At 42.1% G+C, this 72,089-nt stretch overlaps 2 protein-coding genes across 3 annotated transcripts; one reads left to right on the top strand and one right to left on the bottom strand.

The window, feature by feature from the left end:
* Nucleotides 1–8,351: 8,351 nt before the first annotated feature.
* On the bottom strand, nt 8,352–17,110 carry smyd4 (SET and MYND domain containing 4). Its single transcript, XM_056409746.1, has 10 exons — nt 16,920–17,110; nt 16,532–16,676; nt 16,179–16,268; nt 13,973–14,999; nt 12,800–13,045; nt 11,664–11,872; nt 10,613–10,760; nt 10,392–10,508; nt 9,199–9,322; nt 8,352–9,050 (listed from the first exon to the last, which is right to left on the bottom strand). The coding sequence occupies exons 1-10, from the start codon at nt 17,054–17,056 to the stop codon at nt 8,927–8,929; spliced, it is 2,367 nt and encodes a 788-aa protein (XP_056265721.1). The 5' UTR covers nt 17,057–17,110; the 3' UTR covers nt 8,352–8,926.
* Nucleotides 17,111–17,387: 277 nt separating this feature from the next.
* On the top strand, nt 17,388–55,533 carry LOC130190356 (replication protein A 70 kDa DNA-binding subunit-like). 2 transcript variants are annotated; one of them, XM_056409724.1, is made up of 17 exons: nt 17,388–17,477; nt 18,031–18,081; nt 18,410–18,488; nt 18,660–18,768; nt 18,853–18,944; nt 19,035–19,133; nt 25,486–26,194; nt 28,192–28,294; nt 28,414–28,482; nt 31,486–31,678; nt 36,267–36,403; nt 37,494–37,642; nt 39,520–39,649; nt 48,287–48,463; nt 48,619–48,726; nt 48,855–48,941; nt 54,767–55,533. In XM_056409724.1, the coding sequence occupies exons 1-17, from the start codon at nt 17,445–17,447 to the stop codon at nt 54,866–54,868; spliced, it is 2,427 nt and encodes an 808-aa protein (XP_056265699.1). In that variant the 5' UTR covers nt 17,388–17,444; the 3' UTR covers nt 54,869–55,533. The 2 variants fall into 2 exon arrangements, with proteins under 2 accessions (XP_056265699.1, XP_056265709.1); XM_056409734.1 differs by lacking the exon at nt 17,388–17,477 and having other exon boundaries at nt 18,737–18,768.
* Nucleotides 55,534–72,089: the final 16,556 nt, after the last annotated feature.

The following is a 72,089-nucleotide window of genomic DNA, read 5'->3' on the forward strand; positions in this document are numbered from 1 at the left end:
CGGGCACACTGCTGTTGTTCTGCTGTGCATCGAGGGCAGCAAGACACAGCGGAGATGGACGACCAGCCCCCAGAGATTATAGTGCTCTCGCCTCTTATTTATTTAATAATGTATGTATTTGTAGCTGCTGAGAGATGTGTGATGTTAGATCTCCGGGACTGTGTGGTCAAAGAAGAGAGCTAGCCAACCACACAAACAAATGCATTACATACAAAGTGCATTTACTTGTGTGCTTGGGTTCTTTACTTATTAATATTATTAGAATACTCCAACGTCATACTTTTTACTTCACTACAATTATTTGTTAGCTGCAGTTACTCATTACTTTGCATTTTATATTTTAAAAAATGTAGATAAGCTTATGGAATACAAAGCATTGTCACAGATTCACAACTTTTTGGGATCTTTCCACATTTTTGGTGCAGTGGGATTTATTTGAATGGCTGTTCTAAACCAAAAATACGTAAGAGAAAAGTCCAATTTACAGATTTATGGAGCTGTGTTATTAATAATTAATTAATCAACCCTTTATCCCCCAATGTTTATGTTGTGGTCTTCTGGAAGTTGACTTATCCCTAAGTTTATAACCATTGGAGCATTAAACTATATCCAGCGAGACTGGACCCCTTATTAACAGGAGCAGCAGATAGTATTATCCCCGCCGAAGTGTCCTTGAACACAACACCTAATGCCTTATTCTTGTGCAGGGAAAAAAATGAAAAGTACATTGTCCTACAAAGAGCGATAAATAATCACAATACATTATATAACCGATGAAGGAGAAGCATGAGTATTGTCATTGTCTTCACCATCCATCCATATTTCACCACAGCGCTGGAAATACTCTCGCCATTATGTCTGAGCGGGACATTTGCAGAGAAAAGGAGGCAAGGATAGATGAAGGAGGAAGAGATTATATTCCATTTATTATGGTGGAGCTTATTAAAAAGGGGAGGTCATTATTTATATCTGGAGAGTATAGAGAGAGGGTGGGGCCTATTTTTAGCTTGTACTCCTGTGGCTGGTTGACAAGGTAGATTTACGGTTGTATGTAAGTCTGTTTTAGAACACTGAAAAAAAATGTCATCAAAACATACAATATCTCTTACTTATATTATTATTGGTTTGTCGGATGAATACACTTTTACTGCAGTCAGGAAAAAGAAAAGGTTGCAGTTCTTCAATTATTAAATATTTATTGCTGCAGGCAGGAATGCTGACACCACAGAATATAAACTAAGTAAATAAATAAATTACCCCAAAGGCGACTCAGTATTCCTCAATATTTTTTATTAAATTTTTTGGGGGTCAAAGTATTTCACTGGGTTATTGTTCGCTGGAGTGGATGAATAATATTCATATCTGGGAACATCATAACAAGAGAGCAGTCTCTAGTCAGGAGATGGGAGGAAGCGACAGCATCAGTTGCTATGAGGCTGAACTGCTAAGCACATAGCCTTTATTAGCCTTTATGGTGCTAACACACTCACAATGCCAACATGCTGATGTGAAACAGGGTAGATGTGTACAACATGTAACTGTAATCCCTCTAATAGTTGTTGAGATATTTGACTTAAAACCATAAATGTCAACCTGATGGTGGCGCTACAAGAAAAGACAAAGGATTTCCAAAGACAGTAGCCTATAGCATTCATCCTTTTGGGAACCACAGAAAATCTAGATACAGTTGTTCAGATTATAATATAAGTAAGTAAGTAATTAAGTACCGTTTATTTATATTGCCTTTATCACATACAAAGTGTCACAAAGTGCAGTACAGTAGTTAATTAAAAACATTTGCCAATAACAGGGGCTAAAACATTTCAACAGTTAAAAGAGCAAAGTACAATGCACTGTTAAAGAAGGTGCAATGAAATAAATAAACAGAGAAGATAAAAAGCAGGTCATAGAATATTTAAATCAAGCAAATGCCAGTGTAAACAGGTGTGTTTTGAGATGGAATTTAAATGATACGATGGAATCTGAAAACCTTTAGGGATGCAGGCCGAGCTTTCCGCTGCTGCCTCAAAGGCTCCGTCACCACCAGTTTTAAAACGAGTATTTGGGACTGCGAGAAGGTTCTGGAGGTTTGATCTGGAATGGCGGGCTGTTGAATATGGGCGAAGTAGTTCAGCCACATATGGAGGAGTTTGGCCGTGCAGAGCTCAGTATGTTTAAAGTTGATCCTCTGCTCTACATCAGGGGTGTCAAACTCATTTCCCCCGTGGAAATCAGCATCATGGCTGCCTCTTAAAGGGCCAGTACTGAAACATAAACGTATAAACTACTCCCTTTGCATTTGATTATTGTTTATTTGAGTGTAGAAATATTGTACATGAGAACATTTCTCTAATATTATAACATACATCCATTTCATTTGAAACCTTCAAAATAAAAGCACAGGATATTTTTCTTAAATTTCTTTAACCCTTGTGTTGCCTTCGGGTCAATTTGACCCGATTCAATGTTTCACCCTCCTGTCGCCTTCGGGTCAATATGACCCGATTCAATGTTTAACCCTCCTGTTACCTTTATATTTACTAACATATTTTACCCTTGAGGTCAATATGACCCCAGCTATTAAAATCTCCAGAAAATTATTAGAATTAATATTGTTTTCCAAGTTTAAGTGTGAGGTACTTTATGTTTGTTTGTTGACTCCCGAAAGAACACCGACATTAAACATTGAATCAGGTCAAATTGACCCGAAGGCGACAGGAGGGTTAAATATTGAATCGGGTCAAAATGACCCGAAGGCAACACAAGGGTTAAGAAAAGGTGATCATATGTCTTTCAAGCCATCAGGGGCCACATGAAATGATGTGGCGGGCCGAATTCAGCCCACGGGCCTTGTGTTTGACACCTGTGCTCTACATGGATGTTAGGGTACCACCCACTGGCAGAGCAACATTGCTACGCCGGATACACGAGGCTGGTGTGGCTGAAATGCAGAAGGTTGTAATGCCATTCAAACACTAACCTTGTATGGGGTTTGGGCTGCTTAGTCATAGGTGTGTGTGGCTGTGATCCAGCAAAGTGAGCAGACTGTTTTTTAGGAGAGTGATTGCCGGTGTGTCTGCTGGCCCTCGCCTCGTCCAGCAGTGAACACGCCTCTCAGCAAGCCATTCTCTGCAGATGCAATAACACCAGCCCTCAAACGCTCGGATCGTGATTCTCATTCAACCCACAAGCCCTCTTGTCTCTCTTTATAATATTGAATTGGATGTTGACATTGTATCCTGCAAGTGCAAGTACAAACTAATGAATGTTTCTATTTTTTGCTGCAGGAAATCAAGAACGATTGAGTCTTTCCGAATGGTTTTAAATACCCTCGTTGTACTTTAACATTCAGTTTAGAGGGACTATTATCTTCAGTCACCCATTTCCATAATAGTCTCTAATAACCTTGCCTGTGCGAGAGATTAATGGGGATTTTATTTTTACATGAGCACCAGCCACATTACCATTGTCTGCATCATGTATCAGATGTCCTCCGCTGTGGACGAAGGGACTGAAGGATCGAGCGTCGAGAGGACCGACTCCAGGAGCTCATCGTCTTAAAAGCAGATGCAGACATCGGAGAGCTTGAGGGGGGTCGGAGCTCTCGGAGAGGAAGTGAGGGGCTCATTTAACTATCAGGTTTGGAAAAAGGCAAGAGGGAATATAAAAGGGGAACATGAGACCCTCCAAAGGAGTCTGCATGGGAGAATTGGAAGTGTAGGTTGATAGATAAGGGCACCTGCTCTTCTGTTGAGGAGATACACCGACAGTAATCACAGGAATCCTGCAAAACTATAAAGCAAGCAACTCAGACAAGGCAATTTAGAAAACACAAACCAAAAGGCAAACAAAGGGGCAGTTTGTACGCATCTCGATCGGTTCACTAAACATGAGCAGTACGTGGGAACAGTCGTACGTCTCCTGAGGGTTTGGGGGACAAAATGAAAACCTGTTAGAAACTGGCAGTGCAATGTTTGAAATGTAAGGAGGGTCTCATATATATATCTCAAAATATAAAAAAAAAAAGATTTTTAAGGAGAGATAATGTTGCATTTTCGGAATTGTAGAATCCTATGTTGAGGACCAAAAGTCAGAAACTCTCTTCTATGGATCAATCCACCACTTTGGTCCAAACTGAACTGTATCAACAGCTATTCATCAGGACCGAGACCTCACGCCACACCAACAGATTGTTCCCGTCGTCAGTCAGGCTCATGAACAGAGCCCCGGTCCCCCACTGACCCTCATGAACAGAGCCCCGGTCCCCCACTGACCCTCATGAACAGAGCCCGGTCCCCCACTGACCCTCATGAACAGAGCCCGGTCCCCCACTGACCCTCATGAACAGAGCCCGGTCCCCACTGACCCTCATGAACAGAGCCCGGTCCCCCACTGACCCTCATGAACAGAGCCCGGTCCCCCACTGACCCTCATGAACAGAGCCCCGGTCCCTCACTGACCCTCATGAACAGAGCCCAGTCCCCCACTGACCCTCATGAACAGAGCCCGGTCCCCCACTGACCCTCATGAACAGAGCCCGGGTTCCCCACTGACCCTCATGAACAGAGCCCGGGTCCCCCACTGACCCTCATGAATAGAGCCCTGGTCCCCCACTGACCCTCATGAACAGAGCCCCGGTCCCCCACTGATCCTCATGAACAGAGCCCCGGTCCCCCACTGATCCTCATGAACAGAGCCCGGTCCCCCACTGACCTTCATGACCAGAGCCCCGGTCCCCCACTGATCCTCATGAACAGAGCCCAGTCCCCCACTGACCCTCATGAACAGAGCCCGGTCCCCCACTGATCCTCATGAACAGAGCCCGGTCCCCCACTGATCCTCATGAACAGAGCCCAGTCCCCCACTGATCCTCATGAACAGAGCCCGGTCCCCCACTGATCCTCATGAACAGAGCCCAGTCCCCCACTGACCCTCATGAACAGAGCCCGGTCCCCCACTGATCCTCATGAACAGAGCCCGGTCCCCCACTGACCCTCATGAACAGAGCCCAGTCCCCCACTGACCCTCATGAACAGAGCCCGGTCCCCCACTGACCCTCATGAACAGAGCCCGGTCCCCACTGACCTCATGAACAGAGCCCGGTCCCCCACTGATCCTCATGAACAGAGCCCGGTCCCCACTGACCCTCATGAACAGAGCCCGGTCCCCCACTGATCCTCATGAACAGAGCCCGGTCCCCCACTGATCCTCATGAACAGAGCCCAGTCCCCCACTGACCCTCATGAACAGAGCCCGGTCCCCCACTGACCCTCATGACCAGAGCCCGGTACCCCACTGACCCTCATGAACAGAGCCCGGTCCCCCACTGATCCTCATGAACAGAGCCCGGTCCCCCACTGATCCTCATGAACAGAGCCCAGTCCCCCACTGACCCTCATGAACAGAGCCCGGTCCCCACTGACCCTCATGAACAGAGCCCGGTCCCCACTGACCCTCATGAACAGAGCCCAGTCCCCCACTGACCCTCATGAACAGAGCCCGGTCCCCACTGACCCTCATGAACAGAGCCCGGTCCCCCACTGACCCTCATGAACAGAGCCCAGTCCCCCACTGACCCTCATGAACAGAGCCCGGTCCCCACTGACCCTCATGAACAGAGCCCGGTCCCCACTGACCCTCATGAACAGAGCCCGGTCCCCACTGACCCTCATGAACAGAGCCCGGTCCCCACTGACCCTCATGAACAGAGCCCAGTCCCCCACTGACCCTCATGAACAGAGCCCGGTCCCCACTGACCCTCATGACAGAGCCCGGTCCCCCACTGATCCTCATGAACAGAGCCCAGTCCCCCACTGACCCTCATGAACAGAGCCCGGTCCCCACTGACCCTCATGAACAGAGCCCGGTCCCCACTGACCCTCATGAACAGAGCCCAGTCCCCCACTGACCCTCATGAACAGAGCCCGGTCCCCACTGACCCTCATGAACAGAGCCCGGTCCCCACTGACCCTCATGAACAGAGCCCAGTCCCCCACTGACCCTCATGAACAGAGCCCAGTCCCCCACTGACCCTCATGAACAGAGCCCGGTCCCCACTGACCCTCATGAACAGAGCCCGGTCCCCCACTGACCCTCATGAACAGAGCCCGGTCCCCCACTGACCCTCATGAACAGAGCCCCGGTCCCCCACTGACCCCCATGAACAAATATATATTTTTTTGATCTTATATGTTGATTGTTTTTGATTGTTGTTTTGTTTGTCTGTCTAATGTACACACGAGCCGCTAAGTCAAATTCTTTGTGTCTAACACACGTAGCAAATAAATGTTTCTGATTCTGACTTTACATTGTGTAGACTCTACTTTGATGGTCCCCAGAGGATGGAGCCTTACCTCGGTGAGCCCCTTGCCTTTTCTTCCAGCTCCTCCAGCAGGTTCAGTGTGAAATGTCTCGACAACCATCTTCCAATTTGGGAGCAGACATGTGTGGTCTCTGTTAACTTTGGGGATCCTGACTTTTTATCTAGCGCCATTATCATTATTATATAAAACAGCAATGGCATACGTTATTTATCATCAGAAGTATTAAAAAAAGAATACAGGCTATTGTCTGTCAAGTAGAACACTGTTTGCATGTTGTAAAAGAAGCATTGATTGTATCCTGTAAGACCCGCTGGTATTACAAAATACTTCAATGTGTGACAGCTGAAGACTTTCCTTTCACTTCATCATTCTAGCCACAACTTCAGACTGAAGGTCAGAGTTCACTGTAATGGCAACCAGCTGTGTGTATCATTCATGCAGGATTGTTGTTATTTTGATGCTCAGCGGCTTACACAAGACAAGAGTCGGGTCAACTCGGCTGTCAGTAACTCTGTCGCTCTTACGTAACACAGATATTGATGCGGGCCTTGTTACAAAATAGCTTTTAGTTTGCGGTCTGGCCAATTTTGATTGCATTATGTATAGCAAGACATCTGATAAGTCCAAGATCACAGCCACTGGAAATGGCCCAAAATGGCAATGGCCAGGAAGCTGTGATCTGATACTGCAGCAGCAACGAGATGTCTGCAGGCTAGAACTCGTGTTGCCTCCTTTTCACTCCTTTTCAATCCCTTCTTCATAACATTTAGTTTGCTTGTGTTCCTCCCTGATAAGATGACCTCACATTTCGTCCCTGAGCGTCTGGCTGATAGACACTTTCAAAAGCAGAGGAGCAAGCAAATAAACAACAAACACTCAGAAAACATGAATAGGTTTTTTTGTAATTTTTGATCTTGAATTGAAAATAATTTGCATGGAGGGGGGGGGGGGGGCTTTTTCCTTCAACCCTTCAACATTACAATACGGTAGCTTTATTACCACTCAGATTGCTATGCCAACTGTCTTATTACTTGCTCTACATCAGGGGATATTAGCAAACTCATATCGCTTTATCTCAATGCGATCTCTGGCTTTCATTAGCAGATTCTACTCGGCATTAGTGACTCTCCCCCTGTAAGAAGAACTTATCTGACATGTCATGTGTTCAAAAAAGGAACATAGTCTGATTTATTTGAGAGGGATTTGAGGAAAGTAGAATTACAATATCAATTTCATTCAGATTTGAAATATAATGGTTGAGTGGCAACACAGTACAGGAGCGTGATTCAGTTTTTACCAATAGAAAGATTTTATGAATAGCAAATAACTTGACGCTACTTTGACATTATAGTACAGCATTTGAAAGTAAGTTTTATCCGTTTATAAAAGCTCTGTTTGGCAAAAAATAAATACCTGAACATAAACTGGTTGAATATTGACTCCAGCCAGCTCGTTTGCAGTGATATTATCTGGCAAAATGTACAAAAATAAAAGTACGGTACAAAATATATTTTTTTAAATAGTCTTTGGATAAGAAATTATTGATATTGTGATGGGAATGTTTAACTGTTTTCAGATTTTCCATGCAGCTTTTTTCTGTCTTCTTTGATTGACTTGTTTCAACAAAAGAATGACAAGAGCAAAAGGAAATAACTGAAATAATCTCTGTACTATTGTCTTCTGCTTCACGTTTAAAACCAGAATAGTCGAAAAACTTGTAAACTTTGTCTCTACAATATTTAGCGGGAGCCTACACTTTTTTTGTTCATAGTACAGGCCTCCTCAGCTGCATCTCCCCCGAGTATCCTCTCTTCTTGAGCTCGACTTTCTACCACATCTGTCAAATGGGCTGCCCTCCAGATGTCTAACTGGCAGCGGCTTCAGGAGGTCCAGCTGCGATGGAGACGTTATCATCTCAGCAGGAGCTTTCACTCACATCGTTACATCCACCAGCTACAGAGAAGGTTACTAATTGATTGAGAGGGGGAAAAAAAAGAAAAAAAATCATGAAGACTTAAAAGACAAAGATAATAGTAATAAAGAATTTAATGTTGAAGGTGTAAAAGGTCAGACACACATTTTACATTACGGTCACCGAAGCATGAAATTGAATTTGTCAGCGGATAACTGCTGCCACCTAAAGGTCAGAGGACTGCCCATGTGTGACAGTGTATTTGCAGATTTTATAGATTGATTTAGTTGCTTCGGTGTAAACCAGGACATGATCTTTGACTGGCTTCAAACTAAATGCCCACAATCACAAATGTCATCAAATGACATCAAGGTAGCAGGACGTGCGTGGTGTATAAGTTGCCTCACACTGTGAGACTACCACTGAAGCGTGACATTGAAATTATAGATGGATACATTCAGACACCAAGAGGTCAGAGAGCCACCGTCATGTATACCCGTGCTCAGTCGGTGACTTGCACGTCACTTCTGAAACAGTATAGTTTAATGCTGACTGAATTAGTATATCATTACAACAATACGTGTATATACACACACACACATTTTGCTTATAAACAGTAACATAATCAGTGGCCACAATCAGAAGCATTTGCATAATTGCATCCCTTGGAGTTGAACATGCATATGCAACACTACCCCTGGAGACAGTCCTCCATAGCTTGCAGCTCCCGTAATTCGTGACAGCGAGGGCCACCGTGAAGGCGGAGGAGTTGTCTGACTTTGGGGATGACGGAGAGGGCGGGGCCTCTGGCGCCACTGTGAGAAGGAGAGGAGAGGAACACAGACCTGTTATTTCTTCAAATAATGCCAGTCAACATAATACAATATAGTAGGACAGTTCCACTGCGCATGGGACACTTTTAAAGAGCATGCCCTGAACATCTCCCCTGTACAACTGCCTCACCCATTGAAGTGTAGCTGAGCTAATTTGAAGAGTTGTAGACCCAATTCAATGCTGTCTTCTCCATACTGGGAGATAATAGCTACGGCACTTCTCTCCAGATGGGAGGCTGCGTTACTCCAGTCACCTGCAGCAACAGCAGAAAAGAAGAAAAGAAGCATTAAAGGAACTGCAGAACCCCGAACTGCTTGCAACTCTGGTCATGATCTAGTGGCGCTAAAAGATCATAATGATTTATTTAGGGAGGGTGTATAATTGAATTAGTGGTTTCTTGGCTTTGGCTACATATGGGATCTAAAATCAAAACATTGAGCATCTAGAATGGGCACTCGTTAGAGCGCATACCTTCGCATATCACAAGATTGGGCATTGAATTATGAACATGTTGGCATTAGTTGCATGCCAATAGGATAAAAATTGACCGTGCTATGGTAAAAAGAAGATGTTGTCATGACCTTGACCTTTGACCCGATCGATCCCAAAATCTAATCAAATGGTCCCCGGATAATAACCAATCATCCCACCAAATTTCATGCGATTCGGTTTAATACTTTTTTAGTTATGCGAGTAACAAGCATACAAATAAATAAACAAATAAATAAATACACGGCGATCAAAACATAACCTTCCGCATTTTCAATGCGAAGGTAATTAAGGCAATCATCACGGCCCTTTGTTTAGCAGCTTCTAGTACTACGCTTCTATGAAAGTCCGCCAAGTACTAAGTTTAGGGAAAAGTGTCACGGGTTATTCATTTAGGACCTAAAAATAAGCAGCCACATTTTTGACAGCGCCAACCATGTTTACATTTTACAATGCATGCTGAAAGTCACTCACTCTTAATGATGTGCACATTTGTATGAAACGGTTAGTCTGTTGATCCTGAACCCTTTAGAGTTTAGAAGGTTTCTCGACTGTATGGTAGAGCGTTTGAGTCGTGAGAACTTAAATTAGACGCACATCTAAAATCCACATTGAGCTATCTGTAGCACTCCATTGAAGTATTTCAAGCCTAATATAATCCCCAGAGTGCACTTGGTTTTTAGAGCCAGACCTTTACAAGTCTCAAACCTTCCAGGAAGTTACCGTTAACATGCTCAACCAATTGGTAGAGATGCCCATTAATGGTGAAAGGTCGCCTTAACCACACAAAACATTAGGGGTGCATCACAAAACTCATGCATCATCATTCCCACCCGTTGTAGCATATGCTCTGGCTGTTGCATCGGCCAGCTCGCCCTGTACCGGGTGCGTCTCTGCCAGGATCAGTCCAGACTGACTCTGGGTCAGTTTCAACAGCCTCAGAGCCTCATCTGAGGAGAGAAGTCCAGCATGCAGATGTTACAAAAGACCGTCAGAATAAATAATAATGATACATCACTGAATCTGCATTTAGATTTAGTTTTTCCACACCCACCTGGTCTCTCTCTTTCCATGAGGTCCACAGCCTTCTCCAGGCCGACCCGGATCTCCTGCAGCCTTTGGCTCACTTCCGATAAAGACACACGATGAGCGCAGGATGCCTGCGAACATACGAACCCCTTTCCTTCGTCCCCGCTGCTTTTCTGACGATCATACAAAAATCAAAATGGAACAAAAAGTACGATTGATCTGGAAGGAGGAGTTCATCAATCAATCATGTGGGATTATAAGAATAATTTATATTGGAACTAGAATGGGCACTCGGTAGAGCGCATACCTTCGCATATCACAAGATTGGGCGTTGAATTATGAACATTTTGGCATTAGTTGCATGCCAATTGGATATAAATTGACCGCTCTATGGTAAAAATAAGATTTTGACCTTTTCATGACCTTGACCTTTGACCCGATCGGTCCCAAAAACTAATCAAATGGTCCCCGGATAATAACCAATCATCCCACCAAATTGCATGCGATTCGGTTTAATACTTTTTTACTTATGCGAATAACACGCATACAAATAAATAAATAAATAAACTAGAATGGGCACTCGGTAGAGCACATACCTTCGCATATCACAAGATTGGGCATTGAATTATGAACATGTTGGCATTAGTTGCATGCCAATTGGATACAAATTGACCGTGCTATGGTAAAAATAAGTTTTTGACCTTTCCATGACCTTGACCCGATTGATCCCAAAATCTAATCAAATGGCCCCCGGATAATAAGCAATCATCCCACCAAATTTCATGCGATTCAAGAAGATTTTTACCTTTTCATGACCTTGACCTTTGACCCGATCGATCCCAATGTTCTAATCAAATGGTCCCCGGATAATAACCAATCATCCCACCAAATTTCATGCGATTCGGTTTAAAACTTTTTGTGTTATGCGAATAACACGCATACAAATAAATAAATAAATAAATGGCGATCAAAACATAACCTTCCGCATTTTCAATGCGAAGGTAATAAATAAATAAATACACGGCGATCAAAACATAACCCTCCGCATTTTCAATGCGAAGGTAATGAAAGCTTACTTTGAGAGATCCTTTGCACTTGCCACACAGGAGTCCGGAATGGGGTCTGCCGCCAACACCGGACCACTGCTGCCTGCCCTCTGAACCTTCCTCCTCCTCATCCTCCTCCTCCTGCTCCACGGTGCAGGCCTCACACTGACACAGGAAATAGTACTGTTCCTGCAGGAGGCGCCGGCGTTCTTGGGTTGCCATTCGATTGCTGTGAGGTCCTGAGGGAGGATTGCGCCACAAGTCACAAGTCACAGAAGAGAAGTAACATACCAACACCGCTCGAAGCAATGGCACACTCATTTCCATGGAGAGTGGCGTCTAGGAGTGCTGCATCAGGGCTGGCTGACAGACAAAATGGAATAGACCGCATTTTAAACCAAATCCCGGAACCCATCAGCCATCGGTCTCAGAGCGGGTGAGCCGGGGGTTACAGTGTAGCCCGTGGATGTCAAAGACTTCATTTTCTGAGCCCTGCTGGTTGTTTTCTATTCAATTGGCAACTTCAGATGCGAGACTGGAGTTGAGAGAAAAAGTGTACAATCAGATTGTTTCCTTCGTAGTTTAATAGTTTAAAAGCTATTTTCACCAACAAATAATAACTAGAACGGGCACTCGGTAGAGCGCATACCTTCGCATATCACAAGATTGGGCATTGAATTATGAACAGTTTGGCATTAATTGCATGCCAATTGGATAGAAATTGACCGCGTCTATGGTAAAAAGAAGATGTTGACCTTTTCATGACCTTGACCTTTGACCCGATCGATCCCAAAATCTAATCAAATGGTCCCCGGATAATAACCAATCATCCCACCAAATTTCATGCGATTCGGTTTAATACTTTTTTAGTTATGCGAATAACACGCATATAAATAAATAAATAAATAAATACACAGCGATCAAAACATAACCTTCCGCATTTTCAATGCGAAGGTAATAATCATCATCAGACGATAACCTGTGGGTTCTGCGGTTGAATTTCGCCCAATGCGTTTCGTCTCCTTTACTTTCCACATGGACTGTTAACCTGCTGGAGGGCGATTGGTCAATACTACAAGGACTAGAAACAGCAACCAGACATATACGAGCACCCTAACAACCCTCTTTGCACTCATAGGACTTGGTCAACTTAAACACGTTCTTACCATAGCAGTGCAGGATCTCTTGTCCAGGAGTGAGGCCTTTAGATGCTCTGATAGTCACAGTGACTCCGCGGGCTGGGCTTCCGTCCTCAGTCCCACTCTCACTGCAGTCTGCAGACAGATTGGTTCCAGTGCTGAACACCAGACTGGTGTTGGGACTGCAGGAGTGATTCAGAAGACTGAGAGTTGGGAATATTGCTGTCGCAATGCGGATTTCCCTGCTGGACTGCACCGGTGAGTTTGCTGCTCCTGTAAGATACAAGAAGCAGAAACGAAAACGTTTTGTGCAACTCGGGAACATTTCAAGCCGAAGATTCAATTATGGGAAAAGCTGGAATTCTTCAATAGACCTTTTCATTGGCATTGTGTTGCTAGGGCAACAGCTCTGGTTCCTGATTGCTCCCTGTCAGCTACTGCCTTAAACATGGCAACTGGAAATACAAAAAGGCACCTATTCATAACTTTTATGTTGCCACATTGCAAAAGGACCATTTAACAGTTGTAAACGTAAACACTTCATACATGTCCCAGTTGATTTCTTTTTGCAGTGGATGTGAAAGACAGGAAGTGAAGGTGGACGCAAGCTGTTGCAGAGAAATGCAATTTGGTTGAAACTGTCTGTCGGGGATTTTACCATTAGAACTGAATCAATGACTCGAAAGGTAATCTACAACAGTTAATTGACATTTGTCAGCAAAATGACCCAAATTCACTTCTTTTTCTTAAATGTTTAAATTGTTCCAAGTCTTCTTTGATAAACTAAAACTGGATCCGTCTCAACTTTGATCATCGAACATCGAGCCGATACCGACTCAAAATGCTGAATTGGTATCGGTGACAATGGGCTCAATCTATTAATTTAGTTATACATGTATACATTAGATTTCTTAAATGCCTAAACAATTTGTCGTTTCATTAAAAAGTTTTACTATTAATGTTACATCTGCTTGTGCACAATCTATTGTTTGATTAATAATAATTTAATACATATATATTATATATTTTTATTATTCTATGTATTAATTTTTTACATTTTGATTTACAAAGCGTATTGGGATCAGTCAGATCGGTGCATCTCTGTAACAAACATATGTATGAGACATACTGCAGTTATGATTCATCATCGGGACAAACCTCAATTTGAAGCAAGGTAATAACACTTGTGAAATTAGTAACCTGTATCTTGCAGCGTGATGATTGCCTGGGCGTTACACCTCAGCTGCAGGATGTGCCTCAGAACTGCACTTCCCAGCAGCCACAGGTCCGAGCGCCAATCTGAGACGCCTTCCTCCTCATCTGGTGATTGGCTGTCCGCCCGTAAGAGTTTACTATGGTCCCAAGAGGCAGGTGGGGGTCCTGCTTCGCTGAGCATTAGGAAGAGTGTTGCTATGGTAACTGCGCACTGGAAACGCACATCAGGGCTATGAAGATTCAGGTGGTGGCGCAAGTGAAACACGCTCGGGTAAGAGTCACCGTAGTATGAAGTGCAAGGATCGGTTCCATTTGAGTGACGCGGAGAGGAATCACTGGACTGTCCCTTCAGACCGCTTGGCTCCGACTCTGTGTGCTCGTCTCTGATTGGTTCCCTGGCCATTTGGACGTTTTTTAACCCCGCCTTTAGAGTTACCCTCAGGGCGAGCTGTGACATCACACCCATCATCTTCAGATCTGCTCCCAGTGGACACTCCCAGCGGTGGTGTTCCTCCCAGGCGTGTCGCCGGCAGGAAGTTGAACAGTACCGGCTGTAGCTACACCCCTCACACGGCACGGGGCACAGCGTTTCAGTCAAACACCTGTGACAGCGCCTGTGCTCCACTCCAAACAACACTCTCTCTGTGTCCTGCCTCCCTCCCTTCCCTTTCACTTCCTCCATCCCTGGTATGAGGACACAGCTGTACGGCCTGTCATGAAGGATGACCTCCCCAGCTGCTATCGTCTCTGCAGCCACAAGGTGCCGACCTTTCTCTGAGCTCAAGCCAACGGAAGCGTGAGGACGAATCCCAAATGTGAGAAGTCCAGCAGATGCTCTTGGTGCTCTGTCTGGAGCTTTGTGATCCTTTGAGGCAGGATGGTGATGACCCTCTTCTGCCGTTTGACCTACAGAGAGGTGCTTGAGGCATTGTGTGCGACGGTCCTCTAGTTTGTGTAAAAGATGAGAGGGGTAGTCGTTCTTTAGAGCGTTGGCAATGTCATCAAGGGACTCCTGAAAGAGAAAAACAGGATGGAGTGTGAGTCACAAAAAAAATCTAAGATTGTGATTAAAAACAAAGATCACTTACAATTCAATAACTTATTAAAATCAACATTTTAGGTTTCAGATGGATCAAAACCTCAACCAGAGATGCTAAAGCAATTTCAGTAGGACTAAGGAGTCGTCATTACAGAAGTATTTCAACTTCAGAAGGCCACTGAATAGATAATTATCCAGAAACATTCCAGAAACTTTTATGTGCTGTTAATACTTATGTGGGGCTAAATGACTCAATGGATGAAAACTGAAATTTGTCCAACTTGCTTTATTAGAGACAAAGAAATTAATTAGCGAAACAAAGTTGAGTCAATTAGCCAATCATGAGCAAAAAAAGGTTTAATTTTAAACAAGGTCTTATAATAGAAGATGGTTTCAGAAGAACCTGGACATCTATGATAATATCGTAATGATATTTCAAGGGTTCCTGGAAAAAACAGATGCAGTGAAAAAAGGCTAAATTATGGTGAAACATACTGCATGTCCTGGAGGTGAGGAGCTGCTTCCTGACCACAGACGAACTGGGGTCAAACTAAATGTTTGTCCTCCAATCATATATTACCAGGATGGCCAACTGAAGAATGCTCTTAAATATCAACAATTATACATGTGAAAGGGACAAGTTCAAAGAAAACAGTTTCCCCTGAAATCCTGTGACATTATTATCAAATCACGTATTCATGTACTCTTGCAAAACATCCAGTTGAAATTGATCACACAACTGTGAGACAATCTGTTTCAGTCAACAAATAAGAAGCAGGTTTTCATCACACCGCAAGTATAACACCATCTCATTGTGAAGTTGTTGAAGATGGTGCCATCTCCCTCCTCTCTACCTACTTCTGTTTCATGGATTGTGGAAGTCTGGATCGTGGTCCATGCTTACAACGAATTATTCATACATTGTCATATTCACTGAATGTGTTGTAACTCTGTAATGCTTCATTCTGTGCATTGCTTCTGCCCATCTAGGGAGAGGGATCCTCCTCGGTTTTTTGGGGAGTTTTTCTTGATCCGATGTGAGGTCCTGGGACAGGGATGTCGTATGTGTATATATTCTAAAGGCCTCCGAGGCAAATTCGTAATTTGTGATATTGGGGTATATAAAATAGACTGAATTAAATTGAATTTCACCTGGCAGTGCTGCAGATGGTAGAGCGCAGCAGAGCGGTTGGCATAGCACAGAGACAGCTGCTCCGATCCTTGAAGAGCGAAACATATGCCCTGTCATGACAGCAGACAGAGAAGATGGTTTGTTAATGCACTACTTGAAACTTTTATGCATACTGCTAAATATACAACAAATATTGTTACACTAATGTACTCAAACTATAAACAATATATATGTATTTCTGATCGTCAACCAGTTTACGTTGATGTTTACATTATAGCCATAATATGATGGGATAGTGGCCTTTCTCATGATTTAATGAGTCATTCTAGTTTATATTTCCCTGTGGAGCAATAACATAATATGTTCACTTCACCTGTGAATAGTGCAGAGCGGCTGCAGTGTAGTCTCTGGTCTTGAAGCTGGAGTTGCCCCTCTCCCTGCATTTAGCTGCTCGCTCTGCATCCTTCTGTACAGAGTATCCTGAGGAGATCGACTTCACAAAGTCCAGATCATCTTGGCTATGAAACAGAAATGGAGACACATTACAGATAAACTGTCTCTATGATCCACAACTAAAGTAACGCTTCAACATCTTCTCCAGCAGCAGGAAAGTACGAGTTTACTTTTAATTATTTATTCCAAGTTCTGCAAAACCAATGTTCACAAAGACCATGACTTTAAATGAGATAATAGACTATTTTGATCAGATGTAAACTCATTTGCAACAAACTAGAAACGTAAGCTAACGTGTAGCTACTCACGTTGTCAGAGTTAGGGCACATTTGAAAAGCTCATCTATTTCAAGCTGGGATGTTAAGGTTTCCTTCAGCTCGGGGTCGAGTCCGATCCATTTCTGCGCAACGTGCTCTTGCCACTGAACGCACGGAAGATCCATCATAAACTACATGAAAACCACAGAAGTACCATAGGACAGTTCAGGGCTTGTTCCGACTCCCTCGCACGTCTGCGGACCACGCGGAGCCCAACTGTCAAGACCGCGGGGTTTCAAAGGGATGTTTATCACCAAAATATTGAGTGTTTTGTTCAAAATAAAATGTATTTTAAGCTCCGTCGACAATTTTACATGAAGAAGCTGACCATCATGTCTGCCGCGCTTATTTAATCTTTTACTTTGAAGGCATACATGAGCCATATCCGGTGTTGAAGTCGTTCCACAAATATCGTTTGTTTCGCTCCTCTCGCGATAAGTCCCCTACCTTTAACTTGATTACGCAAACAAATAAAGCTAAAGTCTGCTTGCTTGGAGTACTACTTTACCGGAGGACATGAGTGTGACACTCACAGGGGGAGCCGTTAAAGTAAGCATAACAATATATACAACTGAATATAAACGTTGCTTTTTATCTGATCTTAATATTCCGGCTTCTAGTATATCTCAATGTAGCTCTGCTAACTGCAGCTGTTCGCAATGCCAGCTAACGAGATAGCTCACGCCTGAACCCACACGAACGTCAGCGTTCATCCACCAGATTACATTTCTAAATTAATGGGGTGAAATAAATGCAGGTCATTTCATGTATTTAAATATAGACGGATAACAATGCATTCGTTTTGTTTGTTATAATAACTTCTTAGTTATCCTTTGGGAATTTCCTCCCACGCATGCAACTTAAGGGTCCAGAGAGATGATTAAAAACTACAACACCAGGGCGATCTGAGCAAGTCCCGTTCTGTTTGTCCACTGCTGCTTAACTTCACCTGCTTAGGGTGGTACACACACATTAACGCGAGCACGTCATGAATCTCCAATTAATGTTAGACTGTAACTTTGCATTAGTAGCATGGTAATGTGATGGGACAGGATGGGGCCAGGTGGTGGATACTAACACGTCCATGTGTGTTATTGTCCAGGCTCTGTACAACGCCTCACAAGATGACTTAAAACCAGTGCTGCAGTTGCTGGTAAGTAAAACAACTCTACATGACCATCCAATCCAATTGGCGAAGTAAACCAATTGTCAATCAATATCCAAAAATAATCAATTAAGTATTGGCTTCATCTATGAACCTCCTAATGCACCCATACATCTCCTGTATCCATTGTTTGCATTCTGTTTCAATGTTTATCTGTGCTGTCAAACATAAAAAGAGTTGATTACATGAAGTTTATTTGTATTGTTTATGGCACTGTGCTTATTGTTATCTAGACAGGGCACAGGGCAGTATAATTAATGAATGACGTGTCCTGAGTGTTATACTTAAAACATCCTCCCTGCTGTCTGTTTGTCAGGACACCCGTCTGTGTAGCAATGCTTCTAGTCCACCCAGGTTCCGGCTCAAGATGAGCGATGGTCAACACTTTGTGTCTTGTGAGTATTGACAGAAAAATGTGTTTAAATCCAACATGGGTAATATCATAATTTACAAAGGGCAAAAGTAGTGCGAAGCAATTTTGCACCTCAGAAGATAATACAGTACCAATGATGGATACATTTCTTTTAGCTGTGCATGAATACATTTGTATGTGTTTGTGTATGTAGGCTTCGTGTTGGCCGCACAATTAAATAATCTGATAGAAGAGAATCTCCTGGTCCCTAATTGTGTGTGTATGGTGAAGAAGACCGTCAACAACACGTTGACAGATGGCAGGTATGTGTTTTTATTTCTATGTCTTTACTTGCTGTATTTTTGTTGCGTGTAATTCCCTTTGACATTATTGTAACCTTCTTCCAGGCATGTGGTGATTGTGGTGGACATGGAGATATTGCAAACGGCCGAGGAAATTGGAGGGAAGATTGGAAATCCAACTCTGTATAATCCAACTGGTATTATTCTTTTATACTGCACATGCATGAAGTTAGTAACACTAATCAACAGCTTCTGAAGGTCTCTTGTGGTGTTTGTCCAACTTGCAGGTATGACGTCATCTCCACAGAAGTCTGCCTCAGGTTCTTCTGTCTCAGCATCCCCTCCATCTGCTGCAGTACCCGGACCCTCCAAGAAGAACAACAGCAGTGAGTTTCACATCAAATCTTTTGTATGTGATTTCATGTATAATGATCTTGTCATCTCAGTCATTTTTCATAAATGCAGCCAGGACACATCCAATAGAATCTCCGATATGTTCTTTCTTGCTGGTCTTTGTTTTTTCAGTCACTTATATGGCAGATGTAGCTTTTCGTGTTGTTGACTTCTCATGCAACTTAACCCTCCTGATGCCTTCGGGTCAATTTGACCCGATTCAATGTTTAATGTCGGTGTTCTTTCGGTAGTCAACAAACAAACATAAAGTACCTCACACTTAAACTTGGAAAACAATATTAATTCTAATAATTTTCTGGATGTTTTAATTGCTGGGGTCAAATTGACCCCACGGGTAAAATATGTCAGTAAATATAAAGGTAACAGGAGGGTTAAAACATTGAATCGGGTCAAATTGACCCGAAGGCAACAGGAGGGTTAAGACAAATTTGATTTAGCGTTGAGCTGTATCATATTTTGCAGTGATGTGGTTTATTCTAGTTTCCCCTACTGGAGCACAAGGAGCAGTAAGTCGTGTTTTTATGAATCTTTTCATCAGCAAACAAATTGGATGAATGGAATATATTCTAGATATAGCAAGAATATGCAACAGCAGAACCATTGCTCTCCATGTACAAGTGAGTAGCATGAGGCAGATGCAGGCTCAATACAATGCTGATAAACACCGATTGGTAAAGATATCAGTCTTTTAGGTGTAAAACAAATCTATCGTAGTTTATTGTTTAAGCCAGTAGTATAAATTGACTTTTAATAGTGGAACCGAACAGTTTTCCCAAGCAACTGAATGCAAGGCAGAGATGTCCGAATAAATCATTTTTAAACGCAGCAAAAACAATCCACCGAGAAGCCCTCAAGCTCTCTGTTCATGATGTTACATGTCATATTGATTCAAAGTACACATTTGCTCTGCAGATTACAGCAATTACATTCCTAACTCATATAAACAAGTTCTAATGTCTTCATTGAGCAAAGCTGGATGCACTGAGCATGAGGACTTTGGTCAAGCTGAATACATCTATGTTGACTCGAAGTCGCAGAATTTATTCTTTATTCTAAAGTGATGCAGAAGGAAGTCTTGCCGTGTATTGCTTAGAGAGGACCTTACCATATTATTTATTAATAATTCAAGAAAAGTTGTTAGGATTTTCAAATTCAACATCATTTGGAATTTAAAAAAATTAACTTCATGGTTAGATGATGAATTATTGTATTTTTTTGGTGAACAACCCTCTGCTTCTCAGAGTTCATTCTTTTCTCAATCAGTCAGTCAGCTTTATTTTGAATTTCTCGACATACACCAAACATACAGAGGACTTGAAACAATGTTTCTCTTTTCCCCAATGGCATATCGGATAATAAAGTGCCAATGGATTAAAAACAAAAATTGTAAAAGAAAATATAGAGACGACATTTACAAGATACGTTTCAGAACTTTTTAGGAGCTAATATTTATAAGCGTTGCCATTTTTTTATTTGAGAGAATATGAATAGTTTGACAAACTCTTATCTAACCAGTAGATGGAGCCATGTACTCTGAGAGAAGTGTGCTGATAATTGATTTTCAATCTTGTTTTTTTCCTCTACTGTTCTGCAGCTATACCTTTGGACCAACAGAGTGTTTGTTGTTTAGTTTTCGATCTCATTTATATACCACACATTAACCAGCCCTATGGACTCGAAAGTATATCCTGGTTTTCATACCTTTTGAAATTCAGAGTTTTTCTTTGTTCATAAGGAGGTCATCTGAGTGACTTTAGAACTAGATGGCCAAATGAATGAAAGAACGCAGTTCCTTCAGCTCAAGTGCTCTATTTTATTATGACATTGTGCGCTATCATCATATTTTCTGCTTTGTCATCAGAGCAAGAAACTATCTTGACCACTGCGGCTGGTGGAGTCCATAACTCGCACCTTTCACTGTTTTGCCACAAACCATTTTTCAACTAAATAGCACCTCCACATAATGGTTGGACTTCTGCCAAAATGGCTGGTGCCATGTATCATGCCAAAAGTATCCTGTGTTTTATTGGATCTTCTTTTAATAGCTTAGCCTTTGTTTAACTCGTGTTTTATACCACCAAACGCTCTCAACGTCAACATTGATTGTGTTATGTGACAGAAACATAGAAACATACCCATTAATCCTCCTCAGTGGAGGACATCCATGTGCATCCAGCATGTGTGTGGACAATGAGTGCTTATTTATATATATATATATTTATAAATATGCTTATTTATATATATATATATATATATATTAGTGTGTTATGACTGTTGGAGCTTGTGTGGGCCGATGGCTCCTCCAGTTCATGGCTCCATGGATAGTGTGTTGTGGACTGAATCCCTTCGTAGTGATGAATAGATAGAGGGACACAGACTCACACACACACGCTTAGCATTCAATAGTTCAACAGACTGGTTTATGCTATTTGAATGGTTTTAACCTGCTGCTCTGTTTAATTGTCTGTTGATGACGTGGTCCTGCGTTCCTCTTTTTAATAGCCAGAAATGAGCGTCACCCTTAACATGTCAAAGTATTTTCCCTTACTGAATGTTTTTGATTGCTTTTCAGTGTTTTTGTCAATTGCTTTTCCAGTAAATCGATACATCCATGTGCATTTACAAGATTGCTAAGTGCCACACATGAAGTGTTTCCATTGAGCTACGGGTCATGTAATGACCGGCTAGGCAGCTGTTTTATTTAAGTGTCTTGTGGTCAAGCCTCTGTGAAGACTTCCCTGTCCTCCAGCAGCATCGTCTCCTCCTTGTATCCTAGCTCCTCCTAGAGGGCATGCAAAGACAGTGATTGTATTTACCAAACATCTTTGCGCTCTCAGGGTCATTTTTAAGAGAATGGCTTCTCCTCAGCATCTCAACCGTCTGATGCCTGCTGCTCCAAGAGCAATTACAGATCCGTTGCTGCATCAGGGCATACATAATATCAATAGACAAATAAATGTGTTTGTCGTCGAAAGCATAGAACAAACGATCAAACCAATCTAACGTCTGTCTGTCCTGCTCAGGCTGGACAATACAGCACTAATAATGACTGCAACTGTGCAGCTCTGAAGGACAAACACTTTGTTTCTGAATGAGTCAAGAGTCACTTAAAGCAGAACGTAAGAAAATGAGAGCGGGCCGACGTGAATGTCGTTCGTTATGATTCATATGTCATTCTCATTATTTTCTGGATAAATAAGGAGATGGTTGGTCCTGACGTTGGTGCTGTTTGTTTCTCCTACTCATTTCCTCAATCTAGAGGCTTTTTTTCTTACGCATCAACATGGCTGTCCACTTTTGTTTCTGTCCCATCAGATAAGCCCACCGTTTACTGAACAGTCTGCATTTAAATGGTGTACATCTGTACAGGATGCACCTGTGGTTCCACGCTCCTCGTCTTCTGCGAGACGTATCTTTGATGATGGCCCTGGCTATTTTCCAAGTCGAGGGCTGGACGACAGGAGGAAGTGTAATTAGCTGAATGGAGAGCACTCTCCATCAGCTGCAGGCGTCCTGCTCTGGAGTGAAGTCTGACCTCTGTCATCGTTGGGGCAACATTTTTGCCTCCGTCAGCAGAGTTTGAAGGAGTAATTTCAAATGTCGTAAGCATTTCTTATTGTTTTTGGGCATTCCTTGTGAGCTCTGTTAGTCACAAGTGACGTACAATCAACATGTGACTTACAGTAGTAGTATTCTGAAATGATTTGACCCATCCCTGCTTCCGCTTTAGGTGTCGAGCCAAAAGTCGTGACACGGTCGTCAATGACTGTTCTCATTTAAATATTCATCAGCAGCAGCAACCCTCGGAATAGACTGCCTTCAAATTGCTTTGCAGATGATACTCAAATTCCTAAAAGAGATCTGCACTCGTTGAAGTGCAGTTAATTTTTTTTCTTATTATTCACCACTTAACCATTCTCTGCAGGTTTCCTTTTGTGTTTATGAGAGAGGGCGGAGTCGAGGGAAATGGTTGTGCGGACACACACACTTTTACACGTTCGCCTCCTTGCTCACTTTCTGTATTTATTGCCTAATTCTTGTCTATATATTTTCCTATAGTATCCCCCGCTCTCCCATTTCCACACCTATCATCTCGTTCTCTCCTTCTGCATTTTCCCTCTAAACACTCCATACGGATTGCGTGTGTATGAATATTGATGTTAATTACTGTTTGCCTGAAAATAGCGGTTCAATCTGTGATTTCCCCAAGGAATGTGCTCATGACACACACACACACACACACACACATACACATACACATGCACACACATACGCCTACCTGCAAAGGAGAGTATCATAGAGGTGAGTATTTCTTGTACTCTAGAACAGGAGCTTATATCCGGGGAGTGGTCTCCATGGAATTACATCATTTTATCTCTATCAATTCTTCCCTCAAACGCCTCAATATGGCACAATAATGCCAAAATGTGGCATTGCTTGAACTCCATTTTGACAATAGCCAAATATCTAGCGCATGAATCCCTGATGATGGAGCTGATGCGAGTTTATTGTGGGAGGTGAGAATAACACTTTGTGATTCTGTGGGCCGGTTCGAACTCTCACAAGTTTTCTGGCATTGTCATTTGGAAAAGAAATGTAAAAGCTGATCTTGTTGTTTTTTAACCAAAGGCAACTTATTCTTTCCTTTTTTCTACTTAGTCGTGGCGTGTTTTTGTTTTTTTGTCGGTATGGGAGATTTTATATTGGGTCTACGTGAAGGCGCCCGCTTTTTCATGAAAGATGGCATGATATGAATAAAGTAAGTCAATTTAATAAATCAGAAGACTGTTTAAAGCATAAGAAGAAAAACATAGTTTTAATCAATGCCACAAATTGATTTTAACAGGGAAATTAGTAACTCTAAAGGGAGATCTGTTTCACTTTCTCGGGCAGTTTATAATGTTGGCAGCTGATGTAGCAGTACTATCATTAATGTTTTATCATCGCTGAAACCATTTTCTAAAGTGTTTAAGTTTGCAGAGCCTTGCAAACTGGTAGTTGCTCTAACATATATCTATTGTAACTGCAAATGTATTTGTCCTCCTCAACTACTGTTCTTGATAACCTTTGCTTGTGATTTGAGGAAATAAGTGTCACAGTTTGTGGAACCTTGATGGTAAATGAAGAAAATTATTTAAAAAATATGAATTCACTCGTCTATCTGCTCGACTCCACATTATCCGCAACAAGCATATCTGAATCTCAGATTGAGATGTCGGCTGTCAACTTTTTAGAGTCTTACCAGGTCATAGTCTTATAGTGCAACGCTAATCAGTCTTTTATTTGTTTTATTTTATGGTATATTAATGGCTCGCCCGAGTCCAGACCTTTTGAATCTGCTCACTCTGCTGCGGTCATGTGAACTGATTTGTCTGGCGTCGTGACAGGAAATGAAACGGCAGGTTGATCCATTAAAGAAAGTGATCGGGCCGACATTACGATTAGCCAATCAGCGCCATGGGCGGTACTAACGCCCGTTGTCAAGCCGTTGACAATGGGAATGTATGATATTGTTATATGTTATATACATATTTTGTGTATTTTTATTACTGCTCTTATGTGCACCCGCTGCTGGGATCCTGCAATTTCCCCACTGTGGGACTAATAAAGGCTTATCTTATCTTATCTTATATGGAGGCCACTTCAGACGACATTAAAGCTGCTAACAAGACGGTTCTGAATTGATTAAAAGTACCAATGGCTTTAAAATCCAAACGGCACCATGCTTCGATGTTTGGAAAAAATATATTCTTAATCTCGTCTATTTTGGCAAATCGCAGTCCCTCCTCTACACTTCTCAAGTCTTCCTCGATCGTGTATGTTCTGTCTATTTTAGCAGTTGCCGCTTAATTTAGATGCATTGTTAATCTTCAATCCGTACATGTAATATATTCACACAATTCAATTCACTTTATGTTGGACAGAAGAGAAACGTAATTTCAATCTTCTGTATGTTTGCACATATGAAAAATTGACAAATAAAACTGACTTTGATATAACATTTTACTCTGAAAAAAGAATGCATGTTATTCGATCAAGGACCTCTCTCTTTTGAGTATATTTAATCTGCTTTAAAAAAAACGTTCTCTTTGAACTCGCACCACTCTTAAAACAATGAAGAACAAAGTTGTTGTCATGGCAACACAACTTAAAATGGTGTCGGTCTCTTGTGATTAGATGGTGAAAATCAAGTTTGGTATTAAAACAGAAAATAGTTTTCAATAAATGTACTAATATTTTAAAACTATCAAATTGTCAACTTTTAAATTTGAAGGACTCGTATACAGTGAGTATCTCACCTTGTTTCTCTTTCTTCTTCCCGAGGCCATGAAAAGGGTTTTGTTGGAAAGTCACCCATGAAGGCGTCACCCATGACGGCGTCACCCATGAAGGCGTCACCCATGACGGCGTCACCCATGAAGGCGTCACCCATGACGGCGTCACCCATGAAGGCGTCACCCATGACGGCGTCACCCATGACGGCGTCACCCATGAAGGCGTCACCCATGAAGGCGTCACCCATGACGGCGTCACCCATGACGGCGTCACCCATGACGGCGTCACCCATAACGGCATCACCCATGAAGGCGTCACCCATGACGGCGTCACCCATGAAGGCGTCACCCATGACGGCGTCACCCATGAAGGCGTCACCCATGACGGCATCACCCATGAAGGCGTCACCCATGAAGGCGTCACCCATGAAGGCGTCACCCATGACGGCGTCACCCATGACGGCGTCACCCATGAAGGCGTCACCCATGACGGCGTCACCCATGAAGGCGTCACCCATGAAGGCGTCACCCATGAAGGCGTCACCCATGAAGGCGTCACCCATGAAGGCGTCACCCATGAAGGCGTCACCCATGAAGGCGTCACCCATGAACGCGTCACCCATGAAGGCGTCACCCATGAAGGCGTCACCCATGAACGCGTCACCCATGAAGGCGTCACCCACGAAGGCTAGCAGCTCTTCGCCAGGTTCTTCATCAAAAGTCATGCCTATTGAAAGCCTAAACCCCTACCAAAGCAAGTAAGTTTAGGTGTATGTGTCCATCTCTGCTCGTGCCTGCTTTCACACGCATGTATGGTTCTTTAAACACGTCTTCACTTCTGAGCTGGAATCCTTCCTTTTCAAATGTAAGCCTCTCCTCTGCTGTTTGTTCATCAACTGAGCTATTTCCTCTCATGCTGTGACTCTACTTGCCTGTTTGCTGCCTTTTCATAATAGTACTTAAGTGTGTGTGTGCAGCTTAATTTGCATAGAAATTAAATTAAATGACCGATCTCGCCTGAGAAACGGATACTTTCCAGGCAGGTACTGCCGGGTCTTTAAAGTCTGCTGCTGACGGTTTTTATTCTGTTATTTGGCCCGGCGGGGATTTGGCCAAACTCATCCCCCATCCCTTCATTCCCTCTCACAATTTCTTTACCTCCTCCAGGGTTCAATTTGACTGCCGCTTTCCCCCCTCCCCCTCCCCCCCTTCTCTTCTTATCGTTTTCGTTTGGCTTAAGTCTCTGACCTTAAACCTGGCCACCGAAAGACAAGAGCACGGCAGAGCAAGATGTCGTTCTTCCGATTGGAGGCGAGATACCCCGTCAACTCTCCCTCCACGTATGGGCTCCGATACCGTCGCCCTGTTGGAGATTGCAAGCTGTAAAGATAACTGTGCCTCGAGGTGTTGTAATAAACTGATGACTGTTCTAAGTTCGAAGTCGGGGAGCACCTACAGTGAATAAAACGGATGACTTCAGCAGCTGTGGTTCTTCCACGTATGTTTGCGTGAAATGAAAAGTGCGGTTGTGTGTGTGTGTGTGTGTGTGTGTGGCGGACACAAAGTGTTTTGCACAGTGGATTATGTAGCGTATATGCTGTCTTTGTTCACTTGGTCTTTTATGGCTGTTTGCATAGCGCTCTCATCCCATTTTGCCGGTGTTAAGTAATAGCATCTAGAGCAGACTATAATTGGCTTTTGGCTGCCATAAACCTTGGTGTAGCAGTCTTATCCATACTGAGCAGGGAATGGGGTTCACTCTGGGCCAGCAGCTGCTTTCATGATAGGGGATTTAATTGCCGGCAAAGTTACGGTATGAATATCCTCCACTGCACAATTATCAACGCAGTCAAGAAGCTCACTGCCGCACGAAGCGCCGAGCTTGGCTGGCTGTTGTTAAAAACAGAACAAGAAGCACATTTAAAATGCAGTTGGCAGATGTACTACACCGAGTTCACTCTTTGAGAAAAGAAAGTTGCGGGATACTTTTTTTTTTTTTTTCTCTCCTGGAACTTTAACAAGAGACTCACGTTGGCGACGGATTGAGCCGAGTTGGGTGCTCGTCAACAAAAAAGGAAATGTCTGCAAATGTCTCTGCAGCTATCTTTATTTGATGTGCCGCCCTTTAGACTGAAACTCTTCTACTTAAGTTTGACATGTGTTGAGCAAAGAAAGCGTGTGTCATCATTTTTTAAACACAGGATTTATGTTACGTGTTTATGTGTGCTTTCACGTAAAATGAATCCGTTAATAGGAAATGAAAATATGATTTGTTAACATGCCCACTTGGCCCGTTTCCTGTATCAATAAACTATCTGTAAAGACTGTAATAAGCCTGTCTAAATATTTATTTCAAAACAGGGTATTTGTACATGTATAATGTTAATTTTGGGTCAGTTGCTTTGGAGGGAGACCTGAAGGGACGGCGTGCCAATTTCTCAAGTTGGCATCAACTCTCTCACTAAATTTATCAACAATTTAAGATTGTGCTGCTTATTACTTTTATTGGAAAAGAGTTGGAAATGCTGGGCTCAGTTTTCTCGGTTGGATAATTAAAAAAAACTCCTTTACGCTGGTTTCTCCGATGTTATCCGCCCCAAGCTTTAAGGTCAACTTTAATTAAGGTATTTTTAAGGTTAATTCATTTGATGCCTTTTCCCCCCGTAACCATTTAAACATTTAGTTTTTGTGTTTGTTTTGTTGACTTTGAGCACTGATTCATTATTCTAAGTGTCTGCTGTGTGTATATCCTCAGGTGGACTATCAGAGCCCGAGTCACCAACAAATCCAGTATCCGCACCTGGAGTAACTCCAGAGGAGAGGGCAAGCTCTTCTCCTTTGAGATATTGGATGAGAGTGTGAGTAGAGGAGTGGAGATACCTGCATATCTGTCCATGTGCATGTATGTCACACATGGCTGTCTGGAGTTTTATCCGTGAAACAAATGTCGGTTAATGTAAAAAGTGCTCATCAACAGGGAGAGATCAAGATCACAGCCTTCAACAACGAAGTGGACACGTTTTTCTCTCTAGTGGAGCAAGGCAAGGTGAGCAAATCCCACTCACCCATATCCATCCTCACTTAAAGTGATAAGAGCTTCTTTGAAACTTCACTTAAAAAGTAGTAACTTTTGTACATATTTCATTTCTGATAGATTTGAATGCTACTCTCATTGTTTCAGAGTGAGCTTGCAACACTTCTTAGCCATATCATTTATTCTATGAAATTGCTAACAGCCAGGCAATATCTAAAGGCTATACAACATAGATAACATAAACTAACTACTTGCAGAGTGACTTTCTCATCCATCTATTTTGTATGCCTTAAATCAATGTATAATAGGCAAAAAAGTACATAATATACCCTTCTGCAAAATCATCTCATGCCTGCAGGACTTCTGGCCAATGAAGGAGCCAGAGGAAAGAATTAGAGGATTTTGTGGAGGAAATTCATCAAGTGCTGCAATATTTTTCTTTAAATATATATACGTTTCAGAGATAATGAGCATTTGAGTGGATATATGAGGCGTGGAGTATGCCTCTTATCAGTGAGAATACTTCACATCTGATGTTTAGATTCTATTGCTGTTAGTTAAGTGTCAGAATTGACTCTCAGTCTTGCAGGCTGTGTTTATTTATGTTCTCCTTGGCATAATCATCATAATTGATGCAGAGATTATAATTGGTATGGGTCACTGATAACACTCATCCTCTCCATACTGAAATGTAATCCATGACATTGGAAGATATGAGAAGAAAAAAATAATGTGCTGAATTGCATTCTAACGCTTGGCCAAAGATAATATTCGGCTTCATGCCAGTTTAGTTTAGTTTAGTTTATTAAGGATCCCCACTCTACACCGTTGTGGAGACTATTCTTCCTGGGGTCCAGGCAAAAAAACATTACAATACAAATACATAAAATGCAGTACAGCATGATCAATTATCACAAAAACACTTAGACTTTGAAAACAACGTTTACATTAAAAGTAAAATAATAATACCCAAATACCTTAAATACCTAAAATAATAACCTAATCTACTATAATTTCCTTTCTGATTATTGCTGCCTTAAGTTTCCTTTTTAAATCACATGTATTTCTTGTTGGAGTCACATATGAGGGGAGCACATTCCAGGATGCAATGGCTCTGTACATTACTGATTTCTTAAGTGCATTGGTTCTGGGTAGAGGAAAAGTATAGTGACCATTTAGTGCCTGTCTAGTATTATAAACATGTCTCTCATTTGCAGGTGATAGCTGTAAAGACAAACTGACAGGTTTCTGTGAGGAATACACATTATTTAAAGTGGTGGTCATGTGAAGGTTTATAGCCAGTGTTGGGTCCTGGCAAGACGTAAGCCTCAGGCACGACTCATTAAAAAGCCAAGAAGAAATGTCCTACTTAAAAGACTCAACATTTTAAATATTCCTAATCTATATGGGCAACTCTGCTTCATATTGGCTTTAGCTGAAATTCACAATACACTGGAGTGTGTCACCTTTCTCTTACGTGTAGTAACGATTTAATAACTCACTATGTACATCGGAAAGTGAAAATACAAATCCTATCCTTCAGGTATTGTAACATTTATCATATATAGGAGTATCAGAATTAAAGTCAGTCAAACCCTATCGCCCTTTAATCTTTTCGACAAACCGATTGGTTTTTAATGTTCTCTATGCGGAAGTCAGAGCATTTATATTGCCTCCACATGGCTCTCAACATGGTGGTGTGTCACAGCCTAGCAGCACTAACGGTGCAATCAACGGCAATGTTGCTGACGGAGCGCAAAGTGTTTACCTGCAGGAGAACCGGAGGGTGGTTGCTCCTCATCTGCATCTTTAAAAGAGCAGTGTGGGAGAGAGACTGTCTTTATACAGCTAATGGTCGTTTTTTTGTGTGCAATATTAACGATCTAAAAAAGGTCACATTTGATTTTCAAAGAAGATTATCGGTGGCATTTGTTCATGGATCATGTTTCATCCCCACGGTCCTTGTAAATATCTGCTTTATTTTAGAAATAAATGTAACGTCCAGCAGCGGTTACAGAGCGGACAGTAATGCTGACGTCTGACCCGGCTGGAGGCCGGCGAAGCAAACTTTATACAGGAGATTTTATTCTGTAGAATGCTTAAAATAATCATGAATATTAAGAACCAATCAGATTTGATAATTCCTTATTTATACTTCTGAGGAAACAGTGCTGCCATCAAAAGTAACTCAGATATTGCATTTAAGTGGTTAGACGAATAAAAACTCAATTAATGGACAAGTGACAAACAAGTCAAATTCCAGATGGCGTATCCAGATGTCTGATGAGATATCAACATATTTAAGTTTGCACTCTTCTCTGGCTATTTGTGGATGCATGACCAAAGCTGCGGCGCTCAGTCTGACCACTTGCAACATGCCCTGTGCATGTTCCTGTATGTTAAAGCTCGTGCTCAACTCAGTCCGCCACACAGAGCTTAATAACTCAATTAACCCCGGCCGTCATTTGGCTAGTCACACCGGCTCAGGTATCAGCCACTGGCGGGGACTCCCAACACAGCCCAAGATCCAATTTGTGCCCCCTGCCCTCCGAAGATAAATAACGGAATGAATCCGTCTTCCCTTTCGTGATCCCGAGTATTGACAGAACAGCGAGTGGGTGTGACTGGCTCTGAGCAGCCGGAATGCTGATCACATTAGTTGTGTGCGCCTATCTCTCCGTGTGGGGTAAATCGGAGTGAGAAAGGAAGGAAAGGAAAGATAGGAAGCTATAGAGAGAAACTCTAAGGCAGAGGGAAGGGATGTTGGCGAGTTGGAAGAGCAAATGAGTGTGCTTTGCATATTGAGTAGAGAGTGTGCTGTTCAGCAGACTCACTCGGTTTCCTGGTGAATTAGAGAAGTGATGGGTCTGATATGACACCACATCTTAGTTGGACATTAAGGTTTGTCGTGGATCTATAAAGTGTTCACCCAATTCGATCGGTCAGAGTAATTAGCAGGAAATAACCAGTCTGATTTCATAAAGCCAGCTCCCCTTGCTTGCCCATTCTCCATAGGTGTACTTCATCACCAACGCTACGCTGAAGGTGGCCAACAAACAGTACACCACCCTGAAGAACAACTATGAGATGACCCTCCACGCTCAGTCATCCATCGTCCCATGTGATGACAGTCAAGGAATCCCAGCCGTGCACTGTGACTTTGTGCCCATCGCCGAGCTGGAGAACAGAGACAAGGACGCCATCGTTGGTAAGAGAAGAACTTCCCCAATGAGACGTGCACCGTTCGGCCATTTACCGATGAAAGAACACATTTAGAGAGCGTCTTCAGCTTCTGTGCTGCGGGTGTTCCCCGAGTGAAACAGAATATTTGAGTGGTGTACAGTTACACGAGGGATTTAAATCAAATCCTTTGCATTTTTTTAAACCGCTAAAAAAGTGAAGAGGCTAGGATGTAGAGCAACATGAAGCTCCAGAGGACTATCTCCACACTCGCAGATTGATTGGATGGATGTCATGATATTACGTATTGAAACCGGTTGGTACAAACTTAAGTAAGCCCATGTCTTTTTTTCTTTTTTTTTTACAGAAAGAAAATACAATAAAAAAAATATATATATATTTGCCATATATTGATAAATAAGTGCACAATAGGACCTGTGATATCTAAAAGGTTTAAAAATACATATTTCATTACATCACAACTTTAACCCTTGTGTTGCCTTCGGGTCAATTTGACCCGATTCAATGTTTCACCCTCCTGTTACCTTTATATTTACTAACATATTTTACCCTTGAGGTCAATATGACCCCAGCTATTAAAATCTCCAGAAAATTATTATAATTAATATTGCTTTTCAAGTTTAAGTGTGAGGTACTTTATGTTTGTTTGTTGACTCCCGAAAGAACACCGACATTAAACATTGAATCGGGTCAAATTGACCCGAAGGCGACAGGAGGGTTAAATATTGAATCGGGTCAAAATGACCCGAAGGCAACACAAGGGTTAAGAGGAGTGAGCCAGACAGAACTCAGGGAAGAGCTGTGAGATTTGTTTCCACAAGCTCATCATGGTCATCAACATGATCAACTGATTAAGATTCAAACCTGTCAAACCGTAACAACAATCTCACATGACTCACTCCCAACTTTCTAAACTAACTGTTAAAGATAGAAAATGAAGTGTGATCCAGCAACCCATTCATTCAGTTATTGATTTTGGTGGCTGGTATTTTCCCACACACCTGAATGGCTGCCATGTGTTTTTATCATTTGATTTTGAAAACCATAAGCAAAGACCAACAGCAGCCCAGTGAGTCTCGTTCATTAGCACCGCTCTTGATGAGCTGTCGTCAGAGCTGTGCCGTGCTAATACAGAAGGAAAGGAAACGAGGTGACGTTGAATGCTAAAAGAGGTCTGTTGAAAGCAAAACGGTCCGTGACTAACAAATATGAAAGGCGGTCACGGAGATATTAGACGAGAGAAAATTATTGCCCACAGTAAAGGATTTGAGACTGTTGCGCGCTACAGAGGAATGCTGCTCAACAGCGACCTGCTTGAAGTCCTTGAGGCAGCTGTCGCGGTTGGAGAATTTCCCTACAACTACTGAACTGTACAAGATTGTGTGCCAAATCCCCCCCCGCCAAATAAATTCTGTCTATTGGCAGTCATGTTGATGATGATAAAAAAAAAAGAACTTTGCAGTAAGCTTTAGTTGTTTGAATGCATTTTAGTTTATTGTAATATCCTTTTTTTTAAACTCCAAATTAATCCGGATGAGTTGTTTCCCTCTGTGGCGGGAGTCACACTATCAGTACATGACTTGTACGATGGGACTGGACCACTAAAAGTTTTTTTTTTTTTATTGTTGAATGCCACACATTCTCTTTGATCACTTGTTTGTGCAACTTAACCCTCCTGTTACCTTTACATTTACTAACATATTCTACCCTCTGGGTCAATTTGACCCCAGCAATTAAAACCTCCAGAAAATTATTAGAATTAATATTGTTTCCCAAGTTTAAGTGTGAGGTACTTTATGTTTGTTTGTTGACGACCTAAATATCCCTTTAACCCTTGTGTTGCCTTCGGGTCATTTTGACCCGATTCAATATTTAACCCTCCTGTCGCCTTCGGGTCAATTTGACCCGATTCAATGTTTAATGTCGGTGTTCTTTCAGGAGTCAACAAACAAACATAAAGTACCTCACACTTAAACTTGAAAAACAATATTAATTCTAATAATTTTCTGGAGATTTTAATAGCTGGGGTCATATTGACCTCAAGGGTAAAATATGTTAGTAAATATAAAGGTAACAGGAGGGTTAAACATTGAATCGGGTCATATTGACCCGAAGGCGACAGGAGGGTGAAACATTGAATCGGGTCAAATTGACCCGAAGGCAACACAAGGGTTAAATATATAAAAAAGTTGATATTTCTTATATGTTTGACAAAGTGAAAAACAGCCTGGGGTCAAATTGACCCCAAGGAACACCGACATTAAACATTGAATGGGGTCAAATTGACCCGAAAGGTAACAGGAGGGTTAAGAACAAATCCGTTGGTACGGTTTCTTGCATGAGGCTCCTTGAGGTTCCTGGTGTTCTCAGGCCGGTTGCTGCCAGTATCCTAACTGTTAACGGTTATCGTCTGGATCGTCCCTCCAACTGCTCTGCCAGCTCCGGCAATTACAAGTTAGAGATGATAAAACTTAGAGTTTGATACACATCCCCGTGCCAGTCTGTTATGTACCAGGTGTCGTGGAAGAATAAATTATGGCCGGGTCAGGAGGAAGGTTAATTCAGGCATATGGTAAAGAGGAGAGATAAAATGGGGATGATGCTCATTCCACTGTTTTTGTGAAGGTTAGTTGCAGTGCCTGCTCTCTGTGTCTGACGGGGACGTCTTATCTCGGTGACGGGTGAATTAGGATAGCCCACGTATAGATTGGGGTGGAAATTCGTGATTCAACGTGCGCTTTTGGCCGTCTGCGCAATATTTTTGAATGACAAGACGCAGAAGTATGAAAATGATGTTTCGGTAGTTGTGGCAATGAGGGTGTAACACAAATATTTAAAATGGTTTTGGTTTGTGTGCACGTTTAAAAGGTGAAGACACAACAGCTTTTGACTCAACTTTTTAGACTTGCATTCAACAATTGTTTTTGTTACTTATGATCAGGGCTGAGCATCATTTAAAAGTTGTCGTTACTAGTGTCAATACCTGGGCGTTGGTACAAATCTATCAATACTTTTTCCCCCATTACTTATATTTGAGAAATATACAAACATGGTTTTCTAAATTTGACACAATTTAAAATCTAAACCAGGTACTCGCCAATCACTGAATAAATAATCATATAACCAGCCCAGCAGCACGGAGATGCTCTGGAGGAGTGTCTGCAGCGGCAGCATTACATCCTGCGTGTCCTTTGTTGTTTCTCCATTTTCTCTCTCTCTCTCTCTCTCTCTCTCCACCGCTGCTCCTTTTGTTAAATAGGGGATTATGACATGGTAATGAGAACTGTCAGCCTGTTCCTCTGGTGATAATGGAGTTCAGAGGTGGGTGACATCGTCTCAATCATAATGGAATTAAGGAGGGCTGAGAGAGCGCAGACGGAGCGAGAGAGGAAGGGGGGGTGGGGGGGGCAGCGGCAGAGATTAGAGAAAGGTGAGCCGAAGTAGGGAGATGTTCAGAGAATGACTGGTTTGCAAACTCTATTTTAATTCTGTCCAGACGTTTTCTGTAGCGCACGGCACCAGGTCTGACGCCATGAGATGGACAGAAAATGAAACCGACACCAATGTGGTCATTGTGGAGACATTTAGAGGCGGGCCTTGTGGAATTAGTCGTAGTACTATGGAGAAATGCTTTTTTTCAGTGGGTTTTTGTTTTCACTGTATTGAGGACACAATGGAATACATGTATCCGCTGCACGTGTCACACTATTCAGTGATCGGCAGATGGCAACAAAGAAACTGAACAATCCAAACTGCGAGCTTGAAAACACGAACGTGAACGATGCATCGTTAAAAAAAAAAATTGCTTTGTAAATATTTCATGAATTAGAAATAGCATTCCCAAACAAGTAAAAAAAAAAAAAGTATGACTGAATGTTTACACAACTTTGTTTGCTAACAAGAAAACTCCAGGGGGCAAATTTAAGTTATTCATCAAGTGAAATGACGAACCCCGGCTGCTTCTCTCGTGTTTTCAGATGTAGGAAAATGTTTTGAAAATGTTATTAGTTGGAAGAAGGAGACTCCTTTAAGTCATTTATAGACCAAAAGGTCCAATCACAGAAATTCAAATGAACACACAGGTTATCTCTCCTGTGCATTAATCCTGTCTACTCTTGATTTAATATTTTCTTCTCTTTGTTTTCACTAATCTGTTTTACCATTTGTAGTCCATAAACACTTTATAAATGAATTTGACTTGTTCAAATGAGTTTTTCATATTAGTCATGGCTCTACACCTTCTTGGAGCTCAGCCCTGACTGCTCCTCAGTGCAGTAATCCTGAATGAAGTGTTCAGGCCCTGAGCATGACGGGGAACATGACTGAGTGTGTGTGTTGTGCTTTGCAGCCTGGGCCTGGGTGTTAGCCAGCCTGTTGTGACATGCATGTCACTCTGCTGGGACTTGGCAATATCATAAGAGTGTCAACTCTGGTGTGTTGGGTCTTTACTACCTTATGTAGAATGTATCCAGGAGACATTTTAAAGGCTCTCCTCACATATTACACACTTTCTGTATCTTTATACTATTTGTCTGCCTGTATTCATGAGCGATCTACAGATGGAGATGTAAAATGACTCTCTCCCTCTTTGTTAGATGTTATTGGAGTGTGTAGGAGTGCGGAGGATGTATCCCGTATTACCACTAAGACCAGCAAGGAAGTCTCCAAGAGGGCCCTCAACCTAATAGACACAACTGGCAAAGTGGTTACGGTCACACTGTGGGGAGAGGAGGTAATAACTATAATCTCTCTCTCTCTCTCCCTCTCGCTCACTCCCTTCCTTTCTCTCCTCACTCTATATTCAGGGATCCTGTAATTAATCGTGTGTTTATGAAGGTGCCCATCCATCTATGTGTGTGTCATATCTCTGTGTTTGCTCTTGCATTCAGAGGCATTTGATTGGGTTTCCTGAGCTGTTAAATGTGGATCGGTCAAGTCCTTCCCGTGACCTTCAGGAGTTGTTTTGGATCAAAGTCCCTGATTTGAGACGAAAGGCTAAATAACTCTCGAACATGCATGAAATGGCACTATTATTCTCTAAGCTTATTCAATCTGCAAGCGCTAATCCCTCCACTTTGCCAAAATCCAGAAATGACTTTCAAATTAACTTGTAGGTTGTCCAATTATAAACGCAAACCATACCACGTATTACTTTCTAGTCTCTGCCAACCGCAGAAACGGACTGAGCATATATATACAGGACTGTCTCAGAAAATTAGAATATTGTGATGAAGTTCTTTATTTTCTGTAATGCAATTAAAAAAACAAAAATGTCATGCATTCTGGATTCATTACAAATCAACTGAAATATTGCAAGCCTTTTATTCTGATTTATTGCTGATTATGGCTTACAGCTTAAGAAAACTCAAATATCCTATCTCTAAATATTAGAATATCATGAAAAAGTATACTAGTAGGGTATTAAACAAATCACTTGAATTGTCTAATTAACTCGAAACACCTGCAAGGGTTTCCTGAGCCTTGACAAACACTCAGCTGTTATAAATCTTTTTTTTACTTGGTCTGAGGAAATATTAAAATTTTATGTGATAGGATTTTAGAGTTTTCTTAAGCTGTAAGCCATAATCAGCAATATTAAAAAAAATAAAAGGCTTGTAATATTTCAGTTGATTTGTAATGAATCCAGAATGCATGACATTTTTGTTTTTTTAATTGCATTACAGAAAATAAAGAACTTTATCACAATATTCTAATTTTCTGAGACAGTCCTGTATATCTATATATAAGTGCTTTCCCCATCTTTTGTTCTCCATCTTTTTCTCCTCAATTACTGTCATTGACACGGTTTGTTGTTTCTCCAGGCGGAGAAGTTTGACGGCTCTCGGCAGCCAGTGGTCGCCATCAAAGGAGCTCGCCTGTCAGATTTTGGAGGCAGATCCCTCTCTGCCTTATTCAGTTCAACTGTCATGGTCAACCCAGACTTACCGGAGGCATTTAGTCTGCGGGCCTGGTGAGTCACTCTGGTGTGATGCATACACCGACACTCGCGCACATTCAGAAACGTGTCTCAATAACTGTTCAGTAATGCTCTGTATGTATAGTGTGTGACATCACGAGCGCCCGACGAGACACAAAACAGAAGGACAAGTCGCTACAAATGGAGATTGTGTTTTCTTGTTGCTGTAATGCTTATTATATGTCAAATATATTAGAGGGAGAACTTGACACAGGGTTTACACACACACACACACACACACACACACACACACACACGATGGACAAACCTAAGTGCAAAACCCTGATGAACACGTGTCAGGAGAAGGAGACTGGTGGCATGTGCCTCCTCAGTGCCAGCACGACTCTAGACGTGACGTAGAGAGGATGGGTGGAGGGAGGGAGGAACAGAAAAAAGGAACACAGATATTTCTGGATTCCAGTTTCTGACTTGCTGCTGTACGTGCAGAGAAAGATGGGACACGGTGAGCCGCCTCAAACCGGAGTCATATTAGCACTTCCTGCGGAGGGTTTTTACATTATGACTCATTAAGGCTGTTCCTAAATCTGGCCACCGCTGAAACATAAATGCCTTTTTTCCCCCTCCTTTTTTGTTGTTGCCTTGTGCGCATGTACACATCAATGCTTCAGTATGCATGTGATTGATTGTGTGTTGCATTAAAAAGCTATTCTTAGGCAGAGGAATGTGTCAAACTGGGCACCCACTTCAAAGTACAAATGCAGGAAATATGATTTGGGTTTGTTGGCACCTGTGGGCTTTAATTAGTAGACGCTTTCATTTGTTGACGTCTGGTTTATGAATATGTGGCTTGCTGCTCCATGAATAGTAGCCATTATTCTAGTGTGTATGTTGCATTCGTTGTTGTTGTATGTGTTGGAGAGGCAGAGAGTGGAGAGACAGGCTCCATTGCTCCAGCTTTAATCTTGATCTTATTAGTCTCTGGTCAATACACCATTGCAGCCTGACAGTCAAAGGAAAAAAACAGTGCTTCTCTTTCCATTCTTCCCCTAATCCCTGATTACCCCCCCCACACACACACACACACACACACACCCCTCCCACTCTCGTCTCTATTGCTGTTTGGTCCTCTCTCCAGTTTACAACTGAATGTTATTTAAGAACCGACTCTCCTTTTTAATATGTAGGTCTGCACTTTGAAAGCCAAAGAGAGTCTGACTCTGGTTCCTGTGGTGCTCTGTGAGGTCGCCTTGACCAGGCCTGCATGCATAATTGAAGGCAGTTGATGAATTTGGATGATTCCTAGATTAGATTGCTCTGCTGGCCTAGAATACCGAGCAGGAGTCACACTGATGCGGTACGATTTCAACGGGAATATTAAATAGAAACATTAATAGGTGCACCGGGTACAGAAAAAAGACAGGAAAGCATTATTATTATTATTTTTTGCCTCAGCAAAGAAACCGTGTTTATGGAGAAACAATTATGTAAATGTAAAAAGCTGATTGAAGTATGAATGCATGACTCTGATAAAATAGATCGCGGGGTATAGATGCAGTGGCTGGAAATCAGTAAAGAGATTAAAGGAGTAATTCTGTCATGCTGAAGGTGGTTTCTGGGAGATAATAGCAGATGCAGTGCAGCATCTCCTTCACTGGATGCAGTGCAGTATCTAATAGCGAAATCATCTTCACACACATGAGCAAATACACACTCACAAGACAAAGACGTGTTCACGAACATATCGCTGGTGTATATTCTGTCTGCTTCAATCACCTGTTTTTATTTTTTCCTTTTCTCCCGACACTCTAAATAATACATTTCATATTTCACAGGTGTGTGTATACACGGTGTCCGAGAGTGTTTGCGCACACATTTATTTGCGATTTATGTTCCGTGTGTTTCCACGATAGGTTCGACCGGGGAGGCAACGCGATCGACGGCCAATCCCTGACACAGATGAGGTCAGCGGGGAGCGGATCAAAGAGGAACTGGAAAACACTGAGCGACGTCAAGAGTGAACAGTTGGGACAAGGAGAGAAGGTGCAGAGCTTACACACACACAAACACACACACACGCACATCTATAAACTAGAATGGGCACTCGGTAGAGCGCATACCTTTGCATATCACAAGATTGGGCATTGAATTATGAACATGTTGGCATTAGTTGCATGCCAATTGGATACAAATTGACCGTGCTATGGTAAAAAGAAGATTTTGACCTTTCCATGACCTTGACCTTTGACCCGATTGATCCCAAAATCTAATCAAATGGTCCCCGGATAATAACCAATCATTCCACCAAATTTCATGCGATTCGGTTTAAAACTTTTTTTGTTATGCAAGGAACACGCACACAAATAAATAAATACACGGCGATCAAAACATAACCTTCCGCATTTTCAATGCGAAGGTAATAAAGCCTCACTCAACCCATAGCAGGGCACCCATCTCAAGAAATCGTTCGACTTAAATAACAAAACACCAGTAAGCCCGTGCTTGAAGTGGCAAAAACACGTGTCAGTACTCAACGAATTCACACGTCGGTGTGTGTCTGCCGATATGAGCAATTGCCTTCCACTTCTTCTTATTTGTACTTTCTTGAAGCATGTTGAACCGACTCGATCACAATCTGTTGTGATTTTGATATCATTGTTATTCTGGGGCTGTGCGTCTTCTTTTGTAGGCTCACTCGTGTAAACTTTGTCTGGAAACAGATTGATATGAGAGTCGGAAAATCCTTCTTACACTCGGGCAGCTGGCGACTGTTTGAAAGACAAACGTGAGGAAAACAAAAAGGGATGACGTGACGTCAGCGTAGCGGAGAGCCGTTCACGGCGTTATCAGACGAGCACGGTAAACACGGTATGCTTTCTTTAGCCGCACAGAGAGCACCACACGCAGAAGAATTCATCTCCAAGCATTGCCGAAAAGTGTAGAAAAGTCACGCACATGGACATCAGGCATGCTAAAAACAACCCCTGCTCCGAAAAAATGATACGGGGTCACGACACGAAGCAGTTTACTGGTCTTTGTTTTGCCACATAGAGATTCAACCGATGGCCTCTTATTTAATTAAAACCGGAGAAGAATGTGTGTGAACAGACTCATTTGAATGTAAGCGTTTAGTCAAACACAAATCCACAGTCAGTCTTCCATTCTTTGTAAATAGAGCCGTGCCTTTCTCTGACCTCATGGATTAGAGTCATGGTTCTCTCGTTTGAGCTGTGGCAGAGAGATAGTGACGCTCGCATGTTAGCCGGACGGGTTGAGCGACCACACGCCGCTGGAGAAGCGTGGACGAGCTCTCAAATTAAAACCGTGTGCCATTTTTAAGACGTGTCATCGCACAGAATACGGCGTGATTTCAACTAACAGTGGCGTGAATGTGGGTGGTGTGTGCTACTCAGGCACATGCACAGATGGACCCCTAGTGGCGCTCAAGCACCGGCCCGTTAGCCCTGGATGAGAAAAGTGCCCCTTCTGTTGGAGACATATTTTTTTCTTCATTAATAAGTATTTAACAATAAAAATCTGTCATCAATTCCCCCCCATTGATATCTGACGGGGCATTTATTTCGAGTTCTTGTGAGAATTTCGCCCCGACATGCTCTTCCACGCCCCCCCCCCCCCCCCCTCGCGCGTTTATTATATGGCATTTTTCGCTCCTATCATTTTGTAAATTAAAATAAATTGTAATTGTTAATAGAAAACATGTCATTTTGTTTAGCTCTCATGTCTTCTCACGACACAATGTGTTACAGGTGTTGCGAAGCAACCAATTACTTGCTAACTTCAAGTTACAGTGATCAATAGATAAATCATTTTGGCGATGGGCGCCCTTTTTTTTTGGTTTGAGCACCTGCCCCCCCCCCACATGTCTGTGCACGTGCCTGCTGCCACAAACTTTCTATCAAATTACTCGGGTTTATCTCCGACTAGTCTCCCTCGTCCCTCACGTTAAATTAGAAGCCACTTACGGGGTAGCTTCGAGATCAATGACGTTCTAATGAAAATGTCTAATTATGTATTGGAGTTGAGGAAGCCTATAGGGCTTCACAATGTTAAACCTCTGAAGAAGCCCATTAAAACTCCCCCTGAAGAAGCCACTACACCACCATCTAACCTCTCCTTCTCAAGATCCTCCTCCCTCCTTCCTCTCAGAAATCAGTTGTGCGTTCTTAAATCATCATAGTTTATTTTTGATTTTTTATCAATTTAGTTGAAAGTTCACACCACCGAGACCCAGACAACACCACCCATAAAAATGACGACGGCACAGCAGATAAAGGACCTCTCTTGTCCTGGTCTTCTTAGGTCTTGTTAGTCCATTGTCACACACCATTGACCATGACATCCTGTTACAGAGACTGGAGCAGGATTTGCATTTCAGGCAGCACTTTCATGCGGTTTTAACTTTTTTATAAGATCTCAGTCAGTATTTGTAAAACTTATTATCCGACAACCACCATCACGATAACCAATTCCACAAGGTTCTGTGGTTGCAAGGTTCTGTTACATTTTTACATGCTTTATTTGGGCAATTTTATTTAACACTCCATAAACTTTTTCATTGTTATTATTAAAACACTCACCTATTTATCAACTATAACCAGAGAGAACAACTTAAGGAGAACAAACAAAATTCAAAAACAAAAAACATCATTGAAACAAAACTGACCTGCAACTTACAAAAACAAGGATGACTTAAACTCAGAGCATCTGTAATTGGCAGGCCCTGAGCACCTCTGATGTTCATTCTGCATCTGCATGTGGATTCTTCTTCTTTTGGGCATCTTCTCCAACACCACTGTAAAGATCTTCCTTTAACTCCAAAATCACATCCTTTAATATTTCTACTGCATTCTGCATTTGCTGCTTATTTCAAAAAAAAATCAGAAAAATTCTTCAGTTAAGATGCAGAAAAAAAAGCAGCAGAAAATCTTATTTCCTCTACTTCGTTACTTGACTCCTCATTAGCAGACTACTTAATGCTGGCTAATAAATCCTTGATCCAGAATGCATCATGCAGGCACTCTGCAGCTGCTAAGAAAAGAAACTAACACAAGACTCACTAAAACTGCACTGCACTGGCTCTGCACTGGCATCAAGAATCACTTTCATCTTTTAATTCTTATTTTTGCTTTAAAAGCCTTCAATGGTGATGGCCTTAAACATCTGACTCACCATATTGCTCCGCTAAGAGAGAAAGAGCTTAGAGCTGTATACTACTAGTTGCTCCTAGAGTGTAGCTACAGAGGTTAAAAGTCAGCCCTTAGTTTTATAGTTCCTGATTTTACAAGCCTCCACCTTTGACAGAGGAGGTTTTAGACAGTCAGAGGCACCTTAAGTCACCTAGCTTAAGAGTAGACTTAACACAGAGCTTAGCTAGAGTTTAAGTTTATTTGCCCTCCTTGCTCCTTGCTATACTCTTTTTCTCAGCTGCTCTCTTGCTGCTGCTAGGATGCTGAGTACTCATTTCCTCTTTTTCTCTCCTCCTTTTTCCTTTTTCATGGAAATCTCTATCTCTGCCATCTCTTTCAACTCTGAATTTTCCCTGAAGACTCCCTGTCCCTCGGGCACTTTCTCGCCATCCTGGACTGCTGACCACATAATCTGCCTGCCCCTACCTGCCTGTGAGGATCGTGCCTCCTGATGGATTCCCGCCATCCACCTCCCCTACCTTCTCTGCCTCCCACCGCCATCTGTCTGATGGATCGTGGAGTCTCTCCTCCAGGAATATGCCTATCTTGAACTATTTTTACCTCCTCTCCTTCATTTCTGTGTATTTTAACATCTATTGCCTCTGTCCTTCTATTTCATCCTTCCCTGTTGCTCTCTCCCCTCCTTCCTCCTTTTTTCCCTTTGTTTCTCTTTCCTTCCTTTCTTCCTTTTCCCTCCAGGGTTATTTGGGTTTTTTTCCGGGACCGATCCATATTTTGAGGCAGGAAAGTATAATGTGTAAAATTGAATTACCAGGAGAGTGGTGCACGCTGAGAATGTGAGAGATGAGGAGAATATCCATGCACTTAAACTTCGTTGATGGAAGGGAACCAGGCCACAGGAAAAGAAAGTTAACAGAGTGAAGAGCGGGCTGACGAAGAAAGAGAAGTGACACATGGGTTATTATGAGGATACAAATAGAAACAAATAACTTGTAATGAGAATGTGTTTACAATTCCAGCTCTGATTTAATTTGTTCCTTTCACTCTTTGTCTTCTTTTCTTTTCTCTCTCCGCCCTGTGTAACCCAAAGAAATTGGAAATAATCTCATTTTACTGTGTGTGTGTGAGTACACGTGTACTCGTGTCGTGTGTGTGTGTGTGTGTGTACACACAAGCCAATTCTAATTATTGTAGCCGTGTGTGTCTGGGTTTTGGGACAAGCATTAAAGTTGGCATGTGCAGCTACGTCAATTATGTGAAGTAGATTTTCACTTGGTTTCCCTTCCACATACAAATTTTAATTGCATTTAGGTGCCAGAAGGTGACAGAGGGATTGGGTGTGATAAGAATGAAAACTATTTTCAGACTGAGGTGTGTGTGTGTGTGTGTGTGGTTTTATTTTGTCTGCGTGTTTGTGTTCGTCATGCTCCTCTTCTAGGTTCTCCGCAGCATGCTTGAGGTTAAGACTTTGCCCTAAGGCCTCCGTGTCCACAGAGGGAGCCGAAAAAAAGAAAGGGATGATGACAAATGCAGCGGGATTCATTTAGAGCGGTCTACTTGAGATGGAAGCGATATGGTCCAGATCCCGCCGACCTCTATCCTCACACTCTCACAATCTGCCAACATCGCGAGCCTTCAACAATCCCCCAAAGAAAGTCTTTGGTTCTTTTCACTCCTTCCTGCCACGTCCACCCTCCTGCCACCTTCCCCACCCATCGCTTTCCCACCTCTTCAGCCTTCGAGCGCTCCAATCTGTCCAAGTCGGGCGAAATGTGATGAGGCAGGCCAACGCGGGCGGAAACACGAGAGTGGAGTGTTGTCGGGGGAGGGGGGGGGGGGGTGGCAGGGGTGGCTCTGGCTGTTGCTAACGGGAGAAAATCTCTTAATTAAAAGAAGCTTCTGAGTCAGTCTTTCCGGGGGTTTCTCGCCGTGTGGCACGGGCACCGGGTGGGATACACGGGCGGACAGGTGATGAGGATGCGAGTCGATGTCGGCCGGCGGGGAAGAAAGTGTCGAGAGCTCCGAGTCTGGCTGCGTCTGCAGAGGTCGTGGGGGACGCGGGGCCACATCAATCGCCTCACGAGGGATGCGGAGAACTGTGGGGTTTTTACCTTAAAGATAAAGCCCCGCTAGTTCAATTATCAGACCAACTCCAATGACCACAGATGACAGACTCGAGCTCGTAGTTTTACTTGCTGCAAGGAGAGAGTTGAGCTGTGCCTTCGCACGTCTCCAAAACACTCTGGCTCAATTCTCCCCCGACAGTCCTTTTATTGAAGCAAGTGGTCACACAAAACAGGATGAGGTCTCTTATCAGTATGAGTTTTATGACCCTGAGTCCTGTGTGGTGTGGGTGAGTTATGTGGGGAGACCTGAAACAAACCCTTGTTCCTGTGTCTGCTCATTAACCAGATGTGACCCTGGAACCTTTTGCTCTCAGGGTGACCGGTATAGAATAAACAACACAGCAATAATATGATTGTAATTATTAATCTTCTTCTAATAATTACAACCCTGAGGAGTAAACAATAATTCATAGGGCGTACATTCTTTAATACAAATTGAAAACACATGCTCTAAAACCTAACAAGAACTCCACGGCCTTTTCACATCCAAAGCTCTTCACTGAACACTTTGCGGAAAGTGTGTGTCGCGTCGCGGCGGCAGCCTCGCCCAGTCGGCGTGTGTGAATTTGGCCGGCGACCCAGAGAGTCTTTTGATCGACTCGTTTAGGCCAACATCGGGAATGAGTCTGGCCCGGCGCTCGCTTGTCGTTGTTGTGAGAATGCATCTTAAATGCCGGCTGCAATTCCAACATCTTGTTCAAGGCCTGCTCTCCTGGGAGAAGAAATACCCTCTGGTGATGCAAGGAAAAGGGCTTTCTCACGCGTGTGTATCGTATTTACTGCGCTGTGCTTTGTGTCCATGAGTGTGTTTGCGTGCGGGCTTCTCTTTAAAACGAGACACAGTTCATCCGCTGTGTGCACTCTTTTTATTTATATTTATGTTAATTGAATGCTGTGCTTCTCCACGGGGACGGGTGAACGGCATCTTTCTCCCCAGATTTAGCGGTTCTTTCCTTTTCAGCCGTTGATCCTACACAGTGTGAGTTCTGCCGCTCTAGGTGCTAATATCTGTTTAAATTACTGCAGCATTGCTGCATTTTAATTTCAATTCTGGTTGACTATTTGAATTCATAACGTGTATGTCCGTGTGTGTCTGCACGGGTGTGGCTGTGTGGGCCTGTGTGTCCATGTGTGTGTGTGTGTGTGTCATCTTGCATTTATTGTGCATCTCTTAAATTCCCCTTTTCTCTCTTTTTAAACTGTTCCAAGATTGTTTAGCAGTCAAATAGAGATGTTCAGTTATTGTTTATTTGTTTCACCCTAAGGAGCTTATTAATTCACATTATTAAAATTGGTGAAGGATGCTCTGCCTGCACTAGCAGCTCTTTTTCCACTTCAGTGTGATGCGCTTTGGCTCCATGACATTTGCTGTGTGCTACAAAGTTATGACGTAAAAATACCAATCGTGATTTTACAAGAAAATGTCCAAAAAAATACTCCTCCCATCTAGATGAGAACAGAGGCTCTACACACAGGTTTGATCAAACACGGCACGTGAGAGAGAAACGCCAACTCATCACTGCACACTTCATGTGCTGATGGCATCATTACCGTGTTCACGGTACCCATCACCTGAAGCTACATGAGGGTCATAATCAATGAACATGGCCTCTACGGTTATTACCGTGCAGGTCATGCATTACCTCACGTGGTTGACTGAACTTGTCGGAACTGGAATTCATCAGACCAGACAACGATTTTCAGTTATTTAAATTTTTTTTCTTCTTTTTACTGATGTTTCTTCGCCCACTGGAAATGTGTCAAAGCGGGCAGTTGATCGGCTGCCGTGTCCCAGCGGGAAAAGAGTGTAAAGCATTGCGTGAGCTGAAAGTCATCAGCGGACCCAACCCCTGTGATGTGATCTTAACTTGATTTAGCAAGATGCAGCCTCTTACATAATTCAATTCAGTTTATTTTATATAGCCCATTATCACAAATTACAAATAAGTACACATATGACATCAGATCAGGAAAATCTCCCTTTTAGGGGAAAAAAGAGAAGAACCCTTCAGGAGAGCAACAGAGGAGGATCCCTCTCCAGGATGGACAGAAGCAACAGATGTCATGTGACCAGAATGAAGCATTACAGAGTTACATAAACACATATAATGGATATGACAGAATTTTTTCATAATTTGGAAACCTAACAAACGCTTTGGTGGGTTCTGGTGTCCATTCGTTGTACACATGTTTACCATGTGTGCTTCTGAAAAGCTCAGCCGCATCCTTTGCAACGCTCATCATTCTTCACCTGGCACACGGACACATGACTTTTAAGTGAAGTCACGCACCTGTTTATCTCCCTTTTTTAATGCGTTGGTTTCTTTTTTGATCATCCGGACCCAAAATGTGTGTAGGCTACTAATAATATTACTAATAATACATGATAAGTATCTGTAGCGGTTGCACAAGTGTATTAGTCACAGGGGCATGTGGTTGCATAACATACAGTATATTAGTCATGTGGCCTTTCTAATACAGCCAGAAAGGAGACGCTGTTTGCCTGTTTCAGTGAAAGGATTTGAATTCTCCGTGAAATTATTTTTATATTCTTACATTGACAACGGAAATGAGAATGTCTTGGTAACGCAGTCTGAAACTCTGGGCGAGGAAAAAAGAATCCGATGGGCATGTGCTGAAATTTTAATGAAACATGCCCACTATGAAGCAGTCACAAGGACGGCTCCAGTTCTCTTCTTTTTTTTAACATCTGACAGTTCTACAAGCAAACGGCAACACATTCAAAGGCTCACAATTAAACAGGGGAACTAGATGATCTATAACACTGGTACCCGGACTGTTCCTATATCATCACTTCCTTCTTCCCGCTGCAGTCGTCCTGTATTTTGACAATTTACCAAATTATTTGTGACTTGAATTATGCTTTTGAAGGTCAATGTTAATTGGCTGGTAAATCACACGGCCACGTTGTCTTCTCTGTTCCAGTGGGAGCAATGTCACTTGTTTTATTTCCTGCAATGTTCTTAAAATACGTCTGGTCAGGATCTGGTTGAGGCATGCCATGATCAGACAACGACCGTCACATTCTCCAAGCAGGTGCAACCGGAGTTCGCCAAGTTTAGAATCGCATAAAAGGCATAATATTACAGCAAAAGCAATTTTTTTCCAAGTTTAAATTCTTATAATTAGTGTTTACGGTCTGCTTTGTTAGATTTTCCATTATGTAACATGATTTGCAGGTTAGATTTCTCTTCAGCACAATATTGACTCATGGGGATGCACCTGCAAATTAACTGCGGCTTCTTAGATGTTGAAATTGCAGCAATTTGATGTAATGCGGCAGCGTTTATTGATCTCGGAGCTCTAATTCCCATAATTAGATTTTAATTTTTTTTCCTCAACCATGTTTTGCTCTCTCCTCTCAGGCGGACTACTTCAGCTGTCTGGCGACGGTGCTGTACATTCGTAAGGAGAATTGTCTGTACCGGGCCTGTCCGTCCGCAGACTGCAGCAAGAAGGTCGTCGACCAGCAGAACGGACGCTACCGCTGCGAAAAGTGCAACCGAGAGTTCCCCAACTTCAAAAACCGACTCCTGCTTTCTGTAAGTGCACACGGGGCACATTGTGTGTGCTCGTCTGTCACACGTGCAGCGGCGCCGACTTTGAAGAACATTTGAACTCACGCTCACCCAAACGTACACGCGTGAGTAATCTCTCGCCCTCTCATCATCTCTCTCTCTCTCCGTCTGACTCTCAGGCCAACTTGGCAGACTTCGGGGATAACCAGTGGGTCACATGCTTCCAGGAGACAGCTGAGGTCCTGTTAGGTCACAGTGCAGAAACACTGGGACAACTCCGAGACACAGTGAGACACACACACACACACACACACACACACACACACACAAGGATATGCCACCACACACCGTTTACTGTAAACCATTTGCCAGGACTTTGTATTTACACTGTTGTGTGTGTGTGTGTGCTCGTGAGGATGAAACTGCATTCGATGAAGTCTTTCAGAAAGCCAACTTCACAACTCACCTCTTCAAAAACCGAGTCAAGCTGGAGACGTACAACGTAAGTTGTAAACAGAATTTGATGTTTTTTTTGTATTCTGTTCAGTTTAACTATCCAGATTCCTCAGTCTTATATAATGTAGTTGCTCAGCATTGTGTGTGTGTGTGTGTGTGTGTGTGTGTGTGTGTGTGTGTGTGTGTGTGTGTGTGTGTGTGTGTGTGTGTGTGTGTGTGTGTGTGTGTGTGTGTGTGTGTGTGATATTTAGTCTCAATGAATACATTAGTGTCAGAGGCAGGTCATTGAGAGTCACACACAAGTGTGTGTGCAGTTCATTTCACATAACAGTTGCCTTATTTCTGTTCTGAAATTGGAATTTTGCAGCACTCAATATTTGTCAATAATTCAACATCAGTTTTTGTCTGGAAAAGTAGAACTTCCTGGAGTTTTCTGGTGACTGATGCAATAATTGTATTACAACGGTGTGATGAGGAGGCAAAGCTTGCAGTGTTTGCCGATTTTAGTCCAACACAGATGTTATGGATCAGCGGCGGTTGCAGGGCGATGTGGGAGGGGCTCTTTCCAAATCGTGAACAGCATCACGTGCTACAAGGAGCTTGCTTGATGAAATCTTCACAATTCATACGACAAGGAAAAAGTGAACATCTATTGTTTGATGCGATGCATCGTGTTGAGCATAATACATTGAGGTGTATTGTTTTAATCATGCCTGCCATCCATGAATGTGTAACAACCAGTCTCGTCTTCGGTTATTATCTCCAGTCCCGGGCATGTAAAGCCACAGAACCCGATGCGTAAAATGCAATATATAATCATAATGCACCGTCAGTCACACATGAATCCAAAAATAATTTCAATTAGTATCACAGTGACGAGGGAGTTGTTATGTAGCCACCATTGCACTTTGGGTAACTGAAAACAAATACAGCTGTGGATTAATTTCTCTTAATTGGGCTCTAATTAGCATTTAGCCATTGTCTCTCAGCCTAATTAGCTTAATTATTCAGTGGCTAATTTGAGACTGGGGGCACACGCCAAGAGTCTGAGTGGAATGATTGAAATGTGGCTCTGAATGGTCTGTGGGCCGACCCTAAGAACACCTACAAGATACGCTATGCAAAGATCATAAACTGCGAATTATAGTCTGGGAAATAATGTAAAACCGTTTTTTGAGAAGGAGTTACACAAAGTCTACAAAAGGTATTGACATTCCATCTTTATACACACAAAGGCACATTTTCTGTATCTGCTGCTTCATTTATCATACGGTGACGTGTGTTGCCGTGAGCAGGAATACGAAACGGTCTTGACTGTCTGTTTACTGTAAATGTCAACAAACCATTGCTGCTCAATATGCAACAAGAAGAAGCCCCTCAGCCGATGCTGGAGGCGGCGATTTTGCTTACATCCCACACGAAAGACGAGTTGGTCAGAACCTGCAACAACATAGCGGTGAATAGCAGCTCAAGATCCAGTTTGTCTTCAGGGCGGCATTACGGGAAGAGTCCGAGGTTACACGTCCGGATGGGCTCTGTAAATCCTCCTCTGTGCACAATGAACACCAACAGCAACGTCTGTGGATATCTGGACATAGAAATGGGAATTCAGAGATGTACAAGAGCAAAGAATGGAAATTAAAATGTTGAACATGTCTGCAAGTGTTCAAAATTAAGTGAGAATCAGTTTAACATGAGACTTGAAAGACAGTGCGTAGGATTTGGTGGCCTCTAGCGGGGTGGTGGTCACTCCTACCTTAGTTTGTCCGCTCTGGGCTGCCGTAGAAACATGGCGGTGCAACATGGTGGTGCAACACAGCGGACTGCGTGAAGCGAAGCCTCTCTCAAAACAATGGTTCCCTTTTTCAGGATATTATACACTAATGAATAAATCATGAATATCATATTTTATTTCTCCTGATGGATCCCCAGAAATCCTACTCTTTGCCTTTTTTAATTAATTTCACAACAACTTAAGGCACATTAAGTACTCATCACTCATGTCAGTATTGTATAAACTGCTTCTGAGACCGTCTCTTCTGGGCCAAAACAACCTGGCCCCAGCGCAGCTGAGACACCCAGACAGGCGGAGAGGAAGTGTAGGGAAAGCATATCCTATTTCACAAATATTACTGGGTATATTCCATATCGCCAAAACACAATTATTGACAATTTGTTTATCATAATTACATTTTTTTTTTGTGTGGCTCAAGCCTCTATTGGCCAGCCGCCCACTGGACATTCATAGGAATTGATGTCAATACCACCAACACAATACAGGTACTCTGAAATCTGTTAGTTTTCCTGCACCAATTTATTTGCATAAAACCAAATGGAGCGACATGCAAATGGATCATGTCGGTGTGCCACGCATAACGCTAATGAGGGTTGAGCAGGTACCGGTTCGACACGGGGCTCATCAATGTATTCACTTTTCATTTTCCGTGGGTGTTAGTCAAAGTTTCCTGTTTCTGTTTCAAAACTTCCGATACAAAGACGAGCGGCGACCAGAGCGCGCGTGCTTCAGCGCGTCTGTCTGCCTCCCATCGACTTCTGAGTGTAACACGAGGCAAGAAAATATCCGACATCTACCACAGTGTCTTCATAAAAATAGAACGATGTAATGACATGTCGGAGCTTAACAAGATTAATGAAGTAACACAATTTGTCCTTTGTCATTCTCCATAACGAGGACACAAATAAAGAAACACTGAGCTCAGGAGCACATCCTACAGCTGCTGCTGGTTCCCTTGCATAGGAACTCCAGTTTGAATTATTTTAGGGCAGAGCAGAGATGATGAACTACCAATTTTTTACTTAACAAGCACAATGCACTCAAATCCCCATCAACTCTAAACATGAACCACACAATCTTCTAGCTTAACGTTACTCAGACACTGAGAGGATAATAATTCATGACAATTGTGATATACATGCAGGAAATGTGATGTCTGCATTTAACCCATCCAAAACATCGGAGCAGTGGGCTGCTGTAGAGCGGGGCTGAAGGAACATAGGGTGCAGCTTGGAATTGGACTCAAAACACTCATGACTGGGACCCAATATATTGCATCTAGTTATTAGTTTGTTTTGAGAACCCAATCCCGAGTTCTAATTCAGTAATCATCTTTGTTATTCATTTAAACAAAATGGATGTTTATGGGAGAAATTGCACTCGTCTGAGCTCAGTAAATCAAATCCTTCAGGCCAAATCAAGCAAGCTCCTTGTAGCACGTGATGCTATTCACGATGGATGTTCGGTTTACATATACTGTATTAATTGTGTGTGTGTGTGTGGTCTCAATGAATACATTAGTGTCAGAGGCAGGTCACTGAGAGACACACACACACACACTACATTAACAAACCACGCTCTTGGTAATCCTCGTCAACATCACCCTCAGGTCTTTCCGTCCTTGTGCGTGTGGAAAAAAAGGTCGAGAAGATCGTTATCTGGCTGAAGGTGAAAGCCACCGGTGTAGCCGACACACACACACACACACACATCTTGAGACCGCCACTCGAAGCCTTATGAATATGTGCATAATGCGTTTTGTTACTTTCTTCCATAACTCGTATCTGACGACGAGCGTTCATGGCGGGGTGACGTGATGAACAAAGACGCACGACGATACGGCAGCTTTTGATGGAGCTCATCGGTTTTGAGGCAGACGTGTTCGCTCAACTCCACAGAAGATGGTCACGGCTCTCTTTACAATACCAAAAGCCTCCTTTCTTTCATCAGCGATGTTCTCTGTAGCTTATCGATTTGCTCATGTCACATCTAGCGATGTTGGCCAACTTTTAAAGTTGATGAATAGAAAAGTATGCAGCTGTAAAATATACAAGATATATAAGACACTGAGTCTAGAGCTACGTTAGCAGCTATTTGAGGCTGTGCTTTGAGCTACACGGTAACCATGGCAATGCCAAGATGCTCATGTTTGTTTTAATTCTCATTCACATAGTTTTTTTTGTATTCTGTTCAGTTTAATTATCCAGATTCCTCAGTCTTATATAATGTAGTTGCTCAGCACAGTAGCTCATGTATTCTCTGAGAGAGGTGGGTGTGTGTGTGTTTTATCGCCTCGTCGGTAAGCCAGCATCCAGAAGTTGCCTTAAAAAACTCCTCCGTCAGCGACTGGGAGTTGAATACTAGGCCCCGGGGTAATTGTTTTCTCCAAATGTGATTTGGATAATAGTATACACACACATTAAATGAACGAGCTCGCTCACACGGTTTCCCATCTTTCGGAAGACCATTATTTTTTAATAAATCGTCACCTTTTTGTCAAGTGGAACCTTCATTTTCCAGCAATCCTCAGGTAAATGTAAATTGGAAATACTAATTGGTGTTAAACCAAATATAAGGGGATGGACACACGTTAATGCCTTGATGCGGGTTATGCTGAATTGCTGATTGATTAATAATTCGGCGTGGGATTATTCCTTCCGGTGGGATAATGGCAGTTAGTTTTTGGCCTCCTGTCTTCATGATGAACCTCCTGTATTATTTGAAGAGGAATGATGTGACGTACTACCCGCTGATGGTGCAGTCGCTACATGTTGTTGCGACTGAATGACACAAAACAGTGTGGCTTAAACTTTCTGATGGCACATGTAGAGTATTCTGAAACTGGGCACTTCGGAGATGATGGAAAACAGGCTTCCGGTCGCGCGTGAATTAAGTTATCAACATTTAATGGCAGGAAGTGTAGAACAAACATTCAAGGCGCTCCACCTTGGCTCCCGGCTCCTCCGGGAGCTCAGCCTTGCGGCCTCGGCGATTACCTGTAGAAGAGAGAACGATCTCTCTAAACCACGGAGTCTCATACTCCTCACTGGCCCTGGTCAAAACGTCACTTCCGGTCCCGTCGCTAAAGTATTTTCACAATAAGAGTCCCGTCTTGTTATTGTCCGCATTAAAGTCACTTTCACAATAAAAGTCTCTTGTTATTGGAAGTCACTTGACGGAATTCAACCGGCCTCGTCAATCTATAATACTAACATACAGTCACTCTCATGCAATATACATTAATTCTTGCCATTTACATTTGCATCGAGTAAACATTACCCCTATGCTTCATAATACATTAATAACAATATCAATATTCCCCCTAATATTTTCTATGATAATATCTTTCTATATGTATTAATTTAAAACATAAGACCTCTGCAGATGTTATCAAAATAAACTATTACAACTTAACACACATTATAATAATGTATTCCCATTTGGCATTATATTTATACAATAATGTGGAATAAGTTAAATGAGAACATACTTTTATCATTTTTCCCTCTTTTTAAATAGATATACATGTACTTGCTGTTTTTTGTAAAAGTGGAACATTCCTCCTCTTGCAGTCAGCGCAGAGGTTCTCAAGGTTCTCGAGTCGGAGAACAAACATAGACCCACGTTTGTTGGAGAAATCCTTGAATTCATCATTTGCATCAGGCGGGGTTCCCCAAAAGGGAACGAAGGACGCTGCAAGATTTCTTCATTTCATTATTGGTTTGGATTAGAAACCGCTTTCATATTTCTTTTATATTTTTTCACTTCATAAACATTTCATAACAGAATAACTAAAGTGATGCATCACAAAATCAACGTATTGAGAAAATGATCACGAATGTGTGCCGTCGTCAGTATATGTGGAACCACTGACCTACAGGAAGTCACGTCAGCCGGCACCAACGACCAGACGCGAGCCGTTCGAAGCCGTTATCCACATGCTCCAACAGAAGCTGTTGGTTTCAGTGAATTGTCTTCTAGCATTCATTTGTTGACTGATGTTGACCATAGAAGGTTGACATGTTTATTCATCAGATTGCTGTACTTAACTCAAGATGCTCCCTTTCTCTCCTCAGGATGAGAGTCGGCTGAAGGTAATCGTCATGGAAGTGGAGCCCGTCGACCACAGGGAGTACAGCAGGAGACTGCTCGGTAACATCCGCAAATTGGCCAGCTGAACACAGTCCCAGTCATCCGAACGGCTGCCCAGGGATTACACATTTCTTCTACTGGTCTCCGACTGGTGTCCGACTGTTTACACCATCGAGCATATCTGACGGAGCCAGCGGGGCGGTCAGTGATTCATCCGATTAAATGGCAGCAGAACAAAAGACTGTTCACTTGCTTCGGCGGGCAATTTGTGAAACGCTGCAACGCGATGGAACCGACTTGCACCTTTTTTTATTCTGTTGACATTTTAACAAAGATTACACAAAGTAGAACATCGGCGAAATGTCCGACCGAGCGTGCCGGCGCCCCCCCCCCCCCCCGACCGGCGCGGCTGAGCGAGGACTCGTTCATCGCAGCTCGCAGCTTTAATTTGATTTATCTTTAACACATGACTCATGTTTGTTTCTAATCGCTGGTGGTGGGGCTCAGTGTTAGTTGAGTAAAACAAATGGTGAGTCAGATGTTATTTAATTTTCATTGTTTCGTTGTAAATATGAAAGCGTGGACAAAGTGTGTGGGAGACTCGCATGCTGGCATTTTGTTTTAACTGTTTTTACTGATTATGTCTTCAGCTCGTTGAAATTATTCTTTTAATTAAAAAAGTGTAGTGTTTGGTTTGTTTCTGTACTTAAAAATGTCAAAGAAAAGTGATTAAATAATAATCTGAATAAGATTAGTGTGTGTGTGTGTGTGTTCATCACTGTTCCACAAAGCAATTCATTGGATTTCCCCAAATCCTCCTCAGCCGAATGTCACGTGTAGGAACATAGAAGAAGGCGTTTATGTTTAGCAGCAATGTGACCACACAGCAGTTATTTAACATCAGTAACTGCACACAAATAAACCGGTGCGGATTTTTAGCAAAAGCGTACATTCATTATAATCAAAACATTGTCCTATTGATCAATCTATCCATTTAAATTTGAATATGTATCAGGAATTATTGATATATCTACTGCTTGGGAGTACTTATGATTGGGATATGATGATCACGAATACGAGATGTTGTCCCTCAGTTAAACCCAGCAGGCCTGTTTACTCCCCTCAGATGAACCATGAATAGCATTTTTCCACTGTTGAAATCATTGTCAAATTCAATGTATGCACATTTTAAGCCCCGTTTTGGTTCCCTTGGTCGACGTTCACACGCTGGAAAACAAGGACGGAGCGTCTATGCCGGGCCTGGAGGCGTGGCTCAAGGGCTTGGCACTGATTTATGTTGGCAGCCTTCAGCTCCCCTCTCTGTGAGCAGCATCAGTACCATCTCCTGCCTGCTGCCATGCTGGAGCTTTGGGAGATTAAACACACACACACACACACACACACTGATCTTTTCATCCCAGTGTCACCTTTCCCTAAACTTGTTCTACTATCGCTGTCTTCCTTCTTTTATTTTGTTCAGTGCTCTAAGGTCAAAGTGTCTAATCATTTGGACACTATCACTGATATGAAGATGAACTAGTTCAGTGTCAAATATATAATAATAATATATATTAGTGCAAAGAATAAAGAGATGTCGATAGTTATTTGATGATGGACGTTACTTGGCAGAGTGAGAAGGCCAGCACAGCAGCCTCCCCAAGGTCCTAGTGCCCGGAGATTATATTGTTAAATATGAGACTATTGGATTGTAATTATTTGAAAGGGGAGAAAACATGCAAACAAGAACGCACACACATATGAAGCCTCCCGAAAATAGGCCTAACACCGCCCGTGGTTAAAGGTTTCTTTTGATTGATGTGGCATTGATGAGCCCAAGGAAATGTTCCCGCACAATTCAAAACGTAACTGTTCACATGACAACTTTTGAAGTTGGCTTTACTCTAAAACCGTGCCAGGTTTTTTTCTCCATTCTCTGGCATAAGCAGCTGCACCGGGTGTGATTCCGTTCTGTTCTGCAAATTTAAAAAGCAGTCTGTGAGATCAGAAAGTCATTTCCAACTTAAAGCCTTGCTGGTGATTGAGCCTTAAGATGGAGACATGTCAGTCTGCAGCCCCAAGGCATTATGGGACAGAGGCACACTGAAGAGATTAAGAGAAATACTTTTTTTTTTGTATTACCCCAAGAGAACTGTATCTAAATGTGATGTCCTAAGCAGTAGTGAAATGAATTGCTGTTTTACGCTTGTCATATCTTCTTTCTGGGAATGTGGGACCTTTAGTCTGGTGAATATGCAGTTTGTCTCTATCTGCAGAATGTGAGGCCAAAAGGACAGCCAATGGAAATGAGCCGCGGTTATCGCGGAGGTCGGAGCCCTGATCACAGTCTACATGACTGCAGTCTTATCTCAGAACACACTGGAGTTCAGTCAAGCCCAGCTGTGTGTGTGTGTGTGAGACCGTGAGAGACCACCATTCCTCAGAACCAGTACATGTAACACCCCACAACATGGAACCACCAGTTTACATGTGTGACATTTAGAGTGGAGACGCAGGTATTGAAGGTGTAACACTGGAAAGAAGCCTTTCATTTGGGTGTCGTATACACGTGGCATCACATTTGAGCTCAGAAAAAACGCCCTGTTTTCATCTTTGTGACGATGCGTTATCCAGCTATAACACAAAGGGTTCTTTTAATAGTTTATTCAATATGTTCTCAACTCATTAGGGAACACTACATACTTGAGTTCATACAAACAATTCTAATTTACCGAATGTGGCGATGTGACTGAAGCTGTCGAGACATTCGTCGGGGCGTAAATGGTTCCAGTTCTTGCCTCTGGGGTGTTGTGGAGTAGAGGTAGAAAGTGGCGTTAAGTGGAGATACTCAAATACAGTACAAGCCGTACATTTGTTGAATTGCACCACTGGTAAATTGGCACGCTGTAACCGGAGCGTGAGGAAGCTGTTAATCAAGCAGGAGGCTCCTTTGAGATGGGCCGGGCCTCTGCAGAATTGATCACATGGGATTAACGCATCATGCGTGCCGGTTGGATTATTCAATTCAATTCAATTCAGTTTATTTGTATAGCCCAATTTCACAAATTACAAATTTGTCTCGGAGTGCTTTACAATCTGTACACATAGACATCCCTGCCCCAAAACCTCGCATCAAACCTTCAGAAGAGCAACAGAGGAGGATCCCTCTCCAGGATGGACAGGTGCAATAGATGTGTACAGAAGGACAGATTTAGAGTTAAAATTAGGGGTGGGCACGTTAACGCGTTAATCTTGCGTTAACGCATCAATTAATTAACGCCGACAATTATTTTATCACGCGTTAACGCAGGTTTTATTATTTATTTTATTATTGTAAAAGTGTGTTGCTCACAGGCTTTTATTTTATAAAAGTCTGCTACTGATTGCTGCGGAACCGGAAAAGAAAGTCATTCGCGGTTTAACAAACATGGAGAAGAGTACAGAGATTTCAGACAGTCGACAGAAACAAAGTCATATGTAACCACTGCCAAGATGAATCGTCTTATCACCGGAGTACTTCCAGTCTTAAATATCATTTAAATGCTAAACACACCGTTGATGCCAGCAGTGGCGTGTCCAGACCTTTTTGACTGGGGTGGCCCAAGTGGGGAACTGACTTATGTAGGGGTGTGGTGAAGTAATGAAAATATCAAGGGGCACGGAATTTGATTACCATTTTGTTTTTGTTCCCTCTATTATATATATACTTTTGTTCTACTTTATAGTGTACATTCCTTAATTAAAAGTTTAATTTAAAGATAAAACCTACCAATCTCAACAGACAGACACCATACAAACCATATATAAATAATACTTCTTTATTCTTTTACATATTACACAGTACTGTATATACAAAAAGAAAATGCATGCATTCAGAGTAAGTACCAACAAAAAAAAAAAATAATAAAATAAACAATATTATAAAAAAAAACAAAAGTAAATAAAGTAGTAAAAATATTAAAAATACAATTAAAAGTAGTAAAACAACAAAAAAAAACAAAAAACAAAAAATATTATTAAACAGTCTTTTGTTTCTGTGGTTTTCCTTGTCTTGAAAACAGTTTTAAGTCATCATCCATGTTCAATTAGCTCTTCTTCTTGACTAAATGGCTACACTAAATGGCTTTGCCTGCTGCTATCTATTGTTGTCTTCTCAAATGGTTTTTAATAGCAGTTAGAGCAGAAACTACCACAGGCAGGCTACAGACTGGAGGCACTCCAGCTCATCTGGCAAGCTTCCACCTGCTTCCAAAACAAACAGTCTAAAAAACACATTTGTCTACAATCCCCTTTGACCCACTTCTCTCTTCCTTTTTCTCACCTCAGCCTCCCCACTCTCACTCCTTCCTTCATCATCTCAGCCTAGCAGATTGAGATCACAACTATCACTTTTTGTCTTCTTGAAGGAATGTACTGCTTTACTGTTTGGGGGTAACCAATGCTTCATTATTAGTAAATTAGGGTTTTGACCTTCTTTCTTATTTTTCACCTCAGTTAAATCATGAGAAATAGAGTAGTCTCTGTTCTCATGTATTCACTGATTTGTTCCGATTACCCTCCGTAGGCCTATACATGTATCAACACCAGACCCACTAAGTTTTTTGTGCATAAGACCCTCACTATCTCAGCAGCTATATTACCAGTTGATCACCTCTTTACTTGGTCGCATGCCTACTACAATGCCACAAAACTGTCTCAGCTCACATGCTGAAGTGTATCGTGAAGTGACTCCCATGTCTACGCCAGCTAAGCTAATTCAACTGAAGTAGTCAGGCAGGTAGAAAAGGCTAGGAACAATGAACAGTTTTCAGGTCAGTTGCAAGTTCGGAAAATAGTTTTCAATCTGTGCAAAGAGGAGCATCAGCACAGTCTGATCTGTCTCTATCACAGCATCTCGTATTTTGAAGGACAACACACTGCAACTTTAATCTATCCATGGTGTCTGCAAGCCAATGCTCTACATGCCCATCTTGTGTCACTGTTTTGTGTTACTCCCTAGGCTGGCCCATATACATCTCCTTTTACATCCACTGGATTCCTCATATCTGGAACCCCTTGCCATCTAGAAGACATAGGCAAGCACAACTGACAAGGCAATTTCTCCTGAACTGACTTGTAGTAATCAGAACTAGCAGGCATTCACACTTCACAGACAGTGTGAACTTAATTCACAGCTTACAGTGCTAATTTGTGTTTCACACCTGTGTGTTTGCTTAATTTCATTGTCCACACTGTCACATTTGTCTTGTACTGAGATGTCCATCATAACCTTGTCCAACAAGATTTCTCACTGGATTTTTAGCCCCTAGCCTCTAGCAGTTTGATGTTGGGTCTGGAATAAGCAAATTTAGCTTTCATTCTAGTAATACTCAACTCAAATGACCATGCAATGCTTTCATTTCAGTCTTTCCTGGTCCACTCTTTTCATGACAGAGAAAATGACACCTCCTTCACTTCCTTCTTCACTTATTTTGTCCAGACACAGACACCGAATGTCACTCACTCTCATATGTCTCTATATATTTGCATTGAATATTTTTGTTTGTTATTGCATTCTATTTTGATGTACCTTGTGTTTGTGTTTTGAATTTCATTGAAAGAATTCTTCCATTCATCCGATTGTCCCATTCTCATCCATTCATCTCAACCTCTGTGCTTTATTCTCTGTGTTGCTGTATCATCTATCTCTGCTGCTTTGTAAACTGTCACATTGTACTCTTTTGTTCTTCTTTTGTTTTTGTAATAATCTTCTCTTCTCATAGATTCTTCAAAGCAAACCTTAGCCTTTTGTATCATGTATCAAAAATGCAATCTATAGAGACTCAGATTCTGTGCTGCTTAATCCAAGCAAATGTCTTTGGTCTTTTCAGACGAAGATTCCTGAATGGCCTGAAGAAATTCTGATTTCAGAGTCTGGGAGACGAATGGCAGGATGAAGAACAGGCAGCTGAACAGTTTCTGAACGAGTATTCTGAAAGAAATTCACCTCTCCTCATTGTGGAATCTTCTCTTGCTTTTGAGTCCCCTCTTTCAAAGACCTGTAATTGGAAAAAGTGAGAAAACGAGCTGAGAGCTGCCTTTGAGATCTGACTGATGAAAGCATGAGAATTGAAAGAGTGGATCATATATTTGTCATTGTCATTGGACAATGAATTAGCAAATGAGAGAGGCTTCAGAAATACAGGATTACCATGATAAAAAGTTTGAAAGACAAATATTAAAGCATCACCAGGTGTCATGGGTTAAGGCATCATGCATCACAATCAGTCACTGCATGTCACTCAGGTCTGGCTGGAGAGCATTGTCATGTACACCATCAGTTCAGTTCAGTATTAAATTGACACACCTCAATGTTATGATAGGAAAAAGCTTTATTAACAATTATAGTAGTGTATAATTAGTCATTAGTATGATTTTGTTTTATTCCAAATATAGCTTTGTAAAAATTTCTCATTATGTCAGTTTAAATAGTATAACAAGTGAAACATCACAAGTCAGCAGATAGTTTTATAAAGTAGTTAACATCTGAGTTCATATGTACATACCTGATTGTATGGAATGAAGAAGGTCCTTCATCACCAGTATCCAAATACATGCTTGTCATCAGAATGATGTGTCATCAAAGCTTAATAAGGCTAACCTTTTCAAGAGGAGCTTACAACTGGTGGTTTACATTACCTGGCTGTACCTGTGTTGCTGAAGCTCCTGCTGCGGCTCTTCAAATCAGTTCTGACTGTTCTGAATGTTTCTGACTGTCTGCTACCTGCTTTGTTTCTGTCATGACTCATTTGAAGAATTTCTCATCCTGTCTTTATTTTTCATACTGTAATGCTTGACATGAACATTATAACAATCTTATTTTTCACATATAAGATAGAATTGATACAATGCATGACACATACTGTACATGCAGTTAGCTATGAATGGTTTTTAAAATTAGCATGATACTCAGTCGACACATACAAACACCTTGAACGCTTTAGCTTGGAAACCTAGACAAGCTAAAACTTAGCATCTTAGAAGAGAACAATAAGCTATTTTGACAACATTATAGCAAATAAGGTTACAATAACCAAATCTAAAGGATCCAGGAAACGTTTTAGCTTTAGCACCAATGCACATGTGATCAATTCGTCTCAACACACATCGATGACAGAATAAGACCACATATCGTGGAAAATCAAAAACAGTTCAATTATCAGTTAACAAGCTGTTTGGCCACTGCGACATGACAAGTAATGTGAAAGCAGGATTACACTACTCGAGTTCAGCAAGTTTTTAGCGAAACTCAAGAATGTCTCAATCATGTGATGTGTAATGTAAAATGTAAAAATCAGGAGCGCTTCAAACAGGAGCCATCCGCCGCAATCTGTCGATGTCTCAGAAGTTCTTTAATGGCTGAATTTGAAATCCAAAAAGTTCCACAGCTACGATCTCTGGGTGGCCTGGCATCCCTTTTGTCCCTGGATGCCAGCGAATCATACAACCAAACACATAGTGGAGCGAGGCTTCGGCAGACGACGCTGCAGGGAGGAGATAAACCAAGGCAAGAGAAGCGAACCAATGCCACAGCGAAGTGCATCGCTACAGACTGCAGGCCGGTTAGTTAGGGTGACCAGACGTCCGATTTTCCCCGGACATGTCCTGCTTTTGAGACCTAAGAAATGCGTTCGGCAGGGATTCCAAAAACGTCGGGATTTTGCTTCGTCGGATATTTGTGTTTCTCTGGGTTTTCACAAACTAGTATTTACCCCTTACAAGTTTTGGAAATGGTATCTCCCTTACGTTCCACCTTCTTGCGTGAGCTGACAGAATAGAGAACAGTCATTGGTCGACCGATCTCAGGGTTGCCAGATACACGATAATTATCCTCCAAAAACAACCATGTTGACTGTTGAGCCTTTGGTACGATACTTCACCATCTCCAATCTGGCAACACGGAGCACCTTGCCACCTCCACTAGTTCATTGTTGTTTGTGCGGCATGCTCTATACCAGCGGTCCCCAACCTTTTTTGAGCCACGGACTGGTTCCGTGTCAGAAATTATTTTCACGGACCGGCAATATAAATGACGTAATAAATATGACGTCATACAATTATACGAAGGGCATAAAGTGCCAAAACTACAACTCATCATTATGCCGCATTAGTATGAGCCGTGCGCTTGTTGACCTGCAACGAGCCGCTGATGGAGACGGCGACACAGACGTGTGTTTGGTCCGCTGCTCCTAACCGAGTTCTGGTCGCTGTCATTAGAACACCGGCAGAGTTGTTGTGTGAAATGTCCCTTAAGGCCACCGTCATTTGCATCTCGAACAAATTTTCTTCTAGCTCGGACGGGCTCGATTCACCGGGTGGGTTTGTTTACAAATGGGTTGCAGGTCTGTTCTTTTGCAGTCGGGTCTTTTGTGGTTGGAGTACCGCTCAAACTCTTTGAAAAGCCTCTTCCACCCGGTCAACGTCTGAAACATGTAGAATATTCCGCTGTTCACTCGCCCACACAGCAGCGACTTTATCGGCCAACTTGAAAACAGTTGTCATTTCCCTGAAGTGACAGAATTCATTGAGCAGGTTGAATATGTTTTAAGATTCTTTGTCACTGTGCCGCCAGCAGAGGGTTCGGCGCGTGAGACTCGCCTGCAGCGAGAAACCCGTAAAGACTCCTGAACGCGGCTCAGACGCACACACGGGTGTATCCGGTCCTTTTTCAAAATAATATATTTTTCCGACTGATTTAAAAAAAAAAATATGTAAACGTTATTTATTCACATTTTTTCCGCGGCCCGGTTCCAACCAAGCCGCGGCCCGGGGCTTGGGGACCCCTGCTCTACACTACTACCAGCGCCGCCGCACCCATAGCGCACTACGCGCTGTGCGTAGGGCACCACGTCCTGAGGGGGCTCCACAAAATAGGCAACTAAAAAATCCTCATAGTTATAATAATTATAATGCCGATATTATTTCAGTCTAGAAATATTAGGCACTCTTTAGGCATGTATAGTTCATTTTAGTTTAGTTCATATGGCAGTACATTTAAAATAAGTGTCAAGTTCTAGGAATTGACAAACTGCACTGAAAGTGTTTTCTGGTGTCTCACTCTAACAGGGACAACACATGTTATTTCACTTTCATTCATATGGCAGAACATTTAAAATAGAAGTGCGCTATACACTACTTTTGAATTAATTATTGGATTTTGCGTATACAAATGCGATTAATCGTGATTAATCAGGGAAATCATGCGATTAATCGCGATTAAAAATTGTAATCGTTGCCCAGCCCTAGTTAAAATACATTCAATGAATATGACAGAGTGTATGAATAGTTCATAGTAGGCATATTCCATGATGGAGACCTCCACGATCCATCAGGCAGATGGCGGTGGGGAGGAGGAGTGGGCGGAGTCTCAACAGTGGGCGGAGTCTCAACAGGACAGTGGCGTAGTCGGTAGCAGGAATTCCACGACTTGATCCCGACTCGCGCTGACGTCGCGCACATGTGGGCAACGATGACCTGAATTTCAGAACCAGGCGCCGCAGTTGCTCTTTAAATCGACTGCAAAGCCAGGGGCATGATGGGGAAATGCTGGCTGTTGCCTGAACGGACAGCATCTTGGCTCTTAGCTTTGACAACAAACGCCATGTTTTTGTTGGAAAATCCAGATCTTCTGTGTAATTGCGATATTTAACGTAGGTTGAAAGCACGCGGCTCGTATGAAGTCATGCTCATAAAGCGGTGTGACAACTGCACAACAACGGCTCAAAGAGGGAAACATCCTTCTTGCCGCTTCAACGCCGATACAGATTAAGACTCCTTACAGTGGTTGAACAGATTACGGCACAGGTGTCAAACACAAGGTCCGCGGGCCGAATCCGGCCCACCATGTCATTTTATATGGCCCCTGATGGCTTGAAAGACATGATCACCTTTTCTTAGAAGAAATTTCTGAAAGATAGCCTATCCTATATTTGAAGGTTTCAAATTCATTGGATTCATGTGATAATATTAGAGATATGTTCTTATGTACAATATTTCTACACTCAAATAAACAATAATCACATGCAAAGAGAGTTATTTCACGATATGTTCGGGAGTAGTTTAGTCAGAGTTTCAGGTACAACCGGCCCTTTAAGAGGCAGCCCATAATGCTGATGCGGCCCACGGTGAAAATGAGTTTGACACCCCTGGATTACGGGGTCAGATAAACGTTTCAACAACTCTTTTTCTATGAAACACAATGTGCTTTTCCCGTTCACTTTAATCAAATCAGAAAAACCTTTCAGGCAATTACCACAGGACAAGACTTCCCAGGGCTCTCAAGTTTTGAAGACAGGCAAGCGTGAGATTTCCATCAGCACCCGATACAGCTGACCGTTGCGCGCGCCGGCATCGAGCCGAAAAGAGTTGTTGACGGGGGGGGGGTGCTAGTGACTATTTTTTTGCTCCATCCCAATGCGCGCAGACCGGCGTCGGAGCTCCGCAGCGGAACAATCGATCGGCGTATTGAGCACCCCTGCATTCAAGCATTAAATAGCCGAGAGGTTTTTTCAGCGTGAGGAATTCGATGTGTGGCGGGAGTGCGTGAGATGAGACCGAATTGCGTGAGTCTCACGCTCAATGCGTGAGACTTGAGAGCCCTGACTTCCACAGACGCTTCCTGACATTTAACCTTGAGAGGAGTTTAGATTTCATTTTTGGTCAACGGTTGAAGTTATACATTTGAATCTGGCTGGAATGCACCTATAAAAATGTCTTTAATGCTTCTGCATTTTCACATTGTTTTTCGGATCTGCCCAAAACACATGAAGAGTCTAAGAGGTAAAGAAGTTGGGTGACATTGGGTGTGTAAAGGCATTAACTGTACCGACAGTGAACAAAACGTGTGTACGATCATAATAACACGACGATAGTTAGGGTAACAAAGTTTAAACTACAAAGAAAATTAATAGTTATTTTTCTCTGCAAGATATCTGGATTTTGAGCAGGAATACACGCCCATTTCATGATTACCCTTGTGTGTTTTCATAATGCAATTTTGCCTCTCTTGCTTTATATGAATTTCAAGCAATTATCATTAAGATACATTATTCCTCGGGTCTTCCCACTGTTACGCTGAGGAAAGTAAAACCACTCGTGAGTTGCTCTTGAATACTTCCTAATTGAAGCAGCAGAGCAATGCAGAACACTTAGATGGAGAAGGGCTCGTTTCATCAGTTCAGTTTCTTCTGCAACAGCAGCGGCTCCGGAACAATCCGCCTCGCCGACACTGTTGTGAGGCGGGATAAACAAGTGTATTTGTAAAGAATTTCAATACTGTTTATATTGAATCAGTATGCACCTATATCTGTATGTCTCCGTGTACTGGCTGTGGAAAAAAATATCAATCTTGAACAAATAAATCCAAATCCAGCCCATGGCAATGAGGAAATATACTTTGTATTATTACATTACCAAATATGAAGATTCGCCAAAACAACATTGCATCCAATCAACTATCTTCATGTTAAAGTGCATAACTTAGGAATTATTGTGTTATCCAAATTACATGCATCCACTGGCAAGCCTGTTTCCGCTGTTAATATAAATCTGAATTGCTGAAGGTACTGGTGCGTTCAAGTTCCTGTAAATTTAGAATAACATCACATAGCAGATGAAATTGTAACACCCTGTTCCATTTCTCCTCTATGTCTCCTCTGTGTCTCCTATATCTTGATTGTTTCATTCCCTTCACCTGCCCTCAGCCACTCCCCTGTCTCCTTAATTGGTTAATTCCCTTCACCTGTCCTCAGCCACTCCTCTGTCTCCCTGATTGTCTCATGCCATACACCTGTGTTTTCCCCCCTATATTGTGCCAGTCTTTCCCTGTCAGTTTGTTGTCTTTATCTCAGTCTTGTAGTGTCTCTGTTTCGATAACTCCGTCTTTGTTCACATGATGATTCCCAGTGTTTTTTGTAATTGCTTTCAAGCCAGAGTTTTGGTGTTTTACCTTTTTCTGAAGTAAAGTTTTTTTTGTTTCACTCAAACTGGAGTCCAGCTTGTCTCTCTGCACCTGATCCTCACCCTGTGACAAACATGTGACCAAAATATGTGTCTGCTCCTCAAAAGTTCAGGTACGCGCCTCACAAACGCAACATTCAGACTTGTTATGAGAGAGGGGACGGGGACGTTGGACTGCCCAGAACTGTGAGAAGGGGAGATGGAGCAGACGAGCGCCAATCCCAGGTCAGGATGACATGACGAAATGTGCGTGCTTAGAGGGCCGTACTTGGCTTAGGGGGAGATTTGTTCTGGGTTTCAACCTGTGTGTTGAGAAATAACTCCCGGTGGTATTGCAATCGCAGGGAACTTGTATTTTACTTGGGATCAGTGAATAAAGTCTCCCAAAAAGGAGAGAACGAGAGAAGGTCATTGGCTGAATTATTCCGAAAGCTCTGCCAGGCAACCAATTTTGATGCACGCTTTCACCGCTCGAAGATTTCTCAATGATATCAAGGTCGCCGAACTCTCTCAAGGTTATTTATAGGTTCTGTTTCCTGTGTGAGTGAATGTGTGATCTCAGTGCTCTCAGTGTAAAGGGTTCCAGAGGCGGCACAGGTATTCCGTGGAGGATGTTTCAAGTCGCATGCTCTCGGCAGGGAGGTGAAGATTTCTCAGTCTCAGACTTTGTCTCTCTTGCAGGTGGTCCTTCTTCTCTACAGCCCTTCCATCTTGCCTCCTTCCACTCTTTACATAGATTATACCCAAACCCCCCTTAACTCCATTGTTATTCCATTATTCTCCCCATCTGTCTTTTCCTGTCCACATACAGTACCGGTAGTTTTTTCGCACATTGTTTCCACCCTCACCATCCTCATCATTTTCTCTCAGCTCATCGATTCCTTTCTCCACTTCTCTGCCTCTCATCCTCTCTTTTCTTTGTTTCTCTCCTTCCCACCACCAGTTAAATAAACATTCCCCACCTCTCTCCATCACCCCTCCACCACAAGCTTATTTGGCCCAAGGGCATCTCTGTACAGGTTTTTTTCCTTTTTCCTGCTCCACTATGAGAGCCGGAGGCCATGCCAACACCAAGGCCAGCATGCACTGTGCACGTTATGTGCATGTGCCTATGCACGATAACACCCCGGGGACGGGAAGATTTCGGAATTGGCCGGTTTATAAAACCCAGCGAATTCGAGGCACATGATGGATCATTACTTGAATGGTGAAATTATTGGATTCAGTAATGACATATAATGTGTAAGCTGCACATTAGTGGTTTATCCCAGTATACATAACTGGCATATTGCATGTTTATATGGCATGCATATCTAATACATGAATAATTAGATCAAAGAGCAGTCCCAGGATGGTGGTTAGTGGTGTTAGAGGGAGCTGGAGTGTTGCATTAAATGGCACGGACACAAATCTTTTTTTAAATTGAAAATTCTAATTTACATTGACACCATTAAATACATAGACTGAATATTTACCACCGATATGAATCTATCAGGTATTTGCCTAATATTGAATAATTGAATTGAATTGAATGCAGTTTGAGAGCAACATTACGAGGCTAAATCTATAAGGTCCTCTGTGGTCTTGTTAACATGTGCTGTGCTCTCGTAAACAATATAATCCGAAACACCATGGTTGTAAAGATATGAAGGGCGATAATGCGGCACGGAAAATCACACCCACAAAGCAGAGTAAACAAGACACGGAGACGGGGTTTGTGTTTCAGGGTCGGCTGAACCGAGGGTGCCTCCTCGCATTAAGTCCAAGGCCACGGGCAGCGCCGAGGGGTCCTGTCAAGCTCATGGCTGGGGGAGGCCCGGCTGGAAAAAACACAATGTTGTTCAAGTTTACTTTTTTTTCGTGCCACATTTGCATGGACCAACCACTCAATGTGTACTTGATTTAAAGGACATGTTGTGCTTTTTACCCGGACGACCCCACACTGTGGCCCATTTAGCACATGGTCAAATACAATCTTTTATTTTATTCTAAACTAATTGCTAAAGTCATGTCATGTATTAGCGAATACAATGTGTCATATATGTTTATAGTATTGAATCGTTTTTGTTTAATTTTTTGTTAATATTTTCCCGGAAGGCCTTCCAGCACCCCTCAGCGATAAGAGAGGAGAACCTCACGCTCGTATGATGTCAGTGAAGGAGGCAATGGCTTTATTATTTCCTCAATTGAAAAGAAACAGAATGAGAAAACTGTGACTAGCAGCAGGCATTATTCAAAACAATGTGTAGTGCTTTTGTCGGGGGACAAATAGTTGTTTCTGGGCTCTGTTGTAAAGAATCAATGGTGCAGAGGGCTGCGCTCATGCTGACTTTTAGATATTTCATTGCTGGAGGCATGTGGCACCATTTAAGTTAGAAACCGGGTGCGATTATGATGAATATATTGTCACAATGTGGTAAGAGGTCACATCAGTCACCATCAATCAAATTGGTTATTTTACTCTGGTTTCATTCTATAGGATCGGTCTCTGCTTCATGGAGCGCAGTCGGTGATCCAGAGAACAGTTGGAAGTGGATTCACTTCATGTCCTTGTGTGTGTGAGGTGCAGAATTGCCATGAGGTGAATATGTGGCACCTTAAATTAAATTAGCTTTTTATTATGTTAATGCATTATTGTAGGACACCAATGATGCAATAACATTTTTTTTCTTTTTCTTTTTCGAATAAAGAATATTCTAAGGAACATTAAAGTTGTTTTAGTTGCTCTATGTTTGTCCTATTTGGCACGTCTGAATGTGCATTGTATTTGTTAAAATAATTAATTTTCCACAAAACAAAACTGCACGCTGTGTCACAAATACCTCTGCTGTGTCTCAGGTGGGTGACATCTGTAATACATATAAATAGAACCGCCTCTTACGATTGCTCTGGCTGATCTCATCTGGCATTCCTAAACCTAAAGTAATGCACTGTATTTTTTTAATTATCGTAAAAAAATTATTTTTTATATTATCCAGAATGATGAGGAAGTATAAAGACTGCACAAGTCCAGTTAAAAGGATCCATCCAAATCTCACAGAAGATCACTGGTCATGTGAAACAAGAAATGTGAATATTTGCCACGTAATGTGCATACTGTAATGTGCATACCGTAATGTGCATACCGTAATGTGCATACCGTAATGTGAATACCGTAATGTACATACTGTAATGTGCATACTGTAATGTGCATACCGTAATGTGAATACCGTAATGTACATACTGTAATGTGCATACTGTAATGTGCATACCGTAATGTACATACCGTAATGTGCATACTGTAATGTGCATACTGTAATGTGCATACCGTAATGTGAATACCGTAATGTGCATACTGTAATGTGCATCCTGTAATGTGCATACTGTAATGTACATACCGTAATGTGCATACCGTAATGTGCATACTGTAATGTGCATCCTGTAATGTGCATACCGTAATGTGAATACCGTAATGTACATACTGTAATGTGCATACCGTAATGTGAATACCGTAATGTGCATACCGTAATGTGCATACCGTAATGTGAATACCGTAATGTACATACTGTAATGTGCATACTGTAATGTACATACCGTCATGTGAATATCGTAATGTGCATACTGTAATGTACAAACTGTAATGTGAATATCGTAATGTGCATACTGTAATGTACATACTGTAATGTGAATATCGTAATGTGCATACTGTAATGTACATACTGTAATGTGAATATCGTAATGTGCATACTGTAATGTGCATCCTGTAATGTGCATACCGTAATGTGAATACCGTAATGTGCATACTGTAATGTGCATACTGTAATGTGCATACTGTAATGTGAATACCGTAATGTGCATACTGTAATGTGCATACTGTAATGTGAATACTGTAATGTGAATACCGTAATGTGCATACTGTAATGTGCATACTGTAATGTGCATCCTGTAATGTGCATCCTGTAATGTGCATACCGTAATGTACATACTGTAATGTGCATACTGTAATGTACATACTGTAATGTGAATATCGTAATGTGCATACTGTAATGTACATACTGTAATGTGAATATCGTAATGTGCATACTGTAATGTGCATACTGTAATGTGAATACCGTAATGTGCATACTGTAATGTGCATATTGTAATGTGCATACCGTCATGTGAATATCGTAATGTGCATACTGTAATGTGAATATCGTAATGTGCATACTGGAATGTGCATACTGTAATGTGCATACTGTAATGTGCATATTGTAATGTGCATACCGTCATGTGAATATCGTAATGTGCATACTGTAATGTGAATATCGTAATGTGCATACTGTAATGTACATACTGTAATGTGAATATCGTAATGTGCATACTGTAATGTGCATACTGTAATGTGAATATCGTAATGTGCATACTGTAATGTACATACTGTAATGTGAATATCGTAATGTGCATTGTTACGGCCTCTTGGTAAACTAGGGATGCACAGGTAACATACATACAGCTAATGAAACAAAGATCAAATAATAATGTAATAAATATTCAAAATAAGGTATTGCAGAAAGTGAATAACGTAATGGCAGAATAACACAGAATGTGCATACAAAAGGAAACATACAATGAGGCCAACACAATGTGCATACTGTAATAACCATATGCTAACTAGAGAAAATACTTAAATGTATATAACACTGTAATGCATACTGTAAATGTGATACTAAGCTCCTGTCTGCATACTGTAACAGTGCCAATATCGTAATGTACATACTGTAATGTACATACTGTAATGTACATACTGTAATGTGAATATCGTAATGTGCATACTGTAATGTGAATATCGTAATGTGCATACTGTAATGTGCATACTGTAATGTGAATATCGTAATGTGCATACTGTAATGTGAATATCGTAATGTGCATACTGTAATGTGAATATCGTAATGTGCATACTGGAATGTGCATACTGTAATGTGCATACTGTAATGTACATACCGAAATGTGAATATCGTAATGTGCATACTGGAATGTGAATATCGTAATGTGCATACTGTAATGTGCATACTGTAATGTGCATACTGTAATGTGCATACTGTAATGTGAATATCGTAATGTGCATACTGTAATGTGCATACTTCAGTAACAACACTTGCATTGTTATTTTGAGCCAAACGACAATATATTTTTTATCAAATCTAAGTTGTTCTGTGCATAAAGGTTTATGCAACAAAACAACTTAGTTTTGAGAAAGTATTTCACAATCTACTCCTAAACATAACTGAGTTGTTTCCTGTGATGGAAGTTTAATAAAGAGACTTTATACATGTAACAGAGTAAATTAACACA

The sequence above is a fragment of the Pseudoliparis swirei genome, chromosome 3 (genome assembly GCF_029220125.1).
Source record: "Pseudoliparis swirei isolate HS2019 ecotype Mariana Trench chromosome 3, NWPU_hadal_v1, whole genome shotgun sequence".
In the NCBI taxonomy this organism is placed as follows: domain Eukaryota; kingdom Metazoa; phylum Chordata; class Actinopteri; order Perciformes; family Liparidae; genus Pseudoliparis; species Pseudoliparis swirei.

Excerpts from the sequence above, each read along its gene's own strand:
- smyd4 (XM_056409746.1), bottom strand. The coding sequence starts at position 17,056 with ATGATGGATCTTCCGTGCGTTCAGTGGCAAGAGCACGTTGCGCAGAAA. Across the intron at positions 16,269-16,531 it reads CCGCTCTGCACTATTCACAG|GGCATATGTTTCGCTCTTCA; the intron begins GTGAAGTGAACA and ends CTGTCATGACAG. Across the intron at positions 13,046-13,972 it reads CATCACGCTGCAAGATACAG|GAGCAGCAAACTCACCGGTG; the intron begins GTTACTAATTTC and ends TGTATCTTACAG.
- LOC130190356 (XM_056409724.1), top strand. The coding sequence starts at position 17,445 with ATGAGTGTGACACTCACAGGGGGAGCCGTTAAA. Across the intron at positions 18,489-18,659 it reads TGGTCAACACTTTGTGTCTT|GCTTCGTGTTGGCCGCACAA; the intron begins GTGAGTATTGAC and ends TTGTGTATGTAG. Across the intron at positions 31,679-36,266 it reads AGACAAGGACGCCATCGTTG|ATGTTATTGGAGTGTGTAGG; the intron begins GTAAGAGAAGAA and ends CCTCTTTGTTAG.